The 72,089-nt window shown below is 46.7% G+C and overlaps 2 protein-coding genes across 2 annotated transcripts; both read right to left on the bottom strand.

Moving 5' to 3' along the window:
• Positions 1 to 18,467: 18,467 nt before the first annotated feature.
• LOC125525860 (UDP-glycosyltransferase 85A3-like) lies at positions 18,468 to 55,531 on the bottom strand. The gene is made up of 2 exons (XM_048690866.1): positions 54,962 to 55,531; positions 18,468 to 19,569 (listed from the first exon to the last, which is right to left on the bottom strand). The coding sequence occupies exons 1-2, from the start codon at positions 55,452 to 55,454 to the stop codon at positions 18,611 to 18,613; spliced, it is 1,452 nt and encodes a 483-aa protein (XP_048546823.1). The 5' UTR covers positions 55,455 to 55,531; the 3' UTR covers positions 18,468 to 18,610.
• Positions 55,532 to 55,999: 468 nt separating this feature from the next.
• Positions 56,000 to 56,572, bottom strand: LOC125518457 (ethylene-responsive transcription factor RAP2-3-like). Its single transcript, XM_048683291.1, has one exon. It carries the CDS (start codon positions 56,570 to 56,572, stop codon positions 56,000 to 56,002), a length of 573 nt encoding a protein of 190 aa, XP_048539248.1.
• Positions 56,573 to 72,089: the final 15,517 nt, after the last annotated feature.

Here is a 72,089-nt window from a genome sequence, read left to right as displayed (position 1 = left end):
AAGCATAGTCATCATGATGAAATGAAGACAGACACAGAGTACATGAAGTCTAAGCACAGAATAACACAGGATGAAGACAAACAGACTGAAGAAATTGAACTGAGGAAATTGAGAAAGTCTTCAGTCAAAGTCTTCAAACACAGATATGAACAAACACACAACACAGTTATGAGGAAATGAAAGAGTTGAGGGAATAGAACCAGTAAGCTTGGTGAAGACAATGATTTGGTAGACCAGTTCCAACTACTGTCTCAGTTGTACGGCTGGTTGGAGCGGCTGAGTATTTAAACTCGAGGACACACAATCCCGGACACCCAGTCCTGAACACGCAGCTCAGGACACCAAGTCCTCACCGTATTCTCCTTGAACTAAGGTCACACAGACCTCATCCAATCACTCGTGGTAAGTCTTCAGGTGACTTCCGAACCTTCACAAACTTGGTCACTCGGCGATGCACAATTCCTCTTGGATGCTCTAGACCATGACGCCTAACCGTCTGGAAGAAGCAAAGTCTTCAAAGGTAACAAGCGTCGGATCCACACAGGATCAATCTCTTCAGTGATGCTCAATCACTTGGGGTTCGTAGGTGTTTGGGTTTGGGTTTTTCCTCACTTGATGATTTTCTCTCAAAGTCCTCGGAGGATGGGTTGCTCTCAAATGACAAGTGTCAGTTTCTCTCGGAGCAGCCAACCAGCTAGTGGTTGTAGGGGGCGGCTATTTATAGCCTAGGGAGCAGCCTGACATGATAAGACATAAATGCCCTTCAATGATATGATCGTTAGGTGGATAGATATTTTGGGACAGCTGGTGCATAGCACAGCAATGGTCGGAATTTTGAGTAGCAAAATCCTCAGGGCTATCATGTTCCTCACTGTGTAGGAAATCCGCACTGGCGAATTCCTAACTCCTCAGTCAGAACAAATTCCTCAGAGACCATAAGAACTTCGTCTCTATCACTGAAGAATATGACTAGACTGTATGAGATTTCCAAAGGCTTCATTCGAAGGGATTGGTAGGTGTAGGATTTTGAGTTGAGCATCACATGGAGATTTTTCCTTAGTATTTCCTCGACCCCCTTTAACAGTACGGTGTTTCCTATGACTCAAGGAAGAGAAAATGAAACTATGAAAACAAAAGTCTTCACGCTTCATGTTCCTCGAATGAATACCAAGTCTTCAAGGTCACACCAATTTCTTCACTTTCAAAGTCTTCAGAAAGTCTTCAGAAATCCAAAGTCTTCAGTCGAAGAACTTCATTTTTAGGGGTCGACTTTCTCTGTAAATATCAAACTCCTCATAGATTTATAGACCTGTGTACACTCACAAACGCATTAGTCCCTTAACCTATAAGTCTTCAATACACCAAAATCACTAAGGGGCACTAGATGCACTTACAATCTCCCCCTTTTTGGTGATTGATGATAATATAGGTTAAGTTTTCAACAGGGATAAACATATGAAGTGTAAATACTGATATTGAGGAATTTGATTGCAAGATATAGAAGAACTCCCCCTGAAGATGTGCATAGTGAGGAATTTGCTTTTGAAGCAATGCACACTTGAAGAGTTGAATCATGGAGATCTCCCCCTATATCTTGTAATTCATACACGCATTTGACATATAACAGTGAAGAATTTGAAATGCATGATGAAATATGGTGACTGATGTAATTCAACATGCGTGCATTAGCATATATGAGGAATAAGCATACAGAAAAACATATCAAAAGTATCAGAGCGCCATCGGGTTTAAGTTTACAACTCGATCCAATAAAGTCTCAGAAGAACGAGAGTTGTAACTTGAAAAAACGCCCATATAGAAAGACCCGCTTGAAGACTAACTCAAAAATATTGATGATTACTCTCGATACACATGGGTACACATTGTTACTTACAAACATGAAGTGCAGGAAGTCTTCAAACGATTTTCCTCGAGGGCTTCAACCAACTTTGGTGTGAAGATCAAGCACATCAGAAGTGACAATGGAACTGAGTTCAAGAATTCTGGTCTAGATGACTACGTTGATGAACTTGGTATTACTCATGAGTTATCTGCTCCTTACACTCCTCAATAGAACGGTGTCGTGGAGCGCAAGAACAGGACTCTTGCTGAGATGGCTCGCACTATGCTTGATGAATACAAAACGCCTCATCGGTTCTGGATTGAGGCAATTGATACTGCGTGCCACATCATCAACAGAGTATATCTTCACAAATTCTTCAAGAAGACTGCCTATGAACTCCTCACTGATAAGAAACCCAATGTAAGTTATTTCAAAGTCTTCGGTGCTAAATGTTGGATTAGAGATCCTCATCACAACTCAAAATTTGCATCGAAAGCACATGAAGGTTTTATGCTTGGTTACGGGAAGGACTCGCACACCTACAGAGTCTTCAAAAACGTTCTTCACAAGGTTGTTGAAACTGTAGATGTGCGGTTCGATGAAACTAATGGCTCGCAAAGAGAGCACCTACCTGCTGTGATAGATGAACCATCACCCGAGGAAACTATCAAGTTCAAGGCTACTGAGGATGTCATTCCTACTGAAGAATCTGCTGAAGAATTCATTCCAAAACAAGAAGAACGTCGAGCTAATGCATCTGAAGAAAATACTGAAGAAAATGTTGCTGAAGAGAATGCTGATCAAATTCCTCAACAACAACCAGCTCATCCTCGCATTGCAAAAGAAGTGCAAGTTGAAAAGATCATCAATGACATCAAAGCGCCAGGTCCTCTCACACGCTCAAAAGCTTCACATTATCTAACTTTTGTGGGCACTATGCCTTTGTCTCTATCATAGAGCCCACTAAGGTAGATGAAGCATTTCTGGAGCCTGAGTGGATTCAGGCCATGCAAGAAGAATTACATCAGTTCGAGCTCAACAATGTCTGGGAACTGGTCAAACGTCCAGATCCTCACAAGCACAATATCATTGGCACAAAGTGGATCTACCGCAACAAGCAAGATGAAAATGGCCTTGTGGTGAGGAATAAGGCATGGCTCGTAGCTCAAGGCTACACACAGGTTGAAGGAATTGACTTCGATGAAACTTTTGCACCTGTTGCTAGACTTGAGGCTATTGGCATATTACTTGCTTATGCTAACCATCACGATATCACTTTATATCAAATGGATGTGAAAAGTGCATTCCTTAATGGTAAGCTTGAGGAAGAAGTATATGTTGCTCAACCCCCAGGTTTTGAAGATCCGAAGAATCCTGACAAAGTCTTCAGACTCAACAAGGCCCTCTATGGCCTCAAGCAGGCCCCACGGGCATGGTATGACACCTTGAAGGAATTCTTCATGAAGAAAGGCTTCAAACCCGGTTCACTCGACCCTACTCTTTTCACTAAATCTTATGATGGTGAATTGTTTGTGTGCCAAGTATATGTTGATGATATTATCTTTGGCTGTACTGACCAACGTTATAGTGATGAATTTGCCTATATGATGAGTGAAGAATATCAAATGTCTAGGATGGGAGAGTTGAAATTCTTCTTAGGTCTTCAAATTCGTCAACAACACAATGGCATATTCATATCTTAGGAGAAATACCTCAAGGATGTACTAAGGAAATTCGGCATGCAAGATTGCAAAGGCGTCAAAATTCCTATGCCCACAAATGGCCATCTGTGCACTGATGAAAATGGTATTGACTTCGATCATAAGGTATACCGCTCCATGATTGGTTCTTTATTGTACTTATGTGCATCTAGGCCAGATATAATGCTTAGTGTTTGCATGTGTGCCCGATTTCAAGCTACACTGAAGGAATCACACCATAAGGCTGTGAAGCATATTCTTCGATATCTAGCTCACACACCAACACTCGGATTATGGTACCCCAAGGGCTCGGCTTTTGATCTCATTGGATATTCTGACTCTGACTATGCTGGTGATCGTGTGGACCGCAAGTCAACATCTGGTACATGTCATTTCCTCGGACGATCTTTGGTCTGTTGGTCCTCGAAGAAACAGAACTGCGTATCACTATCTACTGCTGAAGCTGAGTACATTGCCGCTGGTTCTTGCTGTGCTCAATTGCTATGGATGAAGCAAACTCTCAAGGACTACGGTGTCAACATGAAGAATGTGCCTATCTTCTGTGACAATGAGAGTGCCATCAAGATTGCTCACAACCCAGTTCAGCACTCGAAGACTAAGCACATTCAGATTCGTCATCATTTTCTTCATGATCATGTGTTGAAGGGCGACATTTCTATTGAGCATGTGAAGACTAAAGAACAGCTAGCCGATATCTTCACAAAGCCCTTGGATGAGAAGAGATTTAGCAAGTTGCGGTGTGAGCTAAATATCCTAGAATCATCGAATATTCTTTGAAAAGGACACTCATCCTAACACTTATGCAAAATCGATGACTTAGATGTGCAACACATGAAGAAGCGTTTTTCTTCAATCAATGAAGAATAACACTCTAAGTGTGAAGAAATTAACGAAGAATTGATTCTCAGAACCCTACGATAATTGTATGCGGTGTCTGAAATCATCATTCTTATACGGTGGGTCACGCCACCACCAAAAGTTGAAATTCCTCAGTTGTTCATATTCTTCAGCTTTGCATTGTCTTCACTGTTTTCGTCGTTTTTCTTCATTGGCTATATATGTATATATCTTATATATATATGAGATTATGTCCTCTACAGCATTCACTTATTGCTAATTCTTCAAGTTGGTTATTCTGCTAAGTGAATGTGATCGAACCCTTTCCCCCTCTATGTTATACTCAACCCAATCTGTTCACAAATTCTTCATGTGCGTTCTATTTGAAACTCGTTCAAAATCTTCACTGTGTCCTTGTCAGCTGAAGAAATTGTGAATGGAACTTTAAAACCTATCTTATCTAATTTTTTGGCTTTGCTGCTCAAACCGTTCCGCATCCCACGATACACTTATCCTTTCACCCACGATCGCACACGGTCTCCACCTCTCAGTACGTGGGTGACACATGTCAAGCGAATGAGAAGGGTCAGGGCACGTTCGTCCAATTTCTTTGGGCGAACAGTTTTTCACCATGGCTATAAATACCCCTCTTCCCCTTCCTCACTTCTTTTACCCCGTTCGACCTCTCTCCAGCTCAAGCTTCTCAAACCCTAGCGCCGCCGCTACTTAATCGTCGCCGGTGAGGAAGAGCTTCACTGCCTTGACCTCGTCGCCGCCGTACTCGCGCCGGCCGCGGAAATCTTCACTTCGCCGCCGCCATAGCCGTCTTCCTCCGCCGAGTTAGGGCGTGGAAGATCTACACAGACGAACTTCACCTCTCCACCTCACTATTCGTCGTATTCTTCATCTAGGGTAATTAAAAGTTACTTTTACTGCCCTCGTTGATTCGAATGATTATCTACAAAATCTTCAAAGGTGTTTTCTTCATATCTTCACACACTAAAACACCTCTCATATCATTTGTTCTTGATTCGTTTCTCTAAACTATGTTTTTCTTCAAGATTCCTCAAATGTGTGGATTTTTGATCTACACATCTCTGGAACCTAAGACAAAGAATGCTTAGTGAAATTCTTCGAGACTCATCTGGTCAAATTCCTCAAACTTGTTATTTTTGCAAAACCTTCTGAGAACGCATATGACCTCTCCAAATTCCTCGTAACTATACTCTGTTCACAGGTACTCATGTCAGCTGCTGAATCACTAGGTTCTCATCAACTTAACTCATTTGCAGCGTTCCTCAAAGAAAAGTTGCATACTTCTTCAGAGAATTCAATTGTTCAAATTCCTCAACTGAAGAAAATGGCTGACGGTAAAAAGCCACAGAAAGGAGGAAAGAGGGCTAAGGTCAACACAGCGTTTGAAATCTCTGATGACATATACAAGGATTACTGCACTCCTGATGAAACCAAGTTTGGAAAAGAGGACAAAAATCAGCGCAAGGTGCGCATACAGAGGATAGAAAGGAGATGGGAAAGAGAGTGGAGGGACTACAGGTATGTTACTCCCAAGTACATGAAGAAATTCGCACTCAATCCTCCATGCCCAAGACCTCCATTGGCACCTGGCCAAATAGCTGATCCCACCAGCCTCAAGCGCGGTGAGGACTATCCTGATGAATGGGCCAGGCGCCAAGCCAAGTTGGCTAAGCAAGCCAGAGAAGCAGTGAGGAAATTCAATAAAGACTCTGCTGCTGCTACTGCCTCTGCTGAGGCCTCTTCTGTTTAGTCGAAGAAGGCTATGCCAAAGAAGCCTGCGCGCAAGCCAAGTGCTTCACCAACAGTGCTCTCAAGGCCAAGTTCCTCAGCAATGCCCTCACGGCCAGAATCCTCAAAGCCCTCACGACCAATTCCTCATGCTGCTCCTGCTCCTCAAAAGTCCTCAGCTCCTCCACCAAAGTCTTCGGCCGCTCCGACAAAGTCCTTTGCACCTGTGCATCTTTCCACGTGTCAAAGGACCACATGCGTCTCAATTTCCTCAGGAGTTTCAGCTAGTTCCTCAGCTGCACCAAATTCCTCAACGGGACCCTCTCTACTGAAGACAAAGGCCACTGCTGGACGAGGTCCTCGCCCTAGTCCTCAGAAGAAGCAGGTCGCCTTCCAAGTGCCGTCTGAAGAAGACGAAGCTGATGATGATGAACTTGCTGAAATCATCATAGATAGGCAAGTCAGGACCGCTAGAGCCAAGGAACAGATGTGCCACTGCTTTTGGATCCCAAGTTGATCCTCGAATATATTGATGTTTGGCACAAGAACCCCAACACTCCCATGCCTGATTTCAAGCTGACTCCTGGCCAAAGTCACATGCTGACCCATTTCATCCAAGAAGAAAAATGGAAATATGAGAAGGCCAGGCAGATCAAGAAAGCGCAATACAAGAAGAGAAATTTCTGAAGAATACGTTGTCACTATAACAACTGATGAACTTGTAAAAATCCAATCTGAAATCAAAACCCCTCAGCGATGACTTCAAAGCCTACTATCCTGATTGGCAAGGAGCCAAAGTCAGATTGTAAAGATAACTTAAAAGTCACTTCCATGTGCTGCCCAACGCAAACAGGAAATTCCTCGCTGAAGCATCTGCTCAAGCCGACTAAAAACATGCCAGCACCGCTGGATTGAAAATCAGGCTGTGAAGGAAAATGTTGAGTCCAGGGCTGAATGACTGCATTCCAGCCGCTGAAGAATTGCCGGAGGGCATCCTCTTTGTCGTGCGCCTGAAGAAAGAAAGAAAATTGGGCAACTGCAATCAGTTGTGCTAAAGAAAATCAACCAGATCTTCTGCCTCCTCCTTGCCAACACCAACTCCGATCCTTCCATCTGCATCAGATGTGAAGAAGACCAAGGCTGCAGAGCGTGCAGCAGTGAAGGAAAAGAAAGCATCAGCTACTTCAGATTCTTCAAGCCTCCAAAGATGATGACCAGCCATCAAAGGACCTTGTCCTTTTGTGAAGAATATGAGATCCCTAGCGGATCTGATGAAGAAAATCATTCTGCTGCTTCGTCAAAGCAGATTGATGAAGAAATTGAAGTGGATGTGATCCCTTCAACACCCTGTTATCTCCCTCGCCTATGCCTCAGTTCACAGCTGAAGAGGCTGGCGTTGAAGAAATGGAAGATGAAGATGTGGACGTTGGCTGCTCCACACCAGTGATGAGTGATGAATTCTGGGAAAGTCAGCATCCAAACTCTCCAATCTTCACACCGTTGCAGCAAATACCTCAGTCCCCCGCACAAACTGTTCAAATGGGCTTTGAAGAAACTCACCCCACTTCATCTGTACGTGAGGAAATTCCAGCCACTAGTGCTGAAGAAACTGCTCCTACTGAACATCTGAAGACACAGACTGCCACTGAAGAGGAACCAGAAATTCCTCAGCCTGAAGAACCTGAGATTGCGATTCCTGAGGTCGTGATGCAACTAACTGACAATCCTTTGCCCAAGCCAAAGGATCCATTCTCACGCAAGCAAAAGTTCAAGGCTGATGATTTCTTCGGTGAGCACGTATTCTTCGAAGACTACAACCCATATGATTATGCTCGTATAAGGAAGAGGCATTTCTCGACTGCTAGTCAAGCAAATTTCTATTCCTCAGTGTTGTTCAAAAAGAGAAAATCTTCTACCATGAGCACATTCCTCACGTGGATATGGAATCTCTGCCGTGTTTCGTGCCAGTCCTCAGTGTTCTTCACGACAATGGACTGTTAAACTTTTGCTCTAACATCTGTGATTGGAATGAAGAACTGATTCTTCAATTTTATGCAACGCTGCACATCACAGGAGATTCTAAAGATGTGAATTCATGGGTGCTGGACTGGATGTCTGAGAACACTCACTACACAGCACCAGCTACTGAATTGCTTCGTGCCTTACCACTCAGTCCTCCCCTTGAAGAAGCTCGTTGCATCTACAGTGAACCTGAGCTTACAAATCACTACATGCAAGTTCTGATGAAACCATTGAAGCCAGGTCAGGCCCCACGAACCAAATTCCTCGTGAAGGAATTACTCTAGGTGCCCAGAACTATCTATCGTATTCTTACGAGGACAATGAGTCCTATCAAAGGCCACGACTCATCTGATGAGGAAATTGTTTGGCATCATGAAGAATCTTGTATTCAATATCGTTCATGGCATTCCTGTCAATTATCACGATTTCTTCATGAGGACTCTGGCAAATGTTGCACAGTCCCCATTTGAGATGAAGCCTTATGCACCTTGGATTATGAGATTCCTCAAGACAAGGTCTTCACTCAACTACAAAGCTGATTTTCAGAATCACCTCAGCTACTTGCCCCCAATTGAAGTCCTCAAGCGGACATATTCCTCAGTTGATGAAAAGGGCAAGGCACCAGCTATTATAGATAGAGGCATTCGTCCATTGGATGGATAGTTTTGCAAAGCTGCCTCTTATTCCACCAATGATGACTCTGCCACACATGACTCCGCCAATGCACCCAAGTCTACTCCTCAAGCCACTGCTCCTCGTGTGATGACTGATTGTGATCTTCTGCTTAGTCTTCACCAGAAGGTGGATCGAAATCATAAATGGGTTAAGCGTCAGTTTGGTTCATTTCTTCACAACATGACTGCTACACACAATGCAGTGAAGAAAAACCATTACTACCTCCATGAAGTCTTCGGTCGCACCTGGGCAATACTGTCACATATGTATGGTGAAGAAGATCTGAAGAAAATGGGTCTCAAGGAAGATTTTGACTGGTCTGCACCTCCACCGAAGAAATTCAACAAGGTCAAGGTTCCTTCCTTGGTGGCCATCTCATATTCTTCATCGCGCGACACTGATGAAAATGAAGACTTGGACGACACTGCGGCAGGCCCTACTATGACAAACGACCCCAACAACGCTGGCGCTACTTCATCAACTTGATATTCTTTAGGGGCGTTAGTCCTCATATTCGATCATTTTGGTCATTTGATGACAAAGGGGGAGAATTTTAAGTTAGTCTTCAAGCGGGTCTTTCTATATGGGCATTTTTTTCAAGTTACAACTCTCGTTCTTCTGAGACTTTATTGGATCGAGTTGTAAACTTAAACCCAATGGTGCTCTAATACTTTTGAAAGTGCGTTATATCAACTAGAGGGGGGTGAATAGGCGATTTTTATGAAATTCTTCACTGAGGAATTTGCCGGTGAGGAAATTCCTTAGCAAAGAACTACTAGCAACGGAATAAGTACTCAAAAGTAAACATAACAGAATACAAGCATAGTCATCATGATGAAATGAAGACAGGCACAGAGTACAGGAAGCGTAAGCACAGGATAACACAGGATGAAGACAAACAGACTGAAGAAATTGAACTGAGGAAATTGAGAAAGTCTTCAAATACAGATATGAACAAACACACAACACAGTTATGAGGAAATGAAAGAGTTGAGGGAATAGAACCAGTAAGCTTGGTGAAGACAATGATTTGGTAGACCAGTTCCAACTTCTGTCTCAGTTGTACGTCTGGTTGGAGCGGCTGAGTATTTAAACTCGAGGACACACAGTCCCAGACACCCAATCCTGAACACGCAGCTCAGGACACCAAGTCCTCACCTTATTCTCCTTGAACTAAGGTCACACGGACCTCGTCCAATCACTCGTGGTAAGTCTTCAGGTGACTTCCGAACCTTCACAAACTTGGTCACTCGGCGATCCACAATTCCTATTGGATGCTCTAGACCATGACGCCTAACCGTCTAGAAGAAGCACAATCTTCAAAGATAACAAGCGTCGGATCCACGCAGGATCAATCTCTTCAGTGATGCTCAATCACTTGGGGTTCGTAGGTGTTTGGGTTTGGGTTTTTCCTCACTTGATGATCTTCTCTCAAAGTCCTCAGAGGATGGGTTGCTCTCAAATGACAAGTGTCAGTTTCTCTCGGAGCAGCCAACCAGCTAGTGGTTGTAGGGGGCGGCTATTTATAGCCTAGGGAGCAGCCTGACATGATAAGACATAAATTCCCTCCAAAGGCTTCATTCGAAGGGATTGGTAGGTGTAGGATTTTGAGTTGAGCATCACATGGAGATTTTTCCTTAGTATTTCCTCGACCCCCTTTAACAGTACGGTGTTTCCTATGACTCAAGGAAGAGAAAATGAAACTATGAAAACAAAAGTCTTCACGCTTCATGTTCCTCGAATGAATACCAAGTCTTCAAGGTCACACCAATTTCTTCACTTTCAAAGTCTTCAGAAAGTCTTCAGAAATCCAAAGTCTTCAGTCGAAGAACTTCATTTTTAGGGGTCGACTTTCTCTGTAAATATCAAACTCCTCATAGACTTATAGACCTGTGTACACTCACAAACGCATTACTCCCTTAACCTATAAGTCTTCAATACACCAAAATCACTAAGGGGCACTAGATGCACTTACAGTCATTTCCCTTTCTGTCACTAGGATCGAGCACCGCAAGATTGAACCCAAAGCTAAGCACTTCTCCCATTGCAAGAAAGATCAATCTAGTAGGCCAAACCAAACTGATAATTCGAAGAGACTTTCAAAGATAAACCAATCATACATAAAAGAATTCAGAGAAGATTCAAATATTGTTCATAGATAAACTTGGTTATAAACCCACAATTCATCAAATCTCGACAAACACACCGCAAAAGAAGAACACATCAAATAGATCTCCAAGAGAATCGAGGAGAACTTTGTATTGAGATCCAAAGAGAGAGAAGAAGCCATCTACCTACTAGCTATGGACCCGAAGGTCTGAAGTAAACTACTCACACATCATCGAAGGGGCCATGGAGTTGATGTAGAGGCCCTCCGTGATCAATGCCCCCTCCGGCGGAGCTCCGGAAAAGCCCCCAAGATGGGATCTCTTGGGTACAAAAGGTTGCGGCGATGGAAATAGGGTTTCCATGGTGCTCCTAGATGTTTGCGGGGTATATGGATAAATATATAGGAGGAACAAGTAGGTCGGTGGAGCAACGAGGGGCCCACAAGGTTGGAGGGCGCGCCCCCTGCCTCGTGGCCTCCTGATTGTTTCTTGACGTCCACTCCAAGTCTCCTGGATCACGTTTGTTCCAAAAATAACGCTCCCAAAGGTTTCATTCCGTTTGGACTCCGTTTGATATTCATTTTCTGCGAAACACCAAAATAGGCAAAAAAACAGCAATTTGGGTTGGGCCTCCAATTAATAGGTTAGTCCCAAAAATAATATAAAAGTGTAAAATAAAGCCCATTAACATCCAAAACAGATAATATAATAGCATGGAACAATAAAAAATTATAGATACGTTGGAGACGTATCACTATTGCTTTCTCCAACTGGAGGAACATTTAGTGTGCTATCAAACTTCACAACGTAACTGGGTGACTATAAAGATGCTCTACAGGTGTCTGCAATGGTGTTTGTTGAGTTGGCATAGATTGAGATTAGGATTTGTCACTCCGAGTATCGGAGAGGTATCTCTGGGCCCTCTCGGTAATGCACATCACTATAAGCCTTGCAAGCAATGTGACTAATGAGTTAGTTGCAGGATGGTGCATTACGGAACGAGTAAAGAGACTTGCCGGTAATGAGATTGAACTAGTTATTGAGATACCGACGATCGAATCTCGGGCAAGTAACATACCGATGACAAAGGGAACAACGTATATCGTTATGCGGTTTGACCGATAAAGATCTTCTAGAATATGTGGGAGCCAATATGAACATCCAGTTTCCGCTATTAGTTATTGATCGGAGACGTGTCTCGGTCATGTCTACATAGTTCTCGAACCCGTAGGGTCCGCACGCTTAACGTTCGGTGACGATCGATATTATGAGTTTATGTGTTTTGATGTACCGAAGGTAGTTCGGAGTCCCAGATATGATCACGGACATGACGAGGAGTCTCAAAATGGTCGAGAGATAAAGATTGATATATTGGACGGCTATATTTGGACACCGGAAGTGTTCCGGGTGATTTCGGAGATAAAGATTGATATATCGGAGGCAGCCCACAAGGGGCAGCCGCGCCCCCTCCCTATAGGGAATCCGAATTGGACTAGGGAGGGGGGCGCGCCCCCCTTTCCTTCTCCTCTTCCTCTCCCTTCCTTCCTTCCCCTTCTTCTCCTAGTAGGACTAGGAAAGGAGGAATCCTACTCCTACTAGGAGGAGGATTCCTCCTCCCTTGGCGCACCACTAGGGCCGGCCGGCCTCCCCCCTTGCTCCTTTATATACGGGGGCAGGGGGCACCCTAGGACACATTAGTTGATTGTTTCCAGCCGTGTGAGGTGCCCCCTCCACCATAATCCACCTCGGTCATATCATAGCGGTGCTTAGGCGAAGCCCTGTTCCGGTAGCATCATCATCACCGTCATCATGCCGTCGTGCTGATGAAGCTCTTCCCCGACACTCTGCTGGATCGTGAGTTCGTGGGACGCAACCGAGCCGAACGTGTGCAGATTGCGGAGGTGCTGTACTTTCGGTACTAGGATCGGTCGATCGTGAAGCGTACGACTACATCAACCGCGTTGTCATGACGCTTCCGCTTATGGTCTACGAGGGTACGTAGACAACACTCTCCCCTCTCGTTGCTATGCATCACCATGATCTTGCGTGTGTGTAGGAATTTTTTTGAAATTACTACATTCCCCAACAGCTACTAGCTATAGACACGTAGGACTGTGGTGAACTACTCAGGCATCATCGGTAGGGCAACAAGGATAATGTAGACGCCCTCCTTGATCAATTCCCCTTTGGCCGAGTACCGAGAAGGCCTCCAGATGGGATCACTGAAGAACAGATCCTTGCGGCGGCGAAAAAAGTGTTTTGGGTGGCTCTCTGGTATATTTAGAATATTTGGAAATTTATAGAGGCAGAATTAGGTCAGGAGGTGCCACGAGGGGCCCAAAAAACACAAGGCGTGCCCCCTGGAGTGCGCCTAGTGAGCTTGTCGCTCCCTCGTGGCTCTTCTGGTCTTCTCTCGAATCTTCATGGGAAACTTATGGTCCATAAAAAATCACCATAAAGTTTCATCGTGTTTGGACTCCGTTTGACATTGATTTTATGAAAAGCCAAAAACAAGCAAAAAACACCAACAGACACTAGGCACTGGGTTAAAAGGTTAGTCCCAAAAAATGATATAAAAGTGCATATAATTGCATATAAAAACACCCAAGATTGATACTATAATAGCACGGAACAATAAAAAATTATAGGTACTTGGGAGACGTATCAGGTACCTATGGGTTGCTAGTAGTGTTCATTACATCTTGTAGTTGATGCTAGTTGGTTTATTTGGTGGAAGATTAAATGTTCAGATCCTGAAGCATATTCAATACCCCTCTGATCTTGAACATGAATATGATTTGTGACTAGTTACTTTTGTTTTTGAGCACATGGGAGAAATCTTGTCATAAGTAAACATGTGACGTTGATATCCGTTCGATATTTTGACGATATGTATGTTGTTGCTTCCTTTAGTGGTGTCATGGAATGTCGACTACATGACACTTCACCATACTTGGGACTAAGGGAAGACATTGTGGAGTAATAAGTAGATGATGGGTTGCTAGAGTGACAGAAGCTTAAACCCTAGTTTATGCGTTATTCGTAAGGGGCTGATTTAGATCCATATGTTTCATGCTATGGTTAGATTTATCTTAATTCTTGTTTCGTAGTTGCAGATGCTTGCGAGAGGGGGTAATCATAAGTGGGTTGCTTGTTCAAGTAAGAACAACACCCAAGTACCGGTCCACCCACATATCAAATTATCAAAGTAGCGAACGCGAATCAACTAAAATGATGAACGTGACTAGACGACAATTCCCATGTGTCCTCGAGAGCCCTTTGCTTTATATAAGAGAAGTTTCCGGCTTTTCCTTTGCTATAAAAAGGATTGGGCCACCCCACTGCACCTTTGCTACTATTGTTACTTGTTATGAGTTATCTTGCTACAAAACTATATAGCACTGCTACTTTCAGTACTAGCAGAGAATACCTTACTGAAAATTGCTTATCATTTCCTTCTGCTCCTCGTTGGGTTCGACACTCTTACCTATCGAAAGGACTACGATTGATCCCCTATACTTGTGGGTCATCAAACTACCATTGAGTTGTTTTTTGTGCAGAAATAAAAGTTATTGAAATTAGATGAAACATTTTGGAGATTTTTTATGAAATATATAAAAAATACCGGAATGAATATCCACCAGAGGGGGCCACCTATTGCTCACAAGGCAACAGGGCACACCCTGCTACCTTGTGGGGGCCCACAAGTGGATGTCTGACCTAATCTCAACTCTATAAATTCTGTTTCGCCAAGAAAAAAATAAGACAAGAAGTTTCATCATGTTTTACGATACAGAGCCGCCGCCACCTCATATTCTTCATTAGGAGGTTTGTACTGAGTCCGTTCGAGGCTCTGGAGAGGGGATTCATCGCCATCGTCATCACCAACCCTTCTTTATCAACAACTTCATGATGCTCACCACTGGGAGTGAGTAATTCCTTCGTAGGCTTGATGGACGATGATGGAGTTGGATGAGATTTGTCATGTAATTGAGTCAATTTGTTAGGGCTTGATCCCTAGTATCCACTATGTTATGAGATTGATGTTGCTACGACTTTGCTATGCTTAATGCTTGTTAGGGCCTGAGTGCCATGATTTCACATCTAAACCTATAATGTTTTCATGAATATAAGTGTGTTTTGGATCATATCTTGCAAGTTGTATGCACCTATTACGTATTATGATCCACATACCTCAAAGTTACAACAATCGGGGTTCACTCCGGTGATGACCGTAGTATGAGGAGTTCATGTATTCACTAAACCCTAAACCTACCAGGCTCCGCCCACTGGTATAAATTATGCAAAGCATCTTAGTTATCTGAACCTAGAATTGTGCTTTCGCATAATTACTTAGATTACAATAGGGGTGATGAATCTGAAACCCCTATGAATGCATTATTACTGAAGCGCCGTCCCTACTAACCTAGTACCTTTTATTTTCTGTTTTTACCTTCTCGTTTGTAGTTTAGTTAAACTTCCTTTTTATTTTCATTTTCCTAGCAACCAATAGAATAACCTATTTTCAGACTATGGATTGGGTGCAACCGTAGTTGGAGAATGTTCATAGGCTTGTTGGAGAATGTCCATGGCTTGTTGGAACTTGTTGGATAAGGAACTCTCACCTTATCACGAGGAGGTCTCTAAGCATACGGGCTTGCTGGAGAATGTCCATGGCTTTTGCATCGCTAATGACTTCCATAAAGCCTCTTTATTCTTGGAATATGTGAAGCAGATTACCGCCACCTCCCAAGCCTCTATATTGCACGAACATAACCTTATACAGGAATCCAAGGAAACAATCGAGCAACAAGGGGACCCTTTTAGAAAGAATGTTTAGAAATTGATGAGTAAGAAAAGGAACATGGAGATGAAGGATGGGATGGCCATTGTTCGCCAACTCCTACGATCATGATAAATTTCTACACACAATTAGTTTGATTAAGAAGATAAAGAAGGATATGATTTCCATATTGCTCCAAATCCTCTGTGCTATGAAAATCTCTTGAAAATGCAGTCACTAACCTTCCATACATCTCCGTTGGAGCTAACACTGCACCATAAGACCGTTATCCAGCATATGGCTCAAAGTATTAAGTAAAAGAGTGCATTAAGCAAGGTGACATAATGTCAATAGTCTATTGTCTTTACTTTCAGCTAATCTGAGAACTACACACTATCTTTTTATCCTTAATGACGACAACACAATAAAAGCCTTTTCCACTTTCTGTCATTGCAATATATTACTTGCAGCATTGAACCTAACTAACATAGACAACTCCCTCTTGGAGCTTGTTCATCTAAAATTGGCCAGTGCAAGACTAATAAATTGGAGAGCATATACGAATATAAATCATGCAACAAAGAACTCAAAAGAATCCCCCAAAAATCATACATAGATCTGATCATAAGGTGACAATTTATCACACCACAAACAACACACCGGTAATTACATCAGATGGATCACAATCATATAGGGCAGTTCATGTGATCTTTATATTGAGTAACAAGGCACATAAGATGTCATTTAGCTATTGTTATGGATCCATAGTCCAAGGAAGACTACTCACACATGGTCATGGTGGTAGCAATGTCGATGAAGAAGGCTCCCGCGATGAATTCCCACTTTAGAAGAGTATATAGAGAGAGAGATTGAGAGGTGGTTGAGCGGAGCTCCCTAGGCCCCACACGCTCCTAGCTCAAGGCTAACATCCTAGCCGTGTGGGCCCACTGCATGGCAGCTCTGAGGCTCTCCTTCGGGGCCTCAGGTGCTGGCTGACTTCACCCTCCTCCAAAACAATGCGATGTATTTTAATTTTTTTGGCCTTTGCAACAATTTTTTCTTAAAGGTCTAAAAAAACAAGTGGCACCGTGGACTGGATTAATAGCTTAGTCTACAAAATAATAAACATTGGTGCCAAAACTATGCAATTATGAAATGAAAATCGCAAGAAACAAGTAAAAATACTAGATACGTTTGAGAAGTATTAGTCGACAAAGATTGGATTAGTCCCTTTGATTCAGAGAGATATCCTTTGGCCCCCTCGAGTGATCATATTTTAAAAGCATGGATATGCAACTTGAGTTAACGATAAAATGGTTTGAGAATTTGCCTCACGGTTTCTAGAAAAGAGGTCAAGCTACTAACAAGGGTGACAAGTACTTGCCTTGTGCTGGACAATATGTATCACGAGAGAAAAGGAATGGTGCATATGACACAATGTTAAGGTTATTCAACATGACTTTGCAATTTGCACACACACATGGGACCAGTCACATTCTGTAGAAGCCGCTACCAGTTATCGACTTGAGTCGTGTCCATGTGTGCGCGAACCTGTAGGGTCACATGTTTAAGGGGTAGGAGCTCATTCGGATCAGATCCGAATGGAAAATAGGGTGTGAAGTCCTAACGAGCCTCACTTGTTGAGCCCTTCTCCGAAGTCTATTTAAGTGGAGGGGCCAGACCCTCGAAAGGGTTCAACCAGTCTCATGACATAGCCGTCGTCACCCCCACACTCATGTAGTCATGTTTTGCGATTGGATCTAGCTATTCGCCGCTCAACGTCCCTCCCTGCGCACGAAGAAACCTTCGAGCCGCCGTACCTTCGATGGTTGGACGGAGCGTTGGAGGGAACCACGACAAACTATTCGAGGGGTCCGCGGGGAAGAGATAGGAACGCGCATCACCAACTCTATGTCCACTGTCATGACTGCACATCTAGTGGTAAAAAACTGATCCCATGAATTGTGATATAGATCTACAACATGTTCCAGGTTCAAATGATAGGTTTTGTTTTTGTTTTGCGCCATCTTAGCGAACCGCTTGCCCCAACAGTTTTGTAATGTGAATGAGGTGCATATGTACACGAAATTGCAGTATGACATATGCCACGTGTACCTAATAGTCGAGATCCAGGTGATAGAGCACCAAATAGGATAAGAACTGGCAAACCTTTTACTAAATGAGGGTAAAAATGACACGGTTCTCGCTAGACGGGGTAATCCAATGGAAAACTATTAAATGGGGTAGTCTGCGACAAAATTGTTAAAATAAAACGTCAAAACGGAAGTTCACTCTTTAAAAATATAATTCATTGTAGTGTGTATGATTTATTTTTTATGTTTCAGAGTCTGTCCTGCTTTAAATCTTTTTCTTCCTTCATCACTGTGTAAATTAATAAAAATGATACGTCAGGTACGAGCACATGACATCAAACGTTTTCAATGACAATTCTAGTGATGCAAGGATGACAATTTAGTTAACACACACTGATTTTCTGTTAAAAATAAACTAAAGCATGAAATTGTCATGTCTATCAACTGAAGTTGTCATCAATGCTTCACTAAACTTGTCACCGAAAACGCTCGTTTTGTTTATCAGATTCCTGAATTAATTGTACCAAGCTAAGCTTGTGCCCAAAATCCATTTATCCGCATCAATCAAACGATCCAAAAGCATATTATACTCCTACATCACGGTGCGATCAGACGGCTGTGTTGGATATTCGAATTATAGAGTACGAAATAAATAACGAGCAGTGGCTTAAGCCTTACAGGCACTTTATTGGCATCACTGATTGCAATTGCAGTCGTAGAACACTTTGCCTGAGGACCGGGTGACCCCGATACTGGTCGGTCAGTTAAACTCCTGGGACTTCAGCAGCATTGACACAGCCGAGCGCTCTGACCATGCTCTGCAGGTTCTCGCACGACAACCCGCCGGGCGCCACTGCCTCCTCCGCCTTGGCCTTCCACCCAGCCGCGCTCCCCCGCATCTCCTCTGCCTTCATCGCATGCCTGACGTGGCTGGCCACCTGCTCCCTCCTCACCTCCTCGTCAACCCGGAGGCCCACGCCCCACACCTCGCAGGCGTACTTGCAGTTGGTGTACTGGTCGGCGAACCCCGGCCAGCACACCATCGGCACGCCGGCCGCCACGCTCTCGCAGGTGGAGTTCCACCCGTTGTGCGTCAGGAAGCACCCCACGGCCGGGTGCCCAAGGACCCGATCCTGCTGGCACCACGTGGTCAGGCAGCACCGCCCTGCCGTCGCCGCGACGAACTCCGCCGGCAGCGAGCTCGCGCCAGCGCCGGCGCCGGGGACAAGGTTGTCCCTGATGGACCAGAGGAACGGATGGCCGCTGGCCGCGAGGCCCCACGCGAACTCGGCGAGCTGGTCGGTGGAAAGGACCGTAAGGCTGCCGAAGTTGGCGTACACGACGGAGCCCGGCTGCTGCGTGTCCAGCCACGCGAGGCACTCGGTGTCCTGCTTCCACAGGCTCAGGCCTATGGCGGAGGCATCGTCGTCGCCCCTTAGCTGGTGGTTGAGGAGGGAGCCTAGGGGGCCGACGGTGTAGATGCGCGGGTACTCGGCGCGGAGGGCGGCGAGGACGTCAGCCTCTAGGTCGTCGAAGGTGTTGATGATGAGCGCGCCGGCCTTGGTGCAGCCGTTGGCCTCCACGATGTTGAAATGGAGGCCGAAGTCGTCCGGGTCGGTGGTGCGGACGAAACTGGAGACGTCTCCAAGGCTGATCGGCGGCATGCCCGGGATCCAGTCGATGAGCGTCGTACTCAGGTGTCCGTTCGTGTAGCAGCTCTCGTCTGCAAGCTTACGTAATAATCATGGAATGAATAAATCAAGTCTAGGAGAACGGCTTGACTGTTGCTAATTAAGCTGCTCGAAATTTTTATAAATTCAGGCGAGGTTTGGAGCCAAAGAACGAATCACAGTTCTCAGAAACCATGGTTTTAAGAGTTGTAACTAGCTAACTGCAACGCAAAACACCATGGTTCATGAATATTATTCCCTCCGTTCCTAAATATTTGTCTTTTTAGAGATTTCAAACGGTTACCACATACGGATGTATATAGACATATTTTAGAGTATAGATTCACTCATTTTGCTCCGTATGTAGTCGTTTGTTGAAACCTTTAGAAAGACAAATATTTAGGAACGAAGGGAGTACAACATTTTCTAGTTCGTATTTTGGGAAAAGGAAACTGAGGTTACTTGGTTCTGGTATACAACAAAGTGTTTATATTAATTTCAAATAATGCTAAGTACTCCTAACCCGCAAATGGACACCACAAATGTCCGGACATGATCCGCAGACATAATGCGGGTGAGAGCTATCCAACACCATTCACAAATTAATTCTAATCTGTTCAGTTAAGAGAAGAGAGAGGAAAGGGGAACCATCCATGCTTGCTTTTGGTGCGGCCAGGTAAGTTAGCGACCTCGATCCAATGCGAGGGGCCCACGGAGGGATCCATCGCACCATCTCGACGCCTCACCACTAGCCGGGAACTGTCAGCCCCGCTTTGGGTGTGAGCCCTGCCGCGGCCAAGGCACTTGCCGACAGCGACAACAATAAGAAAGAGCGCTGGTCAGGTGATGTCGGGCCGAAATGGAAGGTAATTGTTTGAAGTTAAGTATAAACATTAGAATACAATCTGAATATTCAACCGAGATCCCTAAGATTATGGTTGGTTCAGATCCTTCCAGGTCCTTTTTACTTTGCTTATAAGATTTTTCTGAAGTCAAATTTAGTAATATTTGGCCTATTTATTTGAAAAATAAAGCAACATCTACAATACTAAAATTACATAATATGAAAATTAAATTCATTACGCATCTAATAGTACTGATTTCGTATTGTGAATGTTGATACTTTTTAAAAAAGGTCGGTCAAACTTTACAAAGTACTTCAGAAAAATCTTATATGTAAATAAAAAGATTGAAGGCAGTATGATGTAGGAGTGCTCCTCTACCATTTAGTCCTCATGCAGTTCCCATTACCCCCCCCCCCCCCCCCCCCCCCCCACTTCTTCCGAAAAGGATCAGATCTATTATAAAAAATCACCAGATGTACAAAGCACCTCAAGCATAGTAAAAATTATATTGAAATCCATGGACCGCTGAATGGCCATTGCTTCCGTCAGAATGAGTCATCGATGTGTCTCTTTTGCCGCTTCCATACCGGAGCCAGGCTGACCTTGTTGGTGACAACCGAGAAGTCTTCGAGCACGTGCTTCTCATGACCAACGCCTCAGAACCGCAGTCCTCGTCATTGAATCGATCTGAAGAATCTGACACCAAATCTCGTAGTTGCGTATGCACCATGGAAAAGCCTAATCTCGTCGCCCTGGGGAGCTAGTAGAAATCTACGCCGGAGTTCCTCTAACCTGTCCCGACAGACGAATTTGAGGCGAATGGGTGCCCGAAAGACTGTCTTGAGGAAGAAGTGCAATCATCGGTCGGTGTGCCGCCCCTGCGAGGACTAAAACCCTATCTAGCTATCTATTGGCCAGAGTCGAGGCACCAGAAATTCCTTTCCTGTCACTAGAGCTGCAAGCGAAGGGGAGCGAATTCATAGGCACGCCGGCGAATATCGAGGGGAGGAAGAATTTCCTTAGTCACCTTGCAAGAGGGGAATGAAAAGCAACTTGGCTAATGTTGTTCTCTCTTTTGGTGGTGTCCATATCGCTTTCATAGTTTGTCTTCATAGAAATTTAGAATATTATATTTTATTCTGACACACTATATCAGTTTAGATTTTATTTGAGAAGTTTTAGATGTACTCTTTAGATTTTCTTTAAGAAGTACTCCGTCCGTGCAGAATTACTTGTCGCTCAAATGTACGTATCTAGCACTAAAATAGTACTTCCTCCTTTTCAAAATATAAGCCGCGTTGGACTCTGCACGGTCCTTGATGCACAACTTTGACCACTAATATATATGTATATATACTAAAATACATGGATGAAACATGTATTAATAGTATCATTGTATTTGTCTTGCAAAACAATTTTATCTTATATGTCTTTATCATAATTTTGTAGGCAAATAAGTAAAATTCATAGTCAAAGTTATGCGATAAAAATATGAAATCACGCGCCTTATATTTTGAAAAGAAGGGAGTACTATATACAACCATTTGAGTGACACGTAAGAGCATCTCCAGCCGCGTCCCCAACAGACCCTCCCAGGCGATTTTTTAGAGTCGACGCCCAAAAATCGGTCCAGTCGCGCCCCAAGAGCCTATTTTTCGCCGGTTTCGGCCGAAACTGGCACCGACGGACCCAGGCCGAACTCGGCGCACTGGGGGACACCCCGGGGCTGAAGAAAATATGCCCTAGAGGCAATAATAAAGTTGTTATTTATATTTTCTTATATCATAATAAATGTTTATTATTAATGCTATGATTGTATTAACCGGAAACTTAGTACATGTGTGAATACATAGACAAAACATAATGTCCCTGGTATGCCTTTACTTAACTAGCTCGTTAATCAAAGATGGTTACGTTTTCTGATCATAGACATGTGTTGTCATTTGATGAACGGGATCACATCATTAGAGAATGATGTGATGGACAAGACCCATCCATTAGCCTAGCATTATGATTGTTTAATTTTATTGCTATTGCTTTCTTCATGACTTATGCATATTCCTTTGACTATGAGATCGTGCAACTCTCGAATACTGGAGGAACACCTTGTGTGCTATCAAACGTCACAATGTAACTGGTTGATTATAAAGATGCTCTACAGATGTCTTCGAAGGTGTTTGTTGAGTTGGCATAGATCAAGATTATGATTTGTCACTCCGTGTATCGGAGAGGTATCTCTGGGTCCTCTCGGTAATGCACATCACTGTAAGCCTTGCAAGCAATGTGACTAATGAGATGGGATCCATGTATGAGAACAAAGTGTGTACTTTGGTAGACTTGCCCGATGACCGACAAGCCATAGAGAATAAATGAATCTTCAAGAAAAAGACTGACGCTGATGGTAATGTTACTGTCTACCAAGCTCGACTTGTTGCGAAAGATTTTCCACAAGTTCAAGGAGTTGACTATGATGATACCTTCTCACCCGTAGCGATGCTCAAGTCCGTCCGAATCATCTTAGCAATTACCGCATTTTATGATTATGAAATTTGGCAAATGGATGTCAAAACTGCATTCCTTAGTGGATATCTTAAAGAAGAGTTGTATATGATGCAACCAGAAGGTTTCGTCGATCCTAAAGGTGCTAACAAAGTGTGCAAGCTCCAGGGATCCATTTATGGACTGATGCAAGCCTCTCAGAGTTAGAATATATGCTTTGATAGTGTGATCAAAGCATATGGTTTTATACAGACTTTTGAAGAAGTCTGTATTTGCAAGAAAGTGAGTGGGAGCTCTGTAGCATTTCTAGTATTATATGTGGATGACATATTGTTGATTGGAAATAATACATAATTTCTGGATAGCATAAAAGGATACTCGAATAAGAATTTTTCAATGAAAGACCTCGGTGAAGCTGCTTATATATTGGGCATCAAGATCTATAGAGATAGATCAAGACGCTTAATTGGACTTTCACAAAGCAAATACCTTGATAAAGTTTTGAAGAAGTTCAAAATGGATAAGTTAAAGAAAGGGTTCTTGCCTGTGTTACAAGGTGTGAAATTGAGTTAGACTCAATGCCCGACCACTACCGAAGATAGAGAGAAAATGAAGGTCATTCCCTATGCCTAAGCCATAGGTTCTATAATGTATGCAATGTTGTGTACCAGACCTGATGTCTGCCTTGCTATAAGTTTAGAAGGAAGGTACCAAAGTAATCCAGGAGTGGATCACTGGACATCGGTCAAGAACATCCTGAAATAACTGAAAAGGACTAAGGATATATTTCTCATTTATGGAGGCGACACCGAGCTTGTCGTAAATGGTTACGTCGATGCAAGCTTTGACACTGATCTGGATGACTCTAAGTCACAAACCGGATACGTATTTATATTGAATGGTGGAGCTGTAAGTTGGTGCAGTTTCAAGCAGAGCGTCGTGGCGGGATCTATGTGTGAAGCGGAGTACATAGCTACTTCGGAAGCAGCAAATGAAGGAGTCCGGATGAAGGAGTTCATATCCGTTCTAGGTGTAATACCTAGTGCATCGCGTCCAATAAAAATCTTTTGTGACAATACTGGAGCTATTGCCTTGGCGAAGGAATCCAAATTTCACAAGAGAACCAAACACATCAAGAGACGCTTCAATTCCATCCGCGATCAAGTCAAGGAGGGAGACATAGAGATTTGCAAGATACATACGGTTCTGAATGTTGCAGGCCCTTGACTAAGCCTCTTCCACGAGCAACACATGATCAGCACCAAGACTCCATGGGTGTTAGAATCATTACTATGTAATCTAGATTATTGACTCTAGTGCAAGTGGGAGAGTGAAGGAAATATGCCCTAGAGCTAATAATAAAGTTGGTATTTATATTTCCTTATATCATGATAAATGTTTATTATTCATGCTAGAATTGTATTAACCGGGAACTTAGTACATGTGTGAATACATAGACAAAATAGAGTGTCCCTAGTATGCCTCTACTTGACTAGCTTGTTAATCAAAGATGGTTAAGTTTCCTGACCATAGACATGTGTTGTCATTTGATGAACAGGATCACATCATTAGAGAATGATGTGATGGACAAGACCCATCCATTAGCTTAGCATTACGATCGTTTAGTTTTATTGCTATTGCTTCCTTCATGACTATACATATTCCTCTGACTATGAGATTGTGCAACTCCCGAATACCGGAGGAACACCTTGTGTGCTATCAAACGTCACAACGTAATTGGGTGATTATAAAGATTCTCTATAGGTGTCTCCAAAGGTGTTTGTTGAGATGGCATAGATCAAGATTAGGATTTGTCACTCTGTGTATCGGAGAGGTATCTCTAGGCCCTCTCGGTAATGCACATCACTATAAGCCTTGCAAGCAATGTGACTAATGAGTTAGTTACGGGATGATGCATTACGAAATGAGTAAAGAGACTTGCCAGTAACGAGATTGAACTAGGTATGAGAATACCGACGATCGAATCTCGGAAAGTAACATACTTATGACAAAGGGAATAACGTATGTTGTTATGCGGTTTGACCGATAAAGATCTTCATAGAATATGTAGGAGCCAATACGAGCATCCAGGTTCCGCTATTGGTTATTGACCAGAGATGTGTCTCAGTCATGTCTACATAGTTCTCGAACCGGTAGGGTCCGCACGCTTAACGTTCGATGATGATTTGTATTATGAGTTATGTGTTTTGGTGACCGAAGTTTGTTCGGAGTCCCGGATGAGATCACGGACATGATGAGGACTCTCAAAATTGTCAAGAGGTAAAGATTCATATATTGGAAAATAGTATTCGGACATCGGAATGATTCCGAGTGATTCGGGTATTTTTCCGGAGTACCGAGGGGTTACCGGAGCCCCCGGGAAAGTGTTAGGCCTACATGGACGTAAAGGGAGAGAAAGGAAAGCCTGCGGGGGTGGCGCGCGCCCCCTCCTAGGGAGTCCGAATAGGACAAGGAGGAGGGGCGCGGCCCCCTTCCCTTTCCCCTTCCCTCTCCTTCCTATTCCCTCCGGTGGAGAAAGGAAAAGGGGAAGGGTGTGAATCCTACTTGGACTAGGAGTCCAAGTAGGACTCCCCCTTGCTCGCCCTTCCTGGCCGCCTGCCTCCTCCTCCCCCCTTTATATACGAGGGCGGGGGGCACCCCAAAGGCACACCAAGAATTCTCTTAGCTGTGTGCGGTGCCCCCTCCACAGTTTACTCCTTCGGTCATAGTGTCGTAGTGCTTAGGCGAAGCCCTACGCGGATCACATTACCATCATCGTCACCATGCCGTCGTGCTGACGGAACTCTCCCTCGACCCTCTACTGGATCAAGAGTTCGAGGGACGTCATTGAGCTGAACGTGTGCTGAACACGGAGGTGCCGTACGTTCGGTACTTAGATCAATTGGTGAGGGTGTCCTGGACTAGGGGGTACTCACCACGTCGTCTCCCGACCAGGTGGGTCGGGCCGAGGACCCCATGACGTTTCACTAATGGGCCAATTTAGGCAGCCCATGCCGCATACAATAAAGACTCCACAAGACTTGGCGCTCAAGTCAAGGGCTCTCCTAAAGCCTAGGCCTAGGATGCATATAAAAGCCGAGGCCAGGCTAGTCAATAGATAATCTCATATTCATTACTACAATCTCGTGGTAGATACCTGTAGTATGTACTATCCTCATATCAATACAATCAAAAGCAAGACGTAGGGTATTATCTTTTCAAGGGAGCCCGAACCTGGGTAAAATCCTGTGTCCATGTTACCATCGCTCCAAGACGTCTAACTTAAGACCCCTACTATGAGGTACGCCGGATATAGAACCGGCATTGGTGCTTTCATTGAGAGCCTGCTGGACGATCGTCGCGGATTGATGGGACAATCAGATGATATTCTTCTAGTTAGATCTATTTTATGTATATCATCTCTTTTTGCAAATTGTTGCTGCCGAATTGGGCTACTTTGTTCGCGGTCAAACCAAGATCAGGAAAATTTTAACGACGATGGTCGTACCCGTCGCCTGACAGTGTGTTAGATCGGGACACCGCTGCGGTTATAGAAAGCAATATTAATCACAAAGATTGCTACCCCGCGCGCCATGGAAACTCCCGAAGAAACGTGTGCATGCAGCAGCACCTTGGGGTTGCAGATACACTGCTTGGGTCAGTGCAAAAACAGGGGCGATCCATGGGCCGATCACATCTCGCCTCGGTCGGGCATATCAAGGAAGATTCCTTTCTTTTTGTTTTTTATTCCGGCCCTTAGTTCGGCTGCCGGTCCTCCTCTACCTTTTGTTAAAAAGTGCATGGACCTGGGGCATTGCTAACCTGGTTGGCTACTAGTTTTACAGTGCGGTACCCTAGATTTGATTGGTAGATTCTGGTAATTTGAGTACTACTACTTCAACGTATAAGATCAAAACCAATGTAGTCTAGGTACTAGTTGATACTAGTTTTGTCCAGATCACTTTTGTTTTCTCACCTCGGTTTGCTACGGTCATCGTAGTCGAGCGTGTTTATTTCTTCCTAACTATTTGGTCAACACGTAAAATTATTACATGCAGAATATATTTTTTGTCTGTTTGTACTGCATTATTTTCTACAGAGATATTTAATGGCGCATGTACAAACACTTTCTGTCTGCGTCAATCGGGCAGGCCGACCTACGTATCAGAACCTTCGTCAGACCAACCTTCACGTTCAGATCAGCCGTTCTGCATATTGGTCAGCTCGATGCAGTCTTGTGATACTCCGACAGGGGCAGCGGCCATCCAGGAAGTCCTTTCTATTTCTTTGTGCTCTTTCCTTTCTTTAATTCGGCACAATTGGTTGCTATCGTCCACTGGTAGTGGTTTTCTCTACCGTGTGTATAGGCCAAAGTACTAATGCAAAAATGCCAGTTTTTGCAATACGGTTTTTGAGGTCTAATTAACAAACAATGCAAACTAGCTTTGCACTAGCGCTTCATCATCACATGGATGTGGATTTTTTGTCCGCAGTCTGGCGAACGCCATATCTGCAACCGGATCTACCCTATAAAAATACGTCGTCACTCCTCCGTCTTCATTAACCTAGACGCCAGACTATTTTTCTTTTATCTACTTTACATAAACTTAATTGTGCAAATAATCATTTTTTCTTTCAACTATTACTATTGTTGTAATTTCTTGCTTGCACTATTTTATGTGTGTAGATAATCAACTTCGACTGCGTCACGCGGTCAACTCTGTGGGCCGACGTCGTTGTCCTGCCTGCATCGATCAAGTTGTGGCGTCGCCTCAGTGCGTGTCCCTGTGTTAACGATTTCGGCTGCGTCACGCGTTCACCTCGGCGTGCTGACGTCATCATCACGCCTCAGTCGGACTGAGGATTTCGGCTGGTCACATCGACCGTGCTATGTCACCACTTTGGAATGCCGAACTCCGTGCTCGGCCATCTCAGGACCGGCTCGGGGGCTGGGACCTCGTCCCGCCGCAATCTCGGCCTGCGTCATCGACATCAAGCACATTAACCAGCTAAGTCGCTTTCATGCTCAAAAGCTTTCAGTTTTAAATTTTGTTCGGTTCGACCAAGCATTATACTTTTTCTTTGGCAAAGAGTTGTTTGTGAAAAATTTCCTTGTCAAAACTTTGTTTGTGACACACAAATTCAAATACTCCGTTTACTTGGGGGCTTCCTTTATGAAGCCTTTCCTCTTGCATATGATTATACTTGTACGACATCATTTCTTGTTCGTGTATTACGCCACAATATTCACCATGTTGACCTAAGTGTTCCGCAAGCTAGGTTGCCTTGCTCCTGTGTTTACCCCCATGTTCCCGACTGTTCGGCTAGGGAGTAAAGGGAGCACCTCTGCGATTGTCACGATCGGGTCATCCGAGCTCGGACCTCAGACTGGATGAAGCCAAAAGCTAGCACTCTTATTGTATTCAATCATGGTCGGCACACAACAGAACTCATGAGTACAAAAAATCTATTGCACAAGTCTCATAGTAACAATGAGCAACTGAAGAAAGGTACCGGTGGGGGTACTATTTTCTTCAAAGATACTTCTTATACTTCATCAGTAATATAGCATAAGTTCCTTGAGCGTGATTTGTCTGTTACAGCCTTATGTCCTGATTGTCTGGTTATCGGAAACACCGTCGATATTCTCGATAGATGGAGTATATAACACTTTTAGGCCCTTGACCAAAGAGGGAGAAGCCGACGGTCGGTTAAGACGCGTTCAAAGTTCGGATGAACACATATATGATATACGTACTTCGGTACATACAATCATTATACATAAAATTATTTTACCAAATCACTTGGGGGCTCTTAAATTTATGTGAGCTGTTTTATAATAAGTATTATTCTTCTTAGTCGTTGCAAAATCTTTTTTATCACTCCTTTTTTCGACGCGAGTGTGTGTGGTCAATAGCCGAGGAGCCTAATTTCTCTCTCAAAGCCGCTAAAGTTTAGTTTGCTAAACTGGCCTAACGAGAAGTACTCCGCCTTCGGGATAGAAGGTTGAAGCCGTAGGCTGACTCGCTTGAATTTTTGAGATAGGATGTGTCATGTTAAAGCACGACAGAAGCATATTTTTTTAAGACCAATTTTCGTATTGGTACCGAACACTTGATCTAGTTCGGACGTCAAGTTTTTACTGATGTTTTTGGTTTTCCAAGTCTATGGCACTTTTAAACTATTTGTGTGTTTCTAGCATAAGTCTCGCAGTGCAACGCCGGGCACCTTTAGAGATTCGGCAAAAACATTCTCGGATATTGCTCTATATGCATCGGTTTCGAATTGTGTCTTTGGTCAATAGTTGGGTTGCCCGGCTCCTGTGCTTGCCTCCCATGTTCCGCTTTGTTCGGCTAGGTGTGCAAAGGGAGAACCACTGCGATTGTGCTTTCAGCTCGAATGGTTAAGCACCTTAGTGGAGAAAGCCGGAAACTGACTGTCACAATGGGCGTAAACTGGTCAGCGATCCGATGACGATGTCAAATTATAGATCGATACCGATTACCCCATGTTAGACGATGGGCCTTTCATAACATTGGCTGAAGTGTTAATGGCTAGACTTCAGTAGGTGCCGAACACTAACCGGGGGCTCGTAGCCAGCTTCCCCAGTTTAAAGCTCCTATGACTAAGTCTAAGTGAAAGTTATAAATCCCGCATATTTGATTGCCTTGTTTCTGCTAACACAACCGCCTTCGGGCACCGAGACGTCGGCTAAGGGTTGTTTTGTTATTGCAGAAACACCCTGAGTAGCATCTACAAGGGGGTGGAAGCTGTCAATGGGCCACTTTCAACAAATAAACGGTCGCAACAGAGTCAAAATAAACATATCATCGGCGCTCGTATTTCATATACGAGGGCTGTGTCGGTGTCAAAACCGGCGGATCTCGGGTAGGGGGTCCCGAACTGTGCGTCTAGGCCGGATGGTAACAGGAGGCAGGGGACACGATGTTTTACCCAGGTTCGGGCCCTCTTGATGGAGGTAAAACCCTACGTCCTGCTTGATTAATATGAATGATATGAGTAGTACAAGAGTAGATCTACCACGAGATCAGAGAGGCTAAACCCTAGAAGCTGGCCTATGGTATGATTGTATGTTATGATTGTTGTCCTACGGACTAAAACCCTCCGGTTTATATAGACACCAGAGAGGGTTAGGATTACACAAGGTCGGTTACAAAGGAGGAGATATCCATATCCGTATCGCCTAGCTTGCCTTCCACGCCAAGTAGAGTCCCATCCGGACACGAGACGAAGTCTTCAACCTTGTATCTTTATAATCTAACAGTCCGGCCATTGGAGGTAGTCCGGCTGTCCGGAGACCCCCTAATCCAGGACTCCCTCTGTAGCCCCTGAACCAGGCTTCAATGACGATGAGTCCGGCGCGCAGTATTGTCTTCGGCATTGCAAGGCGGGTTCCTTCTCCGAATACATCACAGAAGAATTTGAATACGAGGATAGTGTCCGACCCTGCAAAATAAATTCCACATTCCACCGTAGAGAGAATAATATTTTTGCAGATCTAATCTGCTGGCTTGTTTTGGCAGCGTGACGTTGCGTCATGGCCTGGTGATTATTCGAACCGTTTCTTTTAACCAGCCCCACACATAACGCGAGGCAGTTTTTCGACACGTCTTATCAAAGCAGAGATCGTGTCCCCTTATTACGGGATTCTCATCAATACGGGCGTGGGTAACCCAACCGTGCCATCAATTGCGGCGCTTGGGGGATAAGCGAGTTTTACCAGGCAAGTGGGGATGCTTAGTTTCGTCCGACCATATAAAGGGATAAGGATTCACCTTTCTATCCATGCCTTCTTCCTCCTTTGCTCATCCATTCTCGCACACTCGAGCTCTAGTGCCCAAGTCCGCACTTTCCACCTCGACCTTCTCCAGTCATGTCTGGAGCAGGAGGCAAGTGGATGGTCTCCTCCGTCACGGAGGGAGACATCAAGAAACTGAGGAGAGCTGGATACCTGCCCGACGACATCGCGCACCGGCTCCCAGATGAGGGGCAGCTCATCCCCACCCCTAGGCCCCATGAGAGGGTGGTATTCCTCACCCATTTCCTCCGCGGACTGGGATTCCCTCTCCATCCCTTCATCCGGGGGCTCATGTTTTATTACGACCTGGATTTCCACGATCTGGCCCCGAACTTCATCCTCAACATCTCGGCGTTTATCGTCGTGTGCGAGGCCTTCCTCCGCATCAAGCCCCACTTCGGCCTATGACTGAAGACCTTCAATGTCAAGCTGAAGGTAGTGGGCGGCCGCTAGGCGGAGTGCGGAGGCGCCATGGTGGGCAAGATGCCCAACATAACATGGCTCGAGGGCTCCTTTGTGGAAACCATAAAGGGGTGGCAATCGGGGTGGTTCTATATCACCGAGCCGCGCGACCCCGCATGGGTAGCGGCCCCCGAGTTCCGATCTGGCATCCCCATGCGGCTCACCTCCTGGAAAGAGAAGGGCCTGTCCTGGGGTAGTTTGAAAGAGCTAAACGGACTCCAAACATGTATTCAAAACATGGTGGACAAGAAGCTCAAGCTTGTCAACATAGTCCAGGTTATGCTCATCCGCCGGATACTCCCGTGCCAACAACGGGAGTTCACCTTGTGGGAGTTCAATCCGGCGCAGCACCGGACTCTGAACAGGCTCTTCGACACGACTCATGAAGACGCCTGGAGGGTGCTGTTCAAAAGTGCCAAGGTCTCTCCCCCTATTACTGAGGATCACGGATTCAGCGTGAAGCGCCAAGCCAGTGCGGTAAGCTGCTTTACCTTTCACAGGATACTTTTTTATATAGATTGACTCTATGCGGGATCTAAACTCCCATACCTTTGACAAGACTGGCAAAAGATGGCCGGACAGATCGACTGTCCGGCTCCTTTGCCCGAAGGCCCCGTAGACGCTCTTCTGGCGAAGATGCTAACTCCGGCCCCTTATAAGGTGCCAGAGAAGACCAAGAAGGCCAAGGGAACCCGAAAGAGTTCCCGACGCCCGGTGTTGCCGGACTCACCGTCCGATGACTCTGCGGCGCACTCTTCCCCCGAAGACGAGGAAGAAGAAGAAGAAGATGGCCCCCCACCGACTGGGGGAGACAAGAAAAGGAAGGCCGCCCCAACCGGGGAGGCCGGAGGGTCCAAGAAGGGAAGGACTCTCCTTCTGGACAGTTCCACCGCCGCCGATGAAGGCGAAGGCGAGTGGTTGCCTAGGGTCAAGGCCCCGGGGAGATCGTAAGTATTCGGATACCAAAGTAACTCCTAGGATTCCTTTGTCGCACTGCTTTCCCTAACGCGGAACGCAATTATGCAGGCCGCCACGAGCCAGTATCGATGTATCATCGGACGGCTCCTTGGGCTTGTCGGACATGGATAGCGATCCAGTCCCGACCACCACCTCCCCTCATCCTGCCGACGACGCCGAGGTGTTGTCTCAAGAGGCACCGAATCAAGGGGAGACAGTCCTGGAGGCGCCTCAAGGCGACCTTCCGGACTCCGGGAGCCGCGGGGACGGGGGCCCCGAGAGCTCCGAGTTCGGCCCTCAGCCGAACACCGTGCCGGACCCTCCAGCGGTTCCGGACTCGGGCAGGCGGCCTCCTTCTAAGAGGGGCAAAACGCCTGTGCCGGTGACCTCTGTCCATCCAGAGGCACCGGACAATCTGCTGGAAGCGCTTCACAGTGCTTCCATCGACGAGGAGCACCGCACTATCATGAGTGCGGTGATCCAGAAGGTTCAGTCCGCCAAGAGCGGATTGACTGAAGCCTGTGCCAGCCTTCTAACAGGCTTTGAGTTAAGTGTTTTTAAAATGTAGTAGAAATATTACCGCATAGACAGTAGCCCCTGATGCTTTGTTCGGTGTTCACAAAGAAAAGCCGAACAGAGGATCAAATAATATCGCAGGAGTCTAATATAAGTATGTCAATATGCATAAGCAGGCTTCGCTACTGGCATCCGTCGCACTAATTGCGAAGGTCGCCGTACTGAAGCAGGACCTCGAGGGGTCCAAGAAAGAGCTCGGCCTTGCCAAGAGGCAGCTCGAGGAGAACAAGGGTAAGTAATACCCAGTCTATAGATAGGTATATATAAAAAGGACGCGATTGCAAAATGACAGGATCATTGTATGTTTGTCAGGGGCCACGACCGAGGTGGCGACCCTGAAGCAAGCGCTAACCGAGGCCGAAGATAAAGCGGCCAAGGAGCGCACCGAGCGAGAGAAGCACGAGGCTCGGGTGGGCGAGGTGCAGCAAGAGCTCTAGGCTCTCATGGCGAAGCACGAGGCGTTGGAGCTTGACTCAAAGACGCGGGAGTCTAAGCTTGCCGCGGCCCTCGAGAGTGTAAAAAACGCCAAAGCCGAAGTCCAAAAGGCCCTCCAAGAGATCGACGCGATGAAGAAGATAGTGGCGGGTAAGGCTTTCTATATGCAAAGCAAGCATGTAAAAGTAAATTACCGATTACTTACCCGGATCCGGAGCTCTTCAGGAGCATTCGCAGATTTGCCCCGCAGTGTGTCCGATGCCGCACAATTTTACCAGGCTGAGGACAAAAGCTCGACGGAGAAGCTGTTCTGGTCTCAGTATGCCGAGGCCGAACATCCGGTGCCAATGAGCGACCAGCTGAAGCAGATGGTCGAGCTACATAAGGCGGCCGATCAGGCCATGAAGAGCTTTATAGTCCGGTTGTGGCCTGGCGACGCCCTTCCGAACAGCTTCTTCGGCCTGGTGAGGCGGCTCGTGGATGCCTGCCCGCGGCTGGAGGTCGTCAAGCGATCTGTCTGCATTGAAGGTGCACGCCGGGCTTTCGCCCGTGTGAAATTGCAGTGGGTCAAGCTAGACGCCATGAAGCTGATTAAGGAGGGGCCGCCAGAGGGCAAGGAGCACCGCCACCCCGAGATGTACTACGAGGGTGTTCTGCCGGGCACCCGTCTCATCGCGGACGAGTGTTCAAAAGATGTAATATTTGAATGAAACTTGCTCGTTTTATCCTGTATGTATGAAAACTTGTTTCATATGCGCTATGCAACGCTTGTTGGAATTTAAAATATTACCTTCTGTTTGGCTGTTTATCCAATCTAAGAGATGGCTAGTCCTCGACTTCTGCCCCCATGCCACGAGTGCTGGGGTGTTCGGGATAAACCTGAGCACTCTTGTTCCCATGTTTGGGTCCTTCGAGAGAGGTGCTCAGCACAACGAACAAGGCAACCAGACTAATAATGCTTTATCACTCTCACTTAGCCATAGAATTCTATAATTTTAAATTTTGGCAAAGCCCCTGGTATTCGGAAGGCCGAATTCGGGGCGCGATACACGCCTGTAAGCCGGACAGGGACGGCCCCTCGCCCTAAGCGGCATAAGTCTTTAGGGACTCGAAAAACCTCGCCGAACAGCGACCAGTCTCTCACCTTATCATGACAGTCAGTTTTAGCTTTCTCTACTGAGGTGCTCAGCCCGGCAGAACCGGGGCACAATCGCAGTAGTTCTCCTAGCGCTACCTTAGCCGATAGAGCGGAACGTAAGGTACCAAAACATAGGAGCCGGGCAAACCCCAACATTTGACCAAAGACATGATTCGGAGCTGATGCATATAATGCTATAAGTTCGGGGTGCCGCACTTGTGAAAGTGTTCGGACTTTTCACACCGCATTGTGGGGTACGTAAGCCCCTGGTGTATTGGCCGTACCAGAGTGTATGGTTGCAAGACGTCATTAATGAACACACACACACACACACACACACACACACATATATATATATATATATATATAACAAGAATGCAATAATAGTCGTAATGTCATGCATTGTTTATTGAAAAATTGTGTTAAAGCAGGGTGATACAGATAGTGCGATAAGCAAAGAGTAGGACTATGTCCCTTCCAAGGGCAAGCTGAGGAATGATATGAAATCGAATATTTCTGTAACATCCCAAAATTCTAAATTTTGGAATGTTATAAACACATAGATAGATTGATTGATTGTTTGATTGATTGTGTGAATTGAGTGAAATTCGAATTCTTTTTGAAAGTTAAATGAGAGGGAATAAAAGGACTTTCCCAAACTTTCATATTGGTTTTCTGATCTTCGTGAATTCAAATTCTTTTCAACACAAAACCCCGGAGAGAAGATGACATGACTTCTTCCATTTATTTAAATGACAAGGGGTGTTGAAAATATTTGAATTTCATTTGAAAATATTTCCAATTCAGAAACTTTAAGCAACTCAATGATTTTCACGAGAGAAGATAAAATGACTTCTTCAAATTATGAAATATGAGTTGGGAGTTTTAAAGAATTAAATTCAAAGTTCTTTTGAATTTATTTATTTCAAATTGGAATACATTAGACCATCATGCATATCTTTTCTTGCATTTTGGTCGATCCTAGAAATTTCACGCAACTCAAGGACCTCCGAAGAGAGTTGGAGATTTCGTTATTTTCATATTTGAGTTTTCTCAAATTTTGAAAAGAGGGTCATTTGATTTATTTATTTCATCTTTAATTATTTTTCCGACATCAAAAATATAAGAGAGGGAATAATATGACTTTCCCAAAATATAGGAAAAATGAAGATTTAATAAATAGATCAAATTTTGTTTTCCGGTGTTTATTCGCATTTTATTTGGATAGGGAAAAATGCGCGTTTTTGAAAATTTTGTTTTAGGCCCGGAGAAAAGTTCATTTTGTTCGGCTTATTTTTAGGAATCGGGGAAAATTTACTTTATTAGTTTTGGAGTCCGGTAGATTTTGTTTTTCTGTATTTTTCCGAGCGCGGATCTATTTAAAAAAAAACTGCAGCGCCTTGGGCCAAAGGCCCAAGCCACCAGCCGGCCGAGGCCACGGCCATCGCTAGCGCCCCAGCCTCCCCGTGCGCAGGCGCCAGGCGCCAGGGAGCCGCCGCCTCTTTCTTTTAGGAAATTCTAGTAGGACTTTTGTCCTACTTCCGTTTATTTTTCTAGATCTTTCCTACTCCTATTCTTATTTCTTGCCCCCTACCTTAAGTTTTGTCTTCCCTCACCCATATAAATACTCAAGCACCCCTCTAAACACATCAAATCAAAGCCGCAACAAGCAGCAGCACGCAGCTCCACCCCGCGCCCTGCGTCACCGCCGCCCCGCGCCTAAGCTGCCTCACCACCACCGCGCCGCGCCGCACCTTGCCCACCGCCGCCGCCGCACCACCACCTCACCATCACCCCGCCTCGCCCGCCGCCTCACCCGCGCCGCCGCCCTTGTGCCCTAGCGCCGCTGCCGCCCTTGTGCCCTAGCGCCGCCGCCGCACCTTGCTCACCCGCCGCCGCGTCCCTCAACCGCGCCACCCCTCACCCGCCACCGCGTCCCTCAACCGCGCCACGCCGCCTCGCCCGCCGCCTCACCCGCGCCGCCGCCCTTGTGAATCGCCGCCGCGCCCAACGCCGCCATACACCGCCGCCGCCGCCATGCGTCACCGCACCGCCGCCGCCCTGCGTCAACGCCGCCGTCGCCGCCGTTCGCCGGAGGTACCGCGCCACGTCTCTTCTTTCCCTCGGTTCGGTTTTCTTATAAACCGTTCCGATTCTTTTCTTCTCTACCAATTTGTTTTCTCTCCGATTCTTCGCTAAACCGTTCCGGTTTTCTAGATCGGTTTTTCGTTTCGATCTCTTTTTCTCCGAAACCCTAGATCGGATTCGTTTTCTTTTCCGATTTAGTTGCCTTTGGACCGTTCGCCGGACCGTTCGTCCTAACGAACGTGATCACCGGATTCTTCTAGGTTAAAGAACGTCCGTTCGTATAACCGTTCTTCTTTTTTTTCTCGTCGGATTTATTCCGCGATCGCGATCTCAGATCCGATCTTCGTTCTAGTTTTTCTTCGCGCTCGTTTATCGGAATCAGGTGATTCAAGCGCCTGGAGTTTCATCTCGAAACCGCCGTTCCGTCTAATCAACTTGAACAAGTTTTTGCCCCAGTAAAATTTGACCTAGTTTCAACTTGCTAGAACCGAGTTGTTTTTCCGCCGTTTTCCGTCGTTTGTTCGGTTCTTTCTTTCTTTGCAACCGGAGTTCTTAATTTGAACTATCTGGTTCGTTCTCTCGTTCGAGTTTTACTTGTGCATTAGATGAGTACTTATTGTGTGGTTACTATTGTTTTCTTACGATAGATTGACCGGAGTGTGACGAGTAGATCTATCAAGAGTTTTGAGTGCGCATCATCTTCATCAACATTGCAGGCAAGTTCACACTTTGATCATACCTTTTCTACAACCCATGTTTTATTGAATTAGATCAATCCTCACACATTGCATGATTAGGATCTAATAAATTGTGGGATGGGAAGTAGATGAGGTAGTACCTATTACCTGTATTATTATGAAACCTTTGGGAGTTACTTCTACGTTTACTTATTATGCCATGCTATGCTAGTAGACGTGGATTGGATGAGTGATATCCATGACAGATGTGAGATTGATAATTTTAATGGTTTATCTAAGGTGGCAACCTAACACACATCTGGGTGGATTGAGGCACCTGATGTCTATCAGGACTTTCCTGTTTTTTTTGGACCGCCACCCAGGCTCAAAGGGATCATAAGATCTTTCATGCTAGAAACTTCCGTGTGCAGCCACATGCTACTATGGGCTCTGGCATAGTTGACTAAGTTGTGCGAACTCTTACGGGGTGGACTAGCAGATGTAGGGGTTGTAGGTGGTACGGTCTACCCCACATGTAAGGTGCTAGCACTTCTGAAAGACTGTGTCTCGGTCATCCGTCTTCTCAAACACCATGTAGTGCGAGAAAACAAACGGAGGCGATCGAGTCTTGTGGGGAAACGTGCGCAAACCTCTGCAGAGTAACAAACTAATCATGATTAGCTGTGTCCCCAGTTATGGACAACTTGAGTATCTAGTACTTGAATATCATTGTGAATCTCATCACGTTACTCCTAATTAATGTTGTTGGGTTTTAATTATTTTTAATTGGGATTGAGAATGCTGTCAACCATTCTCGATGTTTCACAACCACCATGATAGTTAATTAAAATTTATTCCTTTGCAGTAGGGAAAAATTGGCTTTACGCAAAAACCTTATAACCATAGAGCTTTTCCACCAGCCAAATATGCATATAGTGATAGCCATTGTTCATTATTCTCTATGGTGTGAATTTGCCAGTACATTCAATGTACTGACCCGTTTCGGGCTGCAACGTCTTATGTTGCAGGTTTCTTACGACGAGTAAGTGATACGTTAGGGTTACGGTTTCTACACTCAACTTTGCCGTTGGTGTTGATGGGAAACCACAACCTTGTTGCTTCCGCTATATGGTTTGAGGTAATAGTATTTACGTTACTTTATACATGTGATTTACCTCTGTTATAAATCCTTCGAGTACTGTGTGTGTCAGCATACTGATCCAAGGATGACACATAAGCCCAGAGACTTGATCCATTCGGGTCGGGTCGCTACAAGATGGTATCAGAGCACATGTTGACTGTAGGACGTGACCCTAGAAACTGGCAAGCCCATAGCAAAGATTTTTTCTCTACAACTTTCCCTTTCAAAAAGACCTTTTACCTCTCTTCTCTTCTGAGCTTATTCAAAAATTCCCTTTAGTGAGACCATACCCCTTTCCCCTTTTGACCATTCGAAGATTCGACGGATGAGACCACTCCAAGAAGTACAAGATATCGGACAACTGAGACCACTATGGAATGAAGGAGATTTTACCATACATTATGATAATGGAAACTACAACGGTTGAAGACCGAAGACAAGTAGAATTTGAAGGCTCCGAAGAATCCCCAGATTTGTATGACCTAGGAAGGCTACCCTTATGGAACTTGGAAGACTATGGAAGTTGTCAATACCCGAGATCAAGGTGTATTGGAGAAAGTTCAAAATATGGAGAGTTGAGAACTCAAAGTTTTGTCAAGAAAACCCTAAGGCAGGGGATATCAACTATGGAAGATAGCTCATGGCAATGACAAGGGCAGAAACACGGTTATCCGTGATGTTATCACCCGCTAATGCTATTGTCACCGTGCTGAGTTAAGGATGCATTTCTTCAGAATGGATTTGATGGAAGAAGGCTGATGGAGCACCTAATAGTAAGATGAAGTTTTAACCTTAGCCGGTGTAACACCAGGGTCTGGAGTAGTACATCAAGAAGTTTAAGGTGGAGCTACAAGAAGCCGTATTTTGACAAGGAGCATTTCGTGAAGAACCCAGGAACCAAAAGCTGAAAGTAGCCAATCTGGAGGAGCTACAACCTCGAGATACCGGAGATTTATCAGGAACGGAAGGATAGTATGACCATGGCTCATGCCAAGGATGTTGAAACCCAGAAGTTTGAAATGCATCTCCAGAATATTCAAGGATGTCATGAGAGACTTCGCGTCAACAGAGTTGATCTGGCAAAAGGACTTGAGAAAGATCAAGCACGACCGAAAGAAGCCATTGGAGGCATGAACAAGGCTTGAAGAGTTTGGAGACGTTGAAGATTTATTGACCTTTAGAAGACCAAACCCCTGTTATATACCTACGTTAGATGCGACGATTGTGAGCTATCACTTGTTTGATGTTTTTCGACAGCCACAACAAAAATCTGTCTTTTCAAAACTGTTGTTTGCATTTTGTGTATCCCTCTCTCTTGATCTCTCTTATCTCACCCCAAAACCCATGGACCCAATAGAGGATAAATGAAGATGAGCTTATATTTTCTGGACCGATGAGTCAATTGGAGACGGACCGATGGATTCAGAACATGGAGGATCATATGGAGAACAACCCTATAGTCAGAAAGGATATGGCCCAGCATGCTCTTCAATGCTTTGAAAGAGGTGCTGCTACTTGGTGGAGGATGTACCAAACCATCAATGGATGGCAAAGAGTAACCACTTGGAAAGAATTTAAGTTGACTCTGCCAAAGTCTCGGCTTGTTTCCCAGAAGTTGAAGACCTATGGAAAGGATATGAAGAAACATTGTGCATGCAAGATTTGTGGAGAAATCGGACACACCCATAAATAACACGAGGATGAATGCCCTAATTGTGAAGGAAGTCACCCAGCTGAAGAATGCCCAACTAGGCAGATCACTTGTTTCTTGTGTGAAGGGACTACCCACTACCCTGCACAGTGTCACATTTACCCCTTGGTACAACGAACCATCCAGCAGAAGAACGAAGTAATGAAAGAAGCCCTCATGGAAATTTTAAAGGAACCCGTGATGAAGGAAGATGTGGAAGACACACGTAAAGAGGACCCGAGTAAACCCTGCACTAAATCTTGCTATTCATGTGGGGAAGAAGGACACATCTCCCAGAATTGTATGAATGGGAATCTAGTAGAATTCCCGACAGAGGAAGTAGAATATGACCCACAGGAAATAGAAGCCATGATTGGAATGGAAAGGTCCAGGAAGAGAAACCGATTGGAGCCCAGGAGGAACCTGAGTCATATCATCTGTTACAGATGCAAGGAGTCAGGGCACTACCTCAGCAATTGCCCACAAAGGAAGCCAAGGACCCAAGTAGGCTATATAATCACAAGGAAACCTCGAAACTTGCCCGAAGTAATATGTTTCCGTTGTAATGGAGCAGTGCACTTTGCCAGAGGTTGTCCGAAGGAGAAGGAGACTTGTGATAAATAGTTGAGTTTGCAACAAAAGAAATGGAGTAGTAGAAGTGAGAACATTTTTATTTTATATTGAGGTATTGAGTTGAGACATGTAATGGAGAAACGAGAGATTGTAATCATTTGAGAAGGAATAAAGTAGCATCGTTGGTACTGATATGGATTTTATGAGTTGCTACTCTATGAAGGAGGATTTTGACCATTTTTGAGGATAAGAGAAATATGGTCTATGGAAGATTTGTGCATTTTAAGGGTGGTAGTACCTTGTAAGAACCTTTGACCCCCAGAAAGGATAAAGATACTCCACTGCGTGGATTTTGGACAAAATGAATACGAGTTTTGTCTCGATATGTATGATGCCCCAAGAGTATGTGGGATGAAGTTGGAGACCGACAGTGGTTTGGACCAACTGTGATCAAGGAGTCAAAAGAGAATGTTAAGTTTATTCAAAATCGACTGAAGGTAGCTCAGTCCAGGCAGAAGAGTTGTGCAGACTCAAAACTCAAGGCGATAGTCTATGATATTGGAGATAGAGCATGTCTTCATGTGTTCCCTCTGCGAGGAGTTAAACGGATTGGAGTTAAGGGACAGTTAGCCCCGAGATTTGTAGGACCATACCGAGTTTTGGAGCGTATGGAGAAGTGGCCAACAAGTTGGAGTCACCCGAAGGACTGTCAGGAGTTCAAGATGTGTTTCACGTTTCCCAGTTGAAGAAGTGCCATGCAGAGATGGCCAATATTCCCCTGTAAGGACGCTTGACCGCGGAAAGGATAATGATGTTCCACGAAGTGGAATATGGACTTCATAAGTATAAGTTTTATCTCGGTATGCGGAATAATCCATGAGGATGAAGAGATGAATTACTATTGGATATAAAGGAGGTATGATGTTGGAAATATGGATCAATGGAAACTCCTTGATGAGTCTGAGTAACCAAGACTTAGTTTGGTGCCAATAGAAGGAAGGAAGACAGTACAATTGGATGGATTTAAGTATGCTAGGAAGCTGGAAGTTGGATGTTGGAATAATGAACAGTTGCCCGATGATAAGTTCAAGGACTATAAGTGATGAGATGGGCCATAACCCACAGGCCCAGGACCTGCGAAGAAGCAAGCACATTCTTGCTGAAGGAAAAACCCTGGAAGAAGTTACGATTTTATCGACAGACGATCTTATAGGAGTTACGCAAAACCTGAGAGTTGTGAAGGAACGATAGTTGTATGTCTGGCTTGCAGAATCAATGGATTATCCGAACTTGGTTCGTCGACAAGAGAAATTCTGCAATGCTTGTGAGGATGACCGAGTGTTAGAATGCGAGATTCGCTAAACTGTATACATGGTAATGATTTGGGTGCGGGATGGATTGATCACCATACCGACTTACTCTTATTATTCGCCTTGCTATATGGGATGGTAAATCTGAGTGGCTTGCCTATAGTAGAGAGACGACGATATTAAACCTTGTTAAACCTTAGAATGGTATAAGAATTTTTCCCTTGTACATGGCAGCTTTTTGCCAACCGTAGGTTATACGGTGAGGATCAACCCAGACCCATTTCCTGCAGGAGAAACCACAAATTGTTGACCACCATGAGATATCGATAGTTGTTTAGTTTTGGCGCCAGACCCGTCAGCTAAGAAGACCCAATCTCGGAAGAACCTTACCTAGATGAAGGATAGAAAAATTGTGGTAAAGGTTATGCCACTACCTGAAGAGCTCAGAGAAGAAATTTTCTCGAGGATTTGAGAAGACCGACGCTGTCAAGAATATGGATGAAGTATATGAGTTTTGATGGAACAGTAATGATGTTTCTAAGGGTGGTAGCACCCCAGACCCCGGAGACGATTGATGGATTTTTTTGGAGACCCCCAAACCCTAACCTATTTCTTGCTAGCCTCTCCGAATCTCGAGGACGAGATTCCTTTTAAGGGTGGTAGGTTTGTAACATCCCAAAATTCTAAATTTTGGAATGTTATAAACACATAGATAGATTGATTGATTGTTTGATTGATTGCGTGAATTGAGTGAAATTCGAATTCTTTTTGAAAGTTAAATGAGAGGGAATAAAAGGACTTTCCCAAACTTTCATATTGGTTTTCTGATCTTCGTGAATTCAAATTCTTTTCAACACAAAACCCCGGAGAGAAGATGACATGACTTCTTCCATTTATTTAAATGACAAGGGGTGTTGAAAATATTTGAATTTCATTTGAAAATATTTCCAATTCAGAAACTTTAAGCAACTCAATGATTTTCACGAGAGAAGATAAAATGACTTCTTCAAATTATGAAATATGAGTTGGGAGTTTCAAAGAATTAAATTCAAAGTTCTTTTAAATTTATTTTTTTTTCAAATTGGAATACATTAGACCGTCAAGCATATCTTTTTCTTGCATTTTGGTCGATCCTAGAAATTTCACGCAACTCAAGGACCTCCGGAAAGAGTTGGAGATTTCGTTATTTTCATATTTGAGTTTTCTCAAATTTTGAAAAGAGGGTCATTTGATTTATTTATTTCATCTTCAATTATTTTTCCGACGTCAAAAATATAAGAGAGGGAATAATATGACTTTCCCAAAATATAGGAAAAATGAAGATTTAATAAATAGATCAAATTTTGTTTTTCGGTGTTTATTCGCATTTTATTTGGATAGGGAAAAATGCGCGTTTTTGAAAATTTTATTTTAGGCCCGGAGAAAAGTTCATTTTGTTCGGCTCATTTTTAGGAGTGGGGGAAAATTTACTTTATTAGTTTTGGAGTCCGATAGATTTTGTTTTTCTGTGTTTTTCCGAGCGCGGATCTGTTTAAAAAAAAACTGCAGCGCCTTGGGCCAAAGGCCCAAGCCACCAGCCGGCCGAGGCCAAGGCCATCGCTAGCGCCCCAACCTCCCCGTGCGCAGGCGCCAGGCGCCAGGGAGCCGCCGCCTCTTTCTTTTAGGAAATCCTAGTAGGACTTTTGTCCTACTTCCGTTTATTTTTCTAGATCTTTCCTATTCCTATTCTTATTCCTTGCCCCCTACTTTAAGTTTTGTCTCCCCTCACCCATATAAATACTCAAGCACCCCCCTCTAAACACATCAAATCAAAGCCGCAACAAGCAGCAACACGCAGCTCCACCCCGCGCCCTGCGTCACCGCCGCCCCGCGCCTAAGCCGCCTCACCATCACCGCGCCGCGCCGCACCTTGCCCACCGCCGCCGCCGCACCACCACCTCACCATCACCCCGCCTCGCCCGCCGCCTCACCCGCGCCGCCGCCCTTGTGCCCTAGCGCCGCCCGCCGCCGCACCTTGCCCTCACCGCCGCCGCCCTGCGTCCGCCGCCGCCGCGCCTACACCGCCGCCGCCACCCCTCACCCGCCGCCGCGCCCCTCAACCGCGCCACGCCGCCTCGCCCGCCGCCTCACCCGCGCCGCCGCCCTTGTGCATCGCCGCCGCGCCCAACGCCGCCATACACCGCCGCCGCCGCCATGCGTCACCGCGCCGCCGCCGCCCTGCGTCAACGCCGCCGTCGCCGCCGTTCGCCGGAGGTACCGCGCCGCGTCTCTTCTTTCCCTCGGTTCGGTTTCTTATAAACCGTTCCGATTCTTTTCTTCTCTACCGATTCGTTTTCTCTCCGATTCTTCCTAAACCGTTCCGGTTTTCTAGATCGGTTTTTCGTTTCGGTTTTCTTCTCCGAAACCCTAGATCGGATTCGTTTTCTTTTCCGATTTAGTTGCCTTTGGACCGTTCGCCGGACCGTTCGTCCTAACGAACGTGATCACCGGATTCTTCTAGGTTAACGAACGTCCGTTCGTATAACCGTTCTTCTTTTTCTTCTCGTCGGATTTATTCCGCGATCGCGATCTCAGATCCGATCTTCGTTCTAGTTTATCTTCTCGCTCGTTTATCGGAATCAGGTGATTCAAGCGCCTGGAGTTTTCGTCTCGAAACCGCCGTTCCGTCTAATCAACTTGAACAAGTTTTTGCGCTAGTAAAATTTGACCTAGTTTCAACTTGCTAGAACCGAGTTGTTTTTTCCGCCGTTTTCCGTCGTTTGTTCGGTTCTTTCTTTCTTTGCAACCGGAGTTCTTAAGTTGAACTATCTGGTTCGTTCTCTTGTTCGAGTTTTACTTGTGCATTAGATGAGTACTTATTGTGTGGTTACTATTGTTTTCTTACGATAGATTGACCGGAGTGTGACGAGTAGATCTATCAAGAGTTTTGAGTGCGAATCATCTTCATCAACATTGCAGGCAAGTTCACACTTTGATCATACCTTTTCTACAACCCATGTTTTATTGCATTAGATCAATCCTCACACATTGCATGATTAGGATCTAATTAAATTGTGGGATGGGAAGTAGATGAGGTAGTACCTATTACCTGTATTATTATGAAACCTTTGGGAGTTACTTCTACGTTTGCTTATTATGCCATGCTATGCTAGTAGACGTGGATTGGGTGAGTGATATCCATGACAGATGTGAGATTGATAATTTTAATGGTTTATCTAAGGTGGCAACCTAACACACATCTGGGTGGATTGAGGCACCTGATGTCTATCAGGACTTGCCTGTTTTTTTTGGACCGCCACCCAGGCTCAAAGGGATCATAAGATCTTTCATGCTAGAAACTTCCGTGTGCAGCCACATGCTACTATGGGCTCTGGCATAGTTGACTAAGTTGTGCGAACTCTTACGGGGTGGACTAGCAGATGTAGGGGTTGTAGGTGGTACGGTCTACCCCACATGTAAGGTGCTAGCGCTTCTGAAAGACTGTCTCGGTCATCCGTCTTCTCAAACACCATGTAGTGCGAGAAACCAAACGGAGGCGATCGAGTCTTGTGGGGAAACGTGCGCAAACCTCTGCAGAGTAACAAACTAATCATGATTAGCCGTGTCCCCGGTTATGGACAACTTGAGTATCTAGTACTTGAATATCATTGTGAATCTCATCACGTTACTCCTAATTAATGTTGTTGGGTTTTAATTATTTTTAATTGGGATTGAGAATGCTGTCAACCATTCTCGATGTTTCACAACCACCATGATAGTTAATTAAAATTTATTCCTTTGCAGTAGGGAAAAATTGGCTTTACGCAAAAACCTTATAACCATAGAGCTTTTCCACCAGCCAAATATGCATATAGTGATAGCCATTGTTCATTATTCTCTATGGTGTGAATTTGCCAGTACATTCAATGTACTGACCCGTTTCGGGCTGCAACGTCTTATGTTGCAGGTTTCTTACGACGAGTAAGTGATACGTTAGGGTTACGGTTTCTACACTCAACTTTGCCGTTGGTGTTGATGGGAAACCACAACCTTGTTGCTTCCGCTATATGGTTTGAGGTAATAGTATTTACGTTACTTTATACATGTGATTTACCTCTGTTATAAATCCTTCGAGTACTGTGTGTGTCAGCATACTGATCCAGGGATGACACATAAGCACAGAGACTTGATCCATTCGGGTCGGGTCGCTACAATTTCGCTCATTACTGTAATCAACCTGGGAATTCCGTGGTATAACGTAGCTATCTGCCTCCTTGGTTGCTGTATCATGTGTTCGGCAATAGTGCTGCTGGACAGTGTCTCCAGAGATTAAGGTCCTGAAAGAAAAAAGAAAAATAACCAAACGGGAAGCCCCTAGTGTGGTTTAGGCCCCATTTTGGGGCGTGCCGCAGTTGTGCCCCCCTCCCCACCTGTGTCCATGGTATTTTTAATGCGTAATTATGTACGCGCGGCACGAATATCGCCGTTGTGCTGGGATTGGGGTGGCCGCCGTATTGCTACGCGAGCTCAGATCGCGCCGGGCGGCCTATTTGCCGATTGCCCCGAGCGCGCTTGAAGGTGTCCGGGCTTTGAGACGCCGAACTGGTTGATTGCCTTGAGAGGCTGCTTTGCGCTTCTGCTGCGAGGGCCGCGGTGTGCTCCTCTGTTCGGAGAGAGCGCTCTGTGTTTCCATTGACTATGATAACTCCGTGAGGTCCTGACATCTTGAGCTTGAGGTATGCATAATGTGGTACCGCATTGAATCTAGCAAATGCGGTTCGCCCGAGCAGCGCGTGATAACCACTGCGGAACGGGACTATATCGAAGATTAACTCTTCGCTTCGGAAGTTATCCGGGGATCCGAAGACCACTTCCAGTGTAATTGAGCCTGTGCAATGGGCCTCTACGCCTGGAATGACGCCCTTAAAGGTCGTTTTTGTGGGTTTGATCCTTGAGGGGTCTATACCCATTTTGCGCACTGTGTCCTGATAAAGCAGGTTCAGGCTGTTGCCGCCGTCCATAAGGACTCGAGTGAGGTGAAATCCGTTGATGATTGGGTATAGGACCAGTGCGGCGAATCCGCCATGACGGATAGTAGTGGGGTGGTCCCTGCGATCGAAGGTGATCGGACAGGAGGACCAAGGGTTGAACTTTGGGGCGACTGGCTCCAACGCATATACGTCCCTAAGCGCACGCTTCCGCTCCCTCTTGGGGATGTGGGTTGTGTATATCATGTTCACCGTCCGCACTTGCGGGGGAAACCTCTTCTGTCCTCCAGTGTGCGACTGCCGGGGCTCCTCCTCGTCATCGCTATGCGGCCCCTTGTCCTTATTTTCGGCAATTAACTTGCCGGCCTGCTTGAACACCCAACAATCCCTGTTGGTGTGATTGGCTGGCTTGTCTGGGGTGCCGTGTATTTGACACGAGCGATCGAGTATACGGTCCAAGATGGATGGACCCGGCGTACTTTGTTGGAATGGCTTTTTCCGCTAACCAGGTTTAGAGCCTTTGAATCCGACATTGACTGCCGTATCCTCAGTATTTTCGCTGTTAATGCGGCGCTTATGCTTGTTGCGATGTGACCTGCTATTGCCGTCCTTGGTATCTGAGGTACCATGGTTCTTTGATATGTTATTACTGCGAGCCAGCCAGCTGTCTTCTCCCGCACAAAAGCGGGTCATGAGCGTCGTGAGAGCTGCCATAGATTTCGGCTTTTCCTGACCAAGGTGCCGGGCTAGCCACTCGTCTCGGATGTTGTGCTTGAAAGCCGCTAAGGCCTCCGCATCCGGATAGTCGACGATTTGATTTTTCTTTGTAAGGAACCGAGTCCAGAATTGCCTGGCCGACTCTTCTGGCTGCTGAATTATGTGGCTTAAATCATCGGCGTCTGGTGGTCGCACATAAGTGCCCTGAAAGTTGTCGAGGAATGTGGCTTCCAGATCTTCCCAACAGCTAATGGAGTCCGCTGGCAAGTTGTTAAGCCAATGCCGCGCTAGTCCTTTGAGCTTTAGTGGGAGGTATTTGATGGCGTGTAAGTCATCGCCGCGGGCCATGTGGATGTGGAGGAGGAAATCCTCAATCCATACTGCGGGATCTGTTGTGCCATCGTATGATTCAATATTTACAGGTTTGAAACCTTCTGGGAATTGATGTTCCATTACTTCGTCTGTGAAGCATAAGGGGTATGCGGCGCCTCTGTATTAGGCTATATCGCGACACAGCTCGAATGGGTCTTGCCCGCTGTGTTCGGCCCGACCGGATTTGCTTTTACTGTATCCAGCGTGATGTTTGTCGTCTCGCAGAGTGGTGCGCCCTCGTGATCCGTAGATCGATCTTGAATGCTTTGCCTTGTCCTCCAATATGTCTCGCAGGTCTGGCGTATCTCCCCATGCCTTTTTATTTGAATGGCGTTGGGGTGGAGGCTGAGCTTTTGGCTGGAATGCCTCTCTATCGCGGCCACAAGGTGGCCGATCAGCCGTATCATACGCTTCTTCCTCCAGTCGGGGTAGTAACCTGCGCCTTGGGTAACTCTTGGAAGGACGCTCGAGTTTATATTCCTCAGCCGCGAGGACTTCAGTCCATTTGTCAGCTAGCAGATCTTGATCAGCTTGAAGCTGCTGCTGCTTTTTCTTCAGGCTATTTGCCGTGGCCATAAGCCGGCGCTTGAAGCGCTATTGTTCGACGGGATCCTCTGGTACGGCGAATTCATCGTCGCTGAGGCTTGCCTCATCTTTGGAGGGGGGCATGTGATCATCCTCCTCCTCTTTGTCTGCCGCTCTCTCAGGAGAGCTGGCTCCTTCGTCCTCCTGCTCTAAATCTTGCTGGAGGGGATTGTTGTTGTCTTCAGCACTATCCGGAGTGTTATTATCTCCTGTGCCGGTATCACCACTTTTGCTTTGGCGAGGCTTAGAGCGGCGCCGCTGACGTCGGCGCTTGGGTTGCTTCTTGGAGGGGTCATCCCTCTGCGATCTCGTCGCCATTGCCTTCGTTGGGTGTATCCACCATGTATATGTCATATGACGAGGTGGCTTTCCAGTGCCCTATAGGTGCTGGTTCATGTTCGTCTCCTACATCGTCGTCCATACCGTCGATGTCTTCAGAGTCGAAGTCGAGCATGTCGGTTAAATCATCGACAGTGGCTACGAAGTGGGTGGTGGGTGGGCGTAGAATTTCTTCGTCGTCCGCATCCCAATCCCGTTGGCCATAATCCGGCTAGGGCTCTCCTGACAAAGAGAGAGACCTTAGTGAATTCAGAATGTCGCCGAAGGGCGAGCGCTGAAAGATATCCGCGGCGGTGAATTCCATGACCGGCGCCCAATCGGATTCGATTGGCAGGGGCGCGGATGGTTCGGAGTCAGAAAAAGAGTCCGGCACCTTGGAGTCACGGGCTGTGCGGAGGATTATGCTGGTGTTTGGCTCGATCGTCGTCGAGACTGCAGCCCCTGAGGCGGTGTCTAGCCACCCGTCCTTGATTGGCACAGTTGGCTCCGAGCTAAGGGTCGGAGCTGATGCGGGCGCGGCCTCTGGGGTACTGTTCGGTGGCAGAGCTAGGTCATACCCATCACGACAGTGCGACGCACCCTGCTGTGGCTCGAATCCGTCGAAGATCAAGTCTCCGCGGATGTCGGTCGTGTAGTTCAAACTTCCAAATCTGACCTGATGGCCAGGGGCGTAGCTTTCAATCTGCTCCAGATGGCCAAGCGAATTAGCCCGTAGTGCAAAGCAGCCGAATACGAAGATCTGTCCAGGGAGAAAAGACTCACCCTGGACCGCATCGCTATCGATGATAGTAGGAGCCATCAAGCCTAACGGCGACGACACAGAGGAACTCTCAATGAAAGCACCAATGTCGGTGTAAAAACCGGCGGATCTCGGGTAGGGGGTCTCAAACTGTGCGTCTAGGCCGGATGGTAACAGGAGGCAGGGGACACGATGTTTTACCCAGGTTCGGGCCCTCTTGATGGAGATAAAACCCTACGTCCGGCTTGATTAATATTGATGATATGAGTAGTACAAGAGTAGATCTACCACGAGATCAGAGAGGTTAAACCCTAGAAGCTAGCCTATGATATGATTGTATGTTATGATTGTTGTCCTACGGACTAAAACCCTCCGGTTTATATAGACACCGGAGAGGGTTAGGGTTACACAAGGTCGGTTACAAAGGAGGAGATATCCATATCCGTATTGCCTAGCTTGCCTTCCACGCCAAGTAGAGTCCCATCCGGACACGAGACGAAGTCTTCAATCTTGTATCTTCATAGTCTAACAGTCTGGCCATTGGAGGTAGTCCGGCTGTCCGAAGACCCCCTAATCCAGGACTCCCTCAGGCTGCCTTCCGTAATCATCGTTATAAAGCCATATATATGCATCAATTTGACTTATGATTTTGGCCAAGCTGGGTTGTCTGGCTCTTGTGCTTACCCCTATGTTCCCGATTGTTTGGCTAGGCGGTAAAGGGAGCACCTCTGTGATTGTTACTACCTCAGAATGGGTGAAGCCGAAAGCTAGCGATCTTAAAGGATATAATTGGTCGGCAACGACGGAAGTGAAAATTTTGGTTCATTAATACCATAGAGTTCGGGAACTTTCCCCAAACTGAATCCTCAATATTTTCCTCCCACATGGATCAGAGGTGAGGTTTCATGATCATGATCATCATGACAACCCAAAGAAAGGAACCGATAGCGGGATTATTTTCTTTGAAAGATGTTTCATATCTCTCTACATACCTTTGTTTATAAAACCGTATGGCCGGATTGCCTTGTTTTCCGTAAATCTTTGCCCTTATAACGGCTTTATAAAGTAGGAAACACTCCTCGGCTACTGGCCGAAGAGGTTGAAGCCGATGGTCGGTCAACAAGGTTTTTGTACAATGCGGATCCGAGCATTAATGATGTAGAGTACTTGGATACATAGAATCATTACACATAATTTGTGATTTTACTCCGGATATCGATCCTTAATTCGGCCACCCGTGCCCGCATTAAGGCTCGGGGGCTACTGGGCTTCGAGCTTATAATTTACTAATATTAAAGGGGCACAACGATCCCCTGATATGGTGTTGCCATCCGACCAGTGTCTCGGGGGCTACTGCATTGCCTATTCAATGCAGAAAATTCAAAGGGCTCAGTGTTCGACTTGACCGAACTATGGGCAAACGCGTCTTCGGACAACAATAGGCATCATCTGGGACCTATCCGGCATCAAGCTAATATATTACGGTGACTTCTCAAAACCCTCTCTCAAGGGCCCGTTCGCTGATCACTATCTCCTCTAATGCGCATCTCGGGTTTTAGGCCGACACACACCTTGAGGGCTACTGGCTATATACATCTCATCAGTAAATAAATTTCACAACTCGAAAGTAATCCGACATAAAGCTCGGATGCAAGTGACTAAATCCATATAGGATGTTTCCGGCATAAAGCTCGGCCGCGAGCGGCTGGCTCCATAGAGAACTTTTCAGCGTTAAGCTCGGATAAATTGCTTCAAACTTTTTCAAACATGAGTTACTATGTGCCACCTTAGTTGCAGTCCGGCGTTGGAGCTCGGCTACAGTCCGGCAATGGAGCTTGGATACAGTCCGACGTTGGAGTTCGGCTGCAAGAGGATACCTCACATGCAGTCCGGCATTGCAGCTCAGACGCAAGAGGACATTGCTGCCCGGAAACAACTTCAAACCCGAGGTGTGGCATAACAATAACAACGCATTGATGAAGGCTGAAAACTTAAAAGGGGCTCCTTGGATACCCAACGTGTATACTCTTCGGATTCACTTCGGCGATCCTCAAGATCGAAGATGAGAAGATTTCTTGAACCCGTTTTCAAGACCGACGACCGAAGATAAACTGGTAAATCCTGTGTCCATGTTACCATCGCTCCAAGACGCCTAGCTTAGGACCCCTACTACGAGATAAGCCAGATATAGAACCGACAGTTCGATCGTGAAGACGTTCAACTACATCAACCGTGTTAACATAACGCTTCCGCTTTCAGTCTATGAGGGTACGTGGACACACTCTCCCTGTCTCGTTGCTATGCATCTCCTAGATAGATCTTGCGTGATCGTAGGATTTTTTTGAAATTGCATGCTATGTTCCCCAACAGGGGCGCTGGGGCAATCATTTTTGACGCGAAAAAACGGCGGGCCCGCCGAGTCAGCGACCCGACCCCTGCGCCTCGTCGTCCTCATCATCTCGGTTTCTCACGGGGAAGCAATGCCAAGGCTGCCGCCGGTCAGCCTTCCATTGATTCCTCACGGGCGGCGCGGCGCGGCGACACACCACCTCCCGCCACGCGTACACAGGACGCCCACACCCCCCGGCCGCTATATAAGCAGCGCCTTCCCTCGCCTATGGCCGCACCCCGCCCACAGCCGCCGAGCTCTCTCTCTCCCCGTGCGCCGCCGCCGCCGACGTTCCTCCCCTCTCTCCCCGTGCCCAGCCGCGACGATGGGCGAGAGGTTCCCCGGCGATGGGGCAGCGGCCAATGGCTTCGGCCGCCACTCATTACACGAGTGGGAAGCCTACCTGCTGTTCGAGGCCAACGGCCCGACGCCTCCCGACATGCACACGCCGGGGCGGTGAAAGCTCAGCGCCGGTGGTGTCCCCATTCCCCCGCTGCCCGACGTCACCGCGCGCGCCGACTACTTCGCCGACGAGGTTGACCGCGTGCGGGCGTCGCTGACGGAGGAGCAGCGGGCCCTCCTGCAGTACGCCGCCGGCAACCACGAGGCATAGGCGGCGTACTTCCAGCGTCGACAGGCGGAGCGGCTGGCCTCCACCAACGGGGCGCCGGTGGTGCGGGGGACCAAGAACAGCAAGGGTCGCCGCCTGTGGTGGGGCGCCCCCGGCCGCACTCTCCACGCCATACTCCAGCACCTCGAGGGCGGCAACGAGCCGCTGTTGACGTACCCTGCCACCCCGGTCCCTCGCCGGAGCGGCGGCCAATGGATACCGAGGAGGGCCGACTCCTCTTCTTCCTCCTCCCGCTCCTCCTCCCACTCATCTGGGTCGTCGGCGTTGTTCGGCGTCAAGGCCGAGCTCGCGGAGACGCCGCTCAGCCGGCGCACCCGCAACACCGACATCGTCATCAACAAGGTCGGGCGCGCCTCCTCCTCGACTCCTCCCCGCTTCGCCAAGCCGAAGACGTAGCGGGGGCTCGCTGGGTGAAGATGGAGCCAGGGCTTGCCGGCGTGAAGACGGAGTCAGGGCTTGACGACGCGGCGGCCATGAAGTGGGCACGTGAAGACTGAGCATGGACGAAGTTGGAGCACCAGCACCGCGCCTTTGAGCAGTTCGTCGCTCGGCGCCGCGGCCGCGACGAGGGAGGCGTCGTCGTCCTCGACAACGATAGCGACGACGATGCGCCGCCACCGGTCCGCTAGGGCGACCCCGGGCAGGGGTCCAGCAGGGGCGGCCGCCTGAAGGAGGAGAAGGACGACGAGGACAACGAAAGCGGTGCTGACGGCGGCGACTTCGCCTCTCTCAGTGTGTTATTCGACTTGTAGTCGCGGTCTCTTAAGTATTTTATTTATGTGAAAAACTATATCAGTTCGCCGAAGTAATGTACTGTTTCACCGAATATTTGTCCCGTTCGCCGAATTTTAGTCAAATAAATGTTAAAAAAATTTAAAACAGGCGCCTGGGGCTGACCCTGGGGACGTCGGTTGGGAACGCGATCACCCCCAGACCGAATTTAGCGCCGGTTCGGCCCCAGACGGCGATTTCCCGAGTTGCCTGGGGGCCAACGGCTGGAGATGCTCTAATTGGGGACGGATGTAGTACTAGATAAAGAGATCAGCGGATCTCGGGGCTCATATATAGTTACAAGTAAAGTATACCCTAGATCATAACATCAAGTTAAGCGCTTAATTAAGCTGATCTTGCAATACTTTGACTTTTATAGCTTGTGAGAGAATCTCACTTACACATGCATATGCACCTTGAGCGAGATGATTGATCTATTTTAATGGGAGGTCTTGATGAGTCAGAACGACCCTTCCGATGTGCATTGATCACAATGACAAAATGTTTTTTTTGCGCACCCCTATAAGAATAGACTCCTAAGACTAGTCATAATGGTGAGTAACATACAGTAATAACATACACATATCCCTAGACTATGTTACTACCTACATAGTGGATAGTAACATAAGGCTGATCATAGTGGGAGTAACTTAGCAAATAACATAGCGCATTTCAAGACAGGTTTACTTATGTGGCATAGAGTTAATAAGGAGAGAGGTGTTTGGAGTAACATAATATGTTACTGTAACATAACGCAACCCAAAGCAAAATGAGTCTATGATGTAATAAATGCATCATCTATGATACTACTTGTATATTATTTTGCACTATGAAGGTAGTAACAAAGACTAGTGTCATATGCATGACACTAGTCTAAGTTACTCCCCACTATGACTAGCCTAAGTGTTGTGTCATGCAAAGCTTCATTTATTAGGTTGTAGACGCATATTGCATTGGGACATGTGATGTTACAGTAACTAGCTAAGTTATTCAAACTACCTCTCTCTTCATTAACTCATTGCCACATAAGCAGATTTGCCGAGTTGGACTCGATATTAGAAATTACTCCCACTGTGGCTAGTCTAATCACGGGTTGGTTCACTGGTTCGCAAAGCGTCAATTAAAAAAGTAACAATATAACAGTGATAAAAGCATGCAACATGGCTATAAGATAACAATTTAGATAAATCATATGACAGATTAATTATCTCTTCTATGTATTTATTGTCAATTGGATTAGAAATGCATTCTCAGTTATATAGCTTAGCTATGGTAATCCTCATGCAGAAGCGATTTTGAAGTATTTTTTAGACCGTAGGACTTTCATAAGAATTTTGGTAGGTGTAATTCAAATGTTCCCCACTAACACCTATTTTGATCATAGATTTGGCGATTGAGTTGCCACTCAATAGGGAGGAGTTTGGCCGAAAATGCTAAATGGAGGACGAGTTTCATGAAGCTCTTTATTTTTAAAAATCCACCTCTGTAAACTTTTGTAATATGTTTTAGATGACTTTTATAATACGTTTACACAGCAGAAGTAAAAAAAAATTCAAACACATATGTATAGTACATGTGTGTAAATTTTGAAGATGTAAAGATGAACAATACATGCACTGTAAAAATCACACACGTTCTAGTGATTGAGTATAGCATATGATTCGATTAATGGCATCACATTTTTGTGAAATACTAACATGGTTAATAATTTGGCTCTGGTATTACCTTTGAGTGGCAAATAGCCTCTTTCCTTTAGCTCCCGGAGCCGCATGTGACCCATCAACGATGCGGCGCTACCTCCCCAGAGCACCATGCTGGCCACGCCCAGCTCCCGCGCCACGTCCAGCGCGAAGCTCATCAGCGCCGTTGGCACCACGCACGTCACCGGTGGCACGCCCGCCCTGCCATTGACACGCAGGATGAGCTCCCTCAGCGGTCCCGCGCACCGGTGGCTCGTGGCGGCAGACAGGACGAGGTCATAGTCCCCGGCGTCCCGGTCAGCCTCCACAAGCCCGTCCGGGATCGCCTCGAACTGGAACCCCTCGCTGCCACGCACGGCAGCGGCGCCCTCCGTGGTCTCCATGACGCGGTGGTTGTGCTCGGTGTTGACGAAGGTGATGTAGACGCCGTGGCGGTGCAGCAGCTTGGCCAGCTGCAGCGCCGGGTTGATGTTGCCGGAGCCCGGGAACGGCACCACCACGGCGTGCGGCCTCGCCATTAGTTCTTTCGTCCGGCCGTGTGCGCGCGCGTACGATGCGTGTATGGAGCTGTGCCAATGTATGTATGCTAACTGGTTTGCTCTGTAAGTACTCCACTAGCACAAGCTCCGGAGTTAATTAATAACAAGCTTAGCTGTAGATGCCCTAATTAGATCGGACTTTCATGTGTAGACTCGATCGGATCGAGGTCTAACTAGCTCGTAAGCAGGCGGTTAACGTTAGAGCATCTCCAACGTCCAACGCGCAGCGCATTAAAAATCAGTTTGCAGCGCATCGATCCCCTACTTTGACGCGGCGGGGAGCGCTGGCTCCAGCGGCCGCGATAAATTTAGCGTGCGCATAGCTCCAGCAGGAGCGCTAAAATGCAGCGCGCTCTCTCGCACAAACACTCTGGACTACGATGTATATGCATAGATATAGATATATAAAAGGTTAGATAGATAAAAACGATACATAGATATTTCACAATGCGTACATAGTTCATAGTATAGATAGATAAAAGAACTACGGTGCAACTACATAATAAAAACGGTGCAACTAGAACCTACTTCGAGTCGTCCTCATCATCATCTTCGCTGGTGTTGTCCGAGATAACGAGCCACACGTCATCCCAATGATCATCGTCTGACGAGAAGGACGACTTCCCACCGGCGTTAACGAGATTGCACTGCGATATGGCCAGTGCCTTCCGCCGATGCCTGTCCGCCCGCTCCGTGCCGCGCCTTGCCGTCCTCTCCGCCCAGAAGGCGTTCTCGTCGGCGACGTCCTCCGGGTGGCGCTGACGCCACTCCGCCATGGCTCGCTCGTCCTCCTCGACGATGAGGAGGCGGCGCTGCCGCCGACGGTGTTCCTCTTGGTCCTGATTTGTTATAAGACGAGGCGGAGGGGCGACGGCTTGCGCCTGCTCGCGCGTGTAGACGTCGTGGAAGTTCATCTGCGCACGAGGCCTCTCTAGGCGCCACGCCGCCGCGTCGTACGCGCCGGCGGCCTCGTGCGCGGTCTCGAACGTGCCGAGGCCGAGGCGGACGTCGCCGGACCGGATCTCAACGTAGTAGGCGCCGGAGGGGCGCTCGCGGACGCCTCGGTAGCGCGAAGATCCCCGGCGGCGCGGCGGCATGGTGGCATGGTGGTGGCGCGTTGGTGGCAGGGTGCTGAAGCGGCGAGAAAGCAGAGGAAGCAGCGAGAAAGCGGGGAAGAGCGCGCGTGGCACTATGGATAGTCGTGTGGCGAGCGTCGCAATTTATAGGCGCGCCGGAAGCGGTGCGCCAAATCTAGCGCGCGACCGCCAACTTTCTCCCCCACGCGCTAGTTTCCCGTCTCGACTGGAGCGCACGAAAACTTTCCGCGCACGCTAAATGGGCAGTTTACCGCGCACGTTCTTTAGCGTGGCTGTTGGAGGTGCTCTTAGAGACTATTCCTAGTCCAAGATCCAGCCAAGTCTTCCTTTTGTTCTGTCGATGGTGAAATTGGTTACTTCTTGGTGTCGATCGATCGATCCAAGTCATGAATCCGCCTCCTGCCTCGCCGCACGATGGCCTCACGTTGGCCATTGGATGTCGTTGCTATACTCTTCCTTACCATGCACGAGAAGAAAAAAGCACAGAGCCCTCATCTTTGCTCTTTCGCATCGTACAGGCTCTCCAGCCTATAGCCCAATGCCAGCGATGAAGGCATCTCCAAGGCTGACCCAAATCCGTGGGTCTGAGATTGACCGCAACCGCGTGGCTGGGATTCTGTAGTGTGGCACCGGGGTGTTTTGATGACTACTACACAACCTTCTTCTTATAGATGTTGTTGGGCCTCCAAGTGCAGAGGTTTGTAGGACAGTAGCAAATTTTCCTCAAGTGGATGACCTAAGGTTTATCAATCCGTAGGAGGCGTATGATGAAAATGGTCTCTCTCAAGCAACCCTGCAACCAAATAATAAAGAGTCTCTTGTGTCCCCAACACACCCAATACAATGGTAAATTGTATAGGTGCACTAGTTCAGCGAAGAGATGGTGATACAAGTGGTATATGAATGGTAGATAAAGGTTTTTGTAATCTAAAAATATAAAAATAGCAAGGTAACCAATGATAAAAGTGAGCGTAAACGGTATTGCAATGCTAGGAAACAAGGCCTAGGGTTCATACTTTCACTAGTGCAACTTCTCTCAACAATAATAACATAATTGGATCACATAACTATCCCTCAACATGCAACAAAGAGTCACTCCAAAGTCACTAATAGCGGAGAACGAACGAAGAGATTATGGTAGGGTACGAAACCACCTCAAAGTTATTCTTTCCAATAAATCCGTTGGGCTATTCCTATAGGTGTCACAAACAGCCCTAGAGTTCGTACTAGAATAACACCTTCAGACATAAATCAACCAAAACCCTAATGTCACCTAGATACTCCAATGTCACCTCAAGTATCCGTGGGTATGATTATACGATATGCATCACACAATCTCAGATTCATCTATTCAACCAACACATAGAATCTCAAAGAGTGCCCCAAAGTTCCTACTGGAGAATCACGACGAAAACATGTGCCAACCCCTATGCATAGGTTCATGGGAGGAACCCGCAAGTTGATCACCAAAACATACATCAAGTGAATCACGTGATATCCCATTGTCACCACAGATACGCACGGCAAGACATACATCAAGTGTTCTCAAATCTTTAAAGACTCAATCCGATAAGATAACTTCAAAGGGGAAACTCAATCCATTACAAGAGAGTAGAGGGGGGAGAAAATATCATAGGATCCAAATATAATAGCAAAGCTCGCGATACATCAAGATCGTATCACCTCAAGAACATGAGAGAGAGAGAGAGATCAAACGCATAGCTACTGGTACATACCCTCAGCCCTGAGGGAGAACTAATCCCTCCTCGTCATGGAGAGCACCGGGATGATGAAGATGGCCACCGGAGAGGGGTTGCCCCCTCTGGCAGGGTGCCAGAACGGGTCTAGATTGGCTTTCGGTGGCTACGGAGACTTCTGGCGGCGGAACTCCCGATCTATTGTCTATTCTGGAAGTTTTAGGGTACGTGAGTATATATGGGTGCAGGAAGTATGTCGGTGGAGCTTCGGGGGCCCCACGAGGCAGGGGGCGCGCCCCCCCACCCTCGTGAGCACCTCCCTTGGCTCCTGACGTGGGGTCCATGTCCATCCGGTAGCTTTTCTTCCAAAAATAACTTCTCCAGTTGATTTCGTTCCGTTTCGACTCCGTTTGATATCCCTTTTCTTCGAAACATTGAAATAGGCAAAAAACAGCAATTCTGGGCTGGGCCTCCGGTTAATAGGTTAGTCCCAAAAATAATATAGAAGTGGATAATAAAGCCCAATATTGCCCAAAACAGTAGATAACATAGCATGGGGCAATCAAAAATTATAGATACGTTGGAGACGTATCAAGCATCCCCAAGCTTATTTCCTGCTCGTCCTCGAGTAGGTAAATGATAAAAACAAAATTTTTGATGCTGAGTGCTACTTGGCATAATTTCAATGTAATTCTTCTTAATTATGGAATGAATATTCAGATCCAAAAGATTCAAGATAGAAGTTCATATTGACATAAGAATAATAATACTTCAAGCATACCAACTAAGCAATTATGTCTTCTCAAAATAACATGGCCGAAGAAAGTTATCCCTACAAAATCATATCGTCTGGCTATGCTCTATCTTCACCACACAAAATAATTAAATCATGCACAACCCCGATGACAAGCCAAGCAATTGTTTCATACTTTTGACATTCTCAAAACTTTTTCAATCTTCACGCAATACATAAGCGTGAGGCATGGATATAGCACTATAGGTGGAATAGAATAGTGGTTGTGGAGAAGACAAAAAGGAGAAGATAGTCTCACATCAACTAGGCGTATCAACGGGCTATGGAGATGCCCATCAATAGATATCAATGTGAGTGAGTAGGGATTGCCATGCAACGGATGCATTAGAGCTATAAATTTATGAAAGCTCAAAAAGAAACTAAGTGGGTGTGCATCCAACTTGCTTGCTCACGAAGACCTAGGGCATTTTGAGGAAACCCATCATTGGAATATACAAGCCAAGTTCTATAATGAAAGATTGCCACTAGTATATGAAAGTGACAACATAGGAGACTCTCTATCATGAAGATCATGGTGCTACTTTGAAGCACAAGTGTGGTAAAAGGATAGTAGCATTGCCCCTTCTCTCTTTTTCTCTCATTCTTTTATATGGGCCTTTTCTCTTTTTTTATGGCCTCTTTTCTCTTTTTTTATTTGGGCTTTTTTGGCCTCTTTTATTTATTTATTTTCGTCCGGAGTCTCATCCCGACTTGTGGGGAAATCATAGTCTCCATCATCCTTTCCTCACTGGGACAATGCTCTAATAATGATGATCATCACACTTTTATTTTCTTACAACTCAAGAATTACAACTCGATACTTAGGACAAGATATGACTCTATATGAATGCCTCCGACGGTGTACCGGGATGTGCAATGATGCATGAGTGACATGCATGAAAGAATTATGAACGGTGGCTTTGCCACGAATACGATGTCAACTACATGATCATGCGAAGCAATATGACAATGATGAAGCGTATCATAATAACGAAACGGTGGAAAGTTGCATGGCAATATATCTCGGAATGGCTATGGAAATGCCATAATAGGTAGGTATGGTGGCTGTTTTGAGGAAGGTATATGGTGGGTGTATGATACTGGCGAAAGGTGCGCGGTATTAGAGAGGCTAGCAATGGTGGAAGGGTGAGAGTGCGTATAATCCATGGACTCAACATTAGTCATAAAGAATTCACATACTTATTGCAAAAATCTATTAGTTATCGAAACAAAGTACTACGCGCATGCTCCTAGGGGGATAGATTGGTAGGAAAAGACCATCGCTCGTCCCCGACCGCCACTCATAAGGAGGACAATCAATAAATAAATCGTGCTCTGACTTCATCACATAACGGTTCACCACACATGCATGCTACGGGAATCACAAAATTCAACACAAGTATTTCTCGAATTCACAACTACTCAACTAGCATGACTCTAATATCACCATCTCCATATCTCAAAACAATCATCAAGTATCAAACTTCTCATAGTATTCAATGCACTTTATATGAAAGTTTTTATTATATCCCTCTTGGATGCCAATCATATTAGGACCAATTTCATAACCAAAGCAAACTACCATGCTATTTAAGACTCTAAAAATAATATAAGTGAAGAATGAGAGATCAATTATTTCTATAAAATAAAACCACCACCGTGCTCTAAAAAGATATAAGTGAAGCACTATAGCAAATGACAAACTACTGCGAAAGATATAAGTGAAGATCAATGAGTAGTCGAATAATTATGCAACTATGTGAAAACTCTCTAACATTAAGAATTTTAGATCTTGGTATTTTATTCAAACAGCAAGCAAAACAAAATAAAATGACATTCTAAGAATGGCAAACATCATGTGAAGAAGCAAAAACTTAGGATCAACTGAAACTAACCGATAGTTGTTGAAGAAGAAAGGTGGGATGCCAACCAGGGCATCCCCAAGCTTAGATGCTTGAGACTTCTTGAAATATTATCTCGGGATGCCTTGGGCATCCCCAAGCTTGAGCTTTTGTGTCTCCTTAATTCCTCTCATATCACGGTCTCCCTAAATCTCAAAAGCTTCATCCACACAAAACTCAACAAGGACTCGTGAGATAAGTTAGTATAAACCATTGCAAAAACCTTATCATACTCTACTGTAGAAAATCCCTAAAATTATTATTCAACATTGAATACTAAATGCCTATGCATATTTAATAGTCCTATCCTCAAATAGAATCATTAAAGAAGCAAACATATGCAAACAATGCAAACATAACAACAATCTGCCTAAACAGGACAGTCTGTAAAGAATGCAGCAACATCCATACTTCCCTAGCTCCAAAAATTATGAAAGAAAATTCCCACTGTAGTAAATTTATCAGAGCTTAATATGAAAAAGGTTTCAACATTTTATCACATTCTGAATTTTCTAGGGAATTATTGCAACAGGAAGTAAACTTTCTGTTTTCAAACAGCAACATGTGGACTTCTAAAATAGGCATAGTAAAGGCTATCAATGCCACTTTTATTGAAATAAAATATGCAAAACATTGTTCTAAATAACAGAAAGAAAATCTTAACAAAATAAATTGACGCTCCAAGCAAAACACATATCATGTGGTGAATAAAAATATAGCTCCAAATAAACTTACCGATGAACGAAGACGAAAGAGGGGATACCTTCCGGGGCATCCCCAAGCGTAGGATTTTTGGTGTCCTTGGATATTACCTTTGACGTACCCAATATTAGGCTCTTTCCACTCCTTATTCCATAGTCCATCGAATCTTTACCCAAAACTTGAAAACTTCACAACACAAAACTTAACAGAAAACTCGTAAGCTCCGTTAGTATAAGAAAGCAAATCACCATCATAAGGTACTGTAATGAACTCATTCTTTATTTATATTGGTGTTAAACCTACTGTATTCCGACTTCTCTATGGTTTATAAACTAGTTTACTAGCCATAGATTCATCACAATAAGTAAACAACACATGAAAAACAGAATCTGTCAAAAACAGAACAGTCTGTAGTAATCTGGATCAAACGTATACTTCTGGAACTCATAAAATTATAAAATAAATTTATGGACCTGAGGAATTTATCTATTAATCATATGCAAAAAGAATTAACTAAATAGAACTCTCCAATAAAACATGGCAGCAATTCTCGTGAGCGCTAAAGTTTCTGTTTTTTACAGAAAGATCTCAAAGACTTCCCCCAAGTCTTCCCAAAGGTTCTACTTGGCACAAACACTAATTAAAAGCATAAAACGACATCTAAACAGAGGCTAGATGAATTATTTATTACTAAAAAGGAGCAAAAAGCAAGGAACAAGAATAAAATTGGGTTGCCTCCCAACAAGCGCTATCGTTTAACGCCCCTAGCTAGGCATGATGATTTCAACGATGCTCACATAAAAGGTAAGAATTGTAACATAAAGAGAGCATCATGAAGAATATGACTAGCACATTTAATTCTAACACACTTCCTATGCATAGGGATTTTGTTAGCAAACAACTTGTGGGAATAAGAATCAACTTGCATAGGAAGGTAAAACAAGCATAACTCCAAAACTTTAAGCACATAGAGAGGAAACTTGATATTATTGCAATTCCTACAATCATATATTCCTCCCTCATAATAATTTTCAGTAGCATCATGAATGAATTCAATAATATAACCAGCACCTAAAGCATTCTTTTCGTGATCTACAAACATAGAAATTTTATTACTCTCCACATAAGCAAAATTCTTCTCATTAATAGTAGTGGGAGCAAACTCAACAAAGTAACTATCATGGGATTGAAAATTGAAATCAAGATGACAAGTTTCATTGTTATTATTATTCTTTAAAGCATACGTGTCATCACAATAATCATCATAGATAGGAGACATGCTTTCATCATAGTAAATTTTCTCATCAAAACTTGGGGGACAAAAAATATCATCTTCATCAAACATAGCTTCCCCAAGCTTGTGGCTTTGCATATCATTAGCATCATGGATATTCAAAGAATTCGTACTAACAACATTGCAATCATGCTCATCATTCAAATATTTAGTGCCAAACATTTTATAGATTTCTTCTTCTAGCACTTGAGCACAATTATCCTTTCCATCATACTCACGAAAGATATTAAAAAGGTGAAGCGTATGAGACAAACTCAATTCCATTTTTATAGTTTTATTTTATAAACTAAACTAGTGATAAAACAAGAAACTAAAAGACTCGATTGCAAGATCTAAAGATATACCTTCAAGCACTCACCTCCCCGGCAACGGCGCCAGAAAAGAGCTTGATGTCTAATACACAACCTTCTTCTTGTAGATGTTGTTGGGCCTCCAAGTGTAGAGGTTTGTAGGACAGTAGCAAATTTCCCTCAAGTGGATGACCTAAGGTTTATCAATCCGTAGGAGGCGTAGGATGAAGATGGTCTCTCTTAGGCAACCGTGCAACCAAATAACAAAGAGTCTCTCGTATCCCCAACACACCCAATACAATGGTAAACTGTATATGTGCACTAGTTCGGCGAAGAGATGGTGATACAAGTGGTATATGGATGGTAGATAAAGGTTTTTGTAATCTGAAAATATAAAAACAGCAAGGTAACTAATGATAAAAGTGAGCGTAAACGGTATTGCAATGCTAGGAAACAAGGCCTAGGGTTCATACTTTCACTAGTGCAAGTTATCTCAACAATAATAATATAATTGGATCACATAACTATCCCTCAACATGCAACAAAGAGTCACTCCAAAGTCACTAATAGCGGAGAACGAACGAAGAGATTATGATAGGGTACGAAACCACCTCAAAGTTATTCTTCCAATCAATCCGTTGGGCTATTCCTATAGGTGTCACAAACAGCCCTAGAGTTCGTACTAGAATAACACCTTAAGACACAAATCAACCAAAACCCTAATGTCACCTAGATACTCCAATGTTACCTCAAGTATCCGTGGGTATGATTATACGATATGCATCACACAATCTCAGATTCATCTATTCAACCAACACATAGAACCTCAAAGAGTGCCCCAAAGTTCCTACCGGAGAATCACGACGAAAACATGTGCCAACCCCTATTCATAGGTTCATGGGCGGAACCCACAAGTTGATCACCAAAACATACATCAAGTGAATCACGTGACATCCCATTGTCACCATAGATACGCACGTCAAGACATACATCAAGTGTTCTCAAATCTTTAAATACTCAATCCAATAAGATAACTTCAAAGGGGAAACTCAATCCATTACAAGAGAGTAGAGGGGGGAGAAAACATCATAGGATCCAAATATAATAGCAAAGCTCGCGATACATCAAGATCGTATCACCTCAAGAACACGAGAGAGAGAGATCAAACACATAGCTACTGGTACATACCCTCAGCCCCGAGGGAGAACTACTCCCTCCTCGTCATGGAGAGCACCGGGATGATGAAGATGGCCACCGGAGAGGGGTTGCCCCCTCCGGCAGGGTGCCGGAACGGGTCTAGATTAGCTTTCGTTGGCTACAGAGGCTTCTGGCAGCGGAACTCCCGATCTATTGTCTGTTCTGGAAGTTTTAGGGTACGTGAGTATATATGGGTGCAAGAAGTACGTCGGTGGAGCTTCGGGGGCCCCATGAGGCAGGGGGGCGCGCCCTAGGGGGGGGCGCCCCCCACGCTCGTGAGCACCTCCCTTGGCTCCCGACGTGGGGTCCAAGTCCATCCAGTAGCTTTCCTTCCAAAAATAACTTCTCCAGTTGATTTCGTTCTGTTTCAACTCCGTTCGATATTCCTTTTCTTCGAAACACTAAAATAGGCAAAAAAAACAGCAATTCTGGGCTGGGCCTCCGGTTAATAGGTTAGTCCCAAAAATAATATAAAAATGGATAATAAAGCCCAATATTGCCCAAAATAGTAGATAACATAGCATGGAGCAATCAAAAATTATAGATACGTTGGAGACGTATCATGTTTCCGTGCAAATATTTGGGTATCCAACTAGCCATCTCCAGGTGACGAGGTCGGAGTGGCAGCCCATGCTCGATCAGGTGTGCCACTTTCTCCCGGCATGGCAGCGCGGACTGATTCAGCGGCCGGGCAGACTAATCCTAGTTAAGTGAGTTATTGTAACTCGCCCTATTCACCATCTCATGATCTCGGAGGCACCACAATGGGTTTTTCACGACATAAACAACTACCTTAGGTCCTTCTTCTGGGCCGGTAAGGAAAAATCTCATGGGGGTCAGTGTTTGGTGGCATGGAACTTGATCTGCCGACCATATAGTTTTGGAGGTTTGGGGGTTAAGAACCTAAAGCTGCAGGCTCTTGCTCTTCGAGTGCGATGGGAGTGGCTCCGAAGAACGGATGAAGCGCGCCCATGGCAAAGGCTGAAGCTCATTATTGATGACGAGGCAAGGGAGGTCTTTGATAGTCTCGTTTCTATATCGGTGGGAGATGGCAAGAGGATCCCGTTCTGGAAAGACAACTGGATCAATGGGTGCAACACAACTGAAATTGCACCAGCCATAGTCAGCGAAGTGCCTACTCGCATGAAGAACACGCACACAGTTCATCAGACACTAGGGGACATGAGATGGGAGCTAGATATACCAGATGGGCTGACCTTCATGATGCAAAGGCAGCTCTATATGCTACAGCAGGTGATATCCCTAGTGAACAGGTGTCGGTGAGCATGACACCTACGGGATCACCTGGATCCCTTCTACGGTTTGGCAGGGAAGAGGGGTAGAGCAAAGAGCGGATCTAACGGTCAACACAATGGATTTTTTACCCAAGTTCGGGCCGCTGAGAAGCATAAAACCCTAGTCCTGCTTGGGTGTATATTCTGTGTTCTTGAGGTTCGGCTAGCTGCTATGCATGCAAGCTGGGCCGAGACGTTCAAAAGTCTGAATCCTCCTCGAGTACGTCGTGGGCCTCCTTTTATATGTCCAAGGGGCTGCCACAGTGGCACACATGAGGTGTAAAGTAGCTACAATGCCTATGTTTATCACTGGCGTCTTAGTTCAAAACGAATTAAATGTGTTGCTTACGTGCCCCTTAGCTTTATCGGGGATGGGAGTAGAACCCGTTCCGTCCATCTCCGCCCCGCTCCATCTTGACACGCGTCCATGCTGGCGAGGCATGCAGTGCCAAGTTGGCTGGCCAGCTGCTGCACTGGAGAGGTGGCAGGATCTTCATGAAGATCTGCATGCCACCACGCAGGCGCTTGCTAGGCTGGCAGGCCGGCCACTGCGCTGGAGTGGTGATGGGGTGGCGGAGTCTTGCTGCGGTCTCATCGTCGTCCCCGACAAGGATCTTGCCAGGGCCTTGCAGACGTCTCCGACAAGGATCTTGCTAGGTACCTCGTCTTCTGGCCTCCACAAAAGATCTGCACGCCTCTACGCGCGTGCCGCTGGGTCTTGGCCTTAACATTGTTGATGGTGTCAGAGCTCTCAATCACAAGGGCGGTGCTCTTGTTAGTGCCTTGCAAGCTGACCCGGCAAGGATCTTGCCACGGTGGCTCAAACTGTCCCGGCAAGGATCTTGCCGGGGGTGGCACAAGCTGTCTCGGCAAGATCTCGTCCTCTGTTCTCTGGATCGGCCACTTCTCTTCGCCTAGTATCTTGTTTTTATCCTTGATCGCGTTCTTCATGCAGCCCCGCGCGTGGGGATACGACTGCCCGTGCACAAGTATGGGGTGCTAAAGGGCCCATACTTTAGTATACCGACAGGAGCCCCCTGGCTTGGGCCACGCACGAGCGCAGAGCGTCGTTGGGCCAGGCCCAAACAGTGCGCGGGCATGCGTGGTAGGGTATAACTGCTATAATCTTCTCGTCTGCTGCGCTTCCCCATGATCTGTATTGAGTGCACGGCGCGCGGGTCATGCGTGGAACGGTTGCAACACGCCTGTGGCTGCGCCAATGCCTTCACGTCGAACAGTAAAGAGGCAACCCCGCGCCTTCCCCATAAAAAGAGGAATCTGCAGGGGCGTTGCTCATTTACCCCTTTCGCCCATTCCAATCTAGGAAACCGCCATCTCCTTCTTCTACCTCGAGCCCAATCCAGAGCATCCTCCTCCACCCATTGCCGCTGCGCCCTCACCACTTTCGGTCCCCCGCCCTCCGTTGTCTGCTATGGCACCCAAAAACAAGGGCAAGGGAGCGCTCAAGGCGAGCGAGGGGGAAGAGGTGCCGGAGGGCGAACTGGTGACGATGCGGAGGGAGCACGTCGTCTTCGCTCATTGGCTCAACGTGAGCACGCTCAAGGATCGGTACTAGTTCATGTGGGGGAGGGAGACAACAGGGCATCCCGCCACCCGCTTCATCCCTGGTCCCAACGGTGCGCCAGGTCCAGATAGATTCGATTTTTTCGTTGATTATCTCTACTGCGGGCTCTGCCCCCATTCTCGGATTTCTTCATAGACATCATGTATACCTTCGGTTTCCATCTTTTGGACTTTACGCCGAACGCCGTGGCGTGTATGGCCTTATTTGCCCACCTCTGTGAGAATTTCGCCGGGGTGGTCCCCAACACAACGCTCTTCCGCCACTATTTCATCCCCCGCATTCAGGCAGGAGGGGCGCTGTCCGGCTGCGTCACCTGGATCCCGAGGGCCTGCTGCAAGGAGACATATCCAAACGGGAACCAGAAGGAGAAGTGGGATGAGTGGCGGCACATGTGGTGCTGGATTGTGGAAAAGGAGCCGCATCCATTTTGCACCCCCCTGCAAGCACAAGTGGCCCATCACAGCAACTAGGGCAACCTCGACCCTCAGGACAAGATGCTCACAGTTGCCACCACCAGAATCCACCGCCTGAAGGCTGCTGGCTTACTCTGGAGATGATCGAGGCCGATTTCCTCTGTCACCGTATCACCCCTCTGCATAACAAAGGGAGGTCGGCTTGGGATTTCCGGAATGCGGCAGATATTATGAGGTTGCGTCCCGGCCTGAATCAAAACTTTACAGTGATGTAGCATGCACCCATCTCCTCAAAGCTGTTCCAGCTCAAGGTCGACAAGCAGCAAGGCCGTCAAGGCTAAAAAAGCCAGCAAGGCTGAGGAGGCCGACAATCCGTTCAAGTTGCCGGCGGCCGTGGTCCCCCTATGCAACAATTCTGCCCGGACATCCATCATCACCATGATGCCAGTGTTCAATGCCCACGGCCTTGACCAGACCTGGGCTGAGCTGGACGCGACGCGGGTGCAGGAGTTTTTCGACAGCTTGTCAGAGAGGCCCATCCATGAAGAACCGCATCTCGTCTGCGATACCACCGCCGAAGAGGTGGCGTACATCGCCAGCAGGGCAGAAGAGGCAGCCCTTGCCGCGGCGGCCAACAGCATCGGCTTTCGGGAAAGCGAGGCCGGGGCCGAAGAATATTTTGTTGAGCAGGCGAAGACCGCCAGGGAGCACAGTGCCATTGCCACCAGGGGCCCTTCTGCCGAGGAGGCGGCCGAAGAGGCGGTCGACGACACGGACGAAGAGGGGCCGCCCGAGGAGCCCCTAGCCCAGGGGGAAGCGCGTCCTCCGGCAGACTGGTTCCAGCGAGCCAGTGCGGCGAGCCTCCTCGCCCAAAGGGGTCCCTGCCAAGAAGGCGGCCGGCAAGGCCGCACAGCGGCAAGAGGCCCAGGCGCAATCCATGCGCCATACGAGGTGCACGTCCGCGGGAGCACAAGAAGCAGTGGCCACCGCTTCCGCCGTGGCCAAGTGAGCCAGGCCTCCATCTCCACCCCTCCGAATGGACACCATACCAGAGGCCGACTACTACATCTCTTCCATGAGCCCGAACAGGAGGAGGCCGGAGGAAGAGGACGAAGAAGGGGATGAGTAAGTGCTCCACCACCTTCTCCATTTCCTGAATCTCTGTTTTGGTTATCTCGCATGACATGATCTTGTCTTGGCTTTCCTCTGTAGGGACATGGATACATTGGCGTAGAGGATGGCGAAGAGGGCCAAGACCTCGACGGACGACGAGCCCCCGGCAAGCACTTCAAGCGCGCCGGAGGTGATCACGATCAGCCTGGGTCCCAACCCACGGCGCAGCCCACGACTTAGCCCCCAGCGTGAGTCCATTGCCCACTTTCCACCGGCGAGCGCTGGGGTGTGTCTCTTCACCGTTAATCTTGCCGGATTTGCAGGGGAAGAGCGGCAACATGAGGAGACGCCAAGGGCCACCCCCAACATGCCTCCTCCATCAACCACCACACCACCCAGGGAGGGGTCGCCGGCAAGAGACTCCACCGGCGAGCCCACACCGCCAAGGGAGAGATCACAAGCCCCTTGCCGATGAGCCCATGTGTGCGGACGGAGAGTCGGCAAGCACAGGTGCTGGCGGCTCCATCCCGACAACGAGTGTTGTCGGGGAGGGAGCCACTCCTCCCCAGCTCACCGTAGGTAAGTCGCCCGCCTCCTGGTCTTGACCAGCCTTCCAGTGCAATCTTTTTCTCTTTGCTTTAAACTTCGATCTGGCTTTCACCTTTTCCCCCTCCTTGATCTGCAGACCTCTCCTCGATGGGTCAGATGGATATCGACAGCACCATCAAGGAGATCGCCAAGGATGCCGCCACTGAGGCCGACATGGTTGCCGCCGACGAGGCCACCAAGGGGGCACATGAAGAGGCCGCCAGGGGATCTGCCAAGGAGGCCAGCGAGGGGACCGGTGATCGTACTGATGGCATCCCTGCCTCAGGAGCGCCTGGCGCTGCATCGGTCCCGGAGCCCTCGGCTGCTGGGGCGACGGTGGCCAACGACCAACCGTCCACCTCCGAAGCCCCCAACTCAAGTAGATACCTGAAGATCAGCGAGGATCTGTTTGTCACCAGCCCGGGAATGGCAAGCACCAGGGCGCCTACCGAAGGGGAGGTTTTTGACGAAGAGGTCATCGTCGCCGCCGGGTTCTAGGTTGTTGACGAGCGAGGCGCCAGCAGCGGCAGCTCCAAGGAGGACCAACTCCTCCTAGCCATGAGCAGCAACTTCTAAAAGCTTCAGGCGCTTCACCGTGCCCGCAAGGAGAAGCTGGACTCCAGGACAGCGGTCGTCGACGCGGCGGAGGCGGGCTTCCAGGAGCGCATCAAGCAGATGCATGCCTAGTTTACGGGGCCCTACAGGATTTGAAGACCAGCCAGGAGCATTTGGGCCAGCACTGGAATGACCTTCTTCTGAAGCAATCATACATCAAGAAAGCCCAGGACGAGGCCGCTGCATGGACCGCCAAGGAGGACGATGAGCTAAGGGAGCGCCGTGTCTTGCTCGACACCCAAGAATACGACCTTGCCGCTCGTGAGGAGGCGCTTGCCGCCAAGCTCCGTGGCAAGGATGAAGAAATTGAGAAGCTTGTCGCACAACGGACCCAAGAGCTGGAGCATAAGCACAAGGATGCACTCGACGCTCTGGTCCCGGACCATGCCGGCAAGCTGAAGGAGGCCGTCGATGCCGCCAAAGCCGTAGAGGCCACCAAGAACGAGCAGACCGACAAGGTGGAGAAGCTGGAGGCGGAGCTAGAGAAGCACAGGGAGGAGGTCTCGACGCTCAAGAGCGATAGAGACAAAACCATCGACACCTTGGCGGGGCTACAGGTTACCATATCTGACAAGACCAAACTGCTCTCCAAGGCCAACGACTCCATTGCTGATCTGAAGCTAAAGATGTCCACTCTGGAGGAGACCCTTGAAGGCAGCAGAGCTCGTGAGAGGACCCTAGCCAAAGATCTTAAGGACGAGAAACTACTGCTTGAAAGTGTTGCTGCCACCCACAACGACTTTGTAAAAGGTGTGGGGATCTGGAACGAGCGCCTTGTCGATGTCGTGGAGAGGCTCACCGCGCAGCTGTGTACCATGGGCATGCCAAGGTTCGGGTTCTCTCATGATGAGAGAACAACGGAGAGTGTCAGGGTGACCATGTTCTTTGAGGCCATCCTTGACGCCTTGAAGATACTCCACGACGGCCGAGCGACCCACCTGGCCAACGAGTTCCGGAAGCTTTGCCGGGGCGTCCTCCTCAAGGTTCTCACCAAGGTGGCGTACAGGAACCCCGGCATCGACCTCAGCCAAGATAGCTTGTCGGCAGATGCGGACCGCTGGGCGCTTTAAGAGCTTGTCGTGCCCGTCGTCAGCCTGGTTGATGACGTTAAGAGGGTGGAAGGCCAGCGCCAAGACTAGGCGCTCCGCTCCCTCGCGCCGCCATGGATCCGTACCCAAAACAATCCTAGTTAAGTTAGAACTGCGACAAATATTAATGTAATATAACTTGCTATTTCTCGAATCGAATGCATGCTATCTTCCTCGTGCGATTCCTCTTTGTATGGTACGCACCCTACGCGTTACTGGGAAAGGCTTGCCGGCGCGCGCACCCTAGCCACGAGCGCTTTGAGGACGGATCCTTAGCAACCTACTGGGGGTGCCACTGCCGGCAAGGCACCTTGCCGTTCTTAGTGCAGCTACTTGAGCCATTGAGAGGACTCGAAATGGAGCAAGGGCGCAACCAATCCCGACAAGGTTCCTTCACGTGCAGGTTTTCCTATACAAGAACCGAGACCATTCGAGGAAAATAACCTGATATTAAAAGAAATTTGCTCGAAGTCTCGTGACTTAGCTTTTTGCTGCTGTATTTTTCTTCACAAGACGCTGCCTCGAGCATCGCTTGTTGGCGTCCACACTCTCTATCCCCCCTGGCAAACTTGTATGCGAGGGAACCTTCTGTCCTTTGGGAAAAATAAAGAAGAGAAAATAGGAATATGGAGCCTTGGAAGCTCATTAGTGCTTGCTGGCCTTGTGCATCTCGAGAATGATGTTGTGGCTCTTCCCGCGGTGGCGTCTGGGGTCACCAACGATGTGCTCTGCTTGTCGCACACGACCTGGGAGGACCGCTGCACGGACGCCGGTAGGTGTGCCTTGGAATTCGCCGTGCCGCCTATAGGCAGCACGGCTCCAAACGGACCAACTGCCATGATCTCCTTCTTGGGAGCCATGGTGATCGATGAAACAACGTGCTAACTACTAGATCGGGTTTGTAGAACCCGCATCCCTTTCCTGGCGCGCCAAAGATGTTGGTGAG

Source organism: Triticum urartu, chromosome 7 (genome assembly GCF_003073215.2).
Source record: "Triticum urartu cultivar G1812 chromosome 7, Tu2.1, whole genome shotgun sequence".
NCBI classification, from domain to species: Eukaryota; Viridiplantae; Streptophyta; class Magnoliopsida; order Poales; family Poaceae; genus Triticum; species Triticum urartu.
This window is presented reverse-complemented; position numbering and strand designations above follow the sequence as displayed.

What these genes read in the sequence shown, in the direction of transcription:
- LOC125525860 (XM_048690866.1), bottom strand. Translation starts at nt 55,454, where the DNA reads ATGGCGAGGCCGCACGCCGTGGTGGTGCCGTTCCCGGGCTCCGGCAAC. An exon ending in AGGCTATTTGCCACTCAAAG is followed by an intron (nt 19,570 to 54,961) that starts GTAATACCAGAG and finishes GTAAGCTTGCAG; the next exon opens with ACGAGAGCTGCTACACGAAC.
- LOC125518457 (XM_048683291.1), bottom strand. Translation starts at nt 56,572, where the DNA reads ATGCCGCCGCGCCGCCGGGGATCTTCGCGCTACCGAGGCGTCCGCGAG.